At 37.2% G+C, this 72,089-nt stretch overlaps 1 pseudogene; it reads left to right on the top strand.

Annotated features, from left to right (window-relative positions):
• The first annotated feature begins 34,875 nt into the window (after positions 1-34,875).
• LOC116596365 lies at positions 34,876-35,429 on the top strand (annotated as a pseudogene).
• The last annotated feature ends 36,660 nt before the right edge of the window (positions 35,430-72,089 follow it).

Below are 72,089 nucleotides of genomic sequence, written 5' to 3'. Positions count from 1 at the left end.
TTGTCATTCTGAACTCTAGATCTGATATATTACCAATGTCTTTATTGATTAGGTCCCTAGCCTTGGGTACTGCCTCTTGTTCTTTTTTTTGTGTTGAATTTTTCCGTCTTGTCATTTTGTCCAGATAAGAGTATATGAAGGAGCAAGTAAAATACTAAAAGGGTGGCAACAACCCCAGGAAAATATGCTTTAACCAAATTAGAAGAGATCCCAAATCGTGAGGGGGGAGAAAGGGGATAAAAAGAGGTTCAAAAAGGAAGAAAGAAAAAAGAAATAAAAAGAAAAGAAAAGAATTTAAAAAAAAAGAAAACACATAAGAAAAATATAAAAAAGAAAAAATTTATATATTAGATAAACTAGTTATAAAACGTTAAAGAAGAAAAAGGTTAAAGTTAAAAAAAAATTTTACCAGAAGGCGAGAAAAAAAAACAAAAAATGAAAAAGAAAAAAATTAAATTAACTGGAAGACTAAAAAAAATCACAGGGAAAAAGCCATGAGTTCCGTGCTTTGCTTTCTCCTCCTCTGGAATTCTGCTGCTCTCCTTGGTATTGAAACCGCACTCCTTGGTAGGTGAACTTGGTCTCGGCTGGATTTCTTGTTGATCTTCTGGGGGAGGGGCCTGTTGTAGTGATTCTCAAGTGTCTTTGCTCCAGGCGGAATTACACGGCCCTTACCAGGGGCCGGGGTGAGTAATCCGCTCGGGTTTGCTTTCAGGAGCTTTTGTTCCCTGAGCGCTTTCCGTAGAGTTCCGGAGGACGGGAATACAAATGGCGGCCTCCTGGTCTCCGGCCCGAAGGAGCCGAGAGCCCAGGGCCCCACTCCTCAGTGCGCCCTCAGAGAACAGCGCCAGTTACTCCTGTCTGCCTGACCTCCGGCGGCGCTCCGAGCTCACTGAGCCTGCGACCGGTTCAAGGTAACACCGAGCTGTGAGCTTACTGTCAGCTCTGTCTCTGTAGCCGACTTTCCCGTTACAATACCTGCAAGCTCTGCGACACTCAGACACCCCAGATCCTTCTGTGACCCTGCGGGACCTGAGGCCATGCTGACCCCATGTGGGCTTCACCCCGGGTAGCCTCTGGAGCGATGTCCCTCAGCGGAACAGACTTTTAAAAGTCCTGATTTTGTGCGCCGTTGCTCCGCCGCTTGCCGGGAGCCGGCCCCTCCCCCCGGGGTCTATCTTCCCGTCGCTTTGGATTCACGTCTCCGCCGGTCCTACCTTTCAGAAAGTGGTTGTTTTTCTGTTTCCAGAATTGCTGTTCTTCTTCTCTTCGATCTGCCGATGGATTTTCAGGTGTTTGCAATCTTTAGATAAGCTATCTAGCTGATCTCCGGCTAGCTGAAGTAGTCTCAGCCTGCTACTTCTCCGCCATCTTGACTCCTCCCCCTATACTTTATATTTTTAAAGGAGCTTATAGAGAAAAAAGCATAAAGTATTTCATTTTCATATTGATTGGCTTTTCTCTGCTGCCCTGTGATTTTTTCATGCTGTAAAATAAGCAAAAACAAATTGATTATTTGAGGGGCAATCATGCCAACACCTCACTTTGCTTTAGCTCATCACTCTGACAAACAACAACAACAAACAAAAAAACCCCAGCACTATGTATTGTTCCTGTGAGTTTGAAATTATTTCTATTAAAATAGGTTAGAAATGGTCATAAAAACTTGAAGACAAATGCCAAGAGGAAAGCATCTAACTCGTAGACTTTATTTTGAAGTTAGTGTTACAAACTTCATCCATTTTTTGTATGACAGCCGCATGCATAACACAGAATATAACATATAACATATTTAAAACATATGCTCTGGGGAGCCTGGGTGGCTCAGTGGGTTAAAGCCTCTGCCTTTGGCTCTGGTCATGACCCCAGGGTCCTGGGATTGAGCCCCGCATCAGGCTCTCTACTCAGTGGGGGGCCTGCTTCCCCTGCTCTCTCTGCCTGCCTCTCTGCCTACTTGTTATCTCTGTCTGTCAAATAAATAAATACAATCTTAAAAAAAAAAACCTTTAAAAAAAAGTATGCTCAGCTTACTGAAAAAATAATCAATGTATTCAATTCTTCAAGCACACACACATAGAATGCCTTTTGCGCAGAACACAGTATGAATGGAGATCTTAAAAAATGACAAGGAGATGTCTGTGACATCCAGGAACTTTGAAAGTTGGAAAGACAGACCTGTAAACAAGTTACTCTAGAATAGACTGATACAAATAAGACAAAGATATATAGGGAGTATTTAATCAGGAGAAAAAAATATGAGCCGGGGTAAAAATGTTTCTGTTGAATCAAAATAAAATGCCACATAAAATCTGTCTGATTGAAGTCAGTGTAATTTTATGGAAAGAACACTAAATTAGAGTCTGAAAACCTGGATTTTTTTTTCTAGTTCTGCTTTCATCTATCTTTGTAATCATAGTCTGTATACTGTCTTGAGTTTCTTCTCCATACTTGAAAAACAAGGGACTTAGCTAATTGTTAGGGTCACTCACAGCACAAATTTGTTTTATGTAAAAATTCTCTATCAGGAAATAGTAAATAGTGCTATTTGGTCATAGTGACTTCAAATTTTTTTTTTTAAATGACATAGACATGAAATAAAAAGTTAGGTCTTTTTCAGCTTGCCTCACCAGTAGTAGTTACTATTTTGTAGTTGGTTATATCTTTCTGATCTAGTTCTTTGTTTTGACTACATGTCTTTATGTCCGTGCCATACATTGTAGCCATAGTATTTTTATTATAATGTAAGTATACAGTAGCATGGTTTTTGAGGAATAGAACTTAATCTTTACAATTACATGTATGTATTGGACACTTGCTTATACCAGTAGTTGAATATAATCAAATTCATTCATTGAATAGTAATACATTATAAGAATATACCAAAATATGCATGTTCATCAGCTATGGATTTATTTCCACCTGTATTTCTTTATTCAAAATCATGCATATATCCTTTGTATCCTTGCGGCCATATGAAGGATTCTCTAACATCTAGAACTAAAATTGCTGAATCCTAGTGTACACTTATTTTGAAGTTTATCAGACACTGATAAACTGTTCTCTAAAGTGATTTTACTGTCTGTCAGTGTTTGAGAATTATGACTTCTCCACATACTCTTTGATTCTTGTTGTCTGACTTTAAAATGTTCCGGGTATGAAATAATAGTTTTTATGCTAAAGGTTTCAGGTAAATATCCTTCATAAAGCTTGGTAAATCGCATACAACTCTGATTTGCTAAAAATTATTTTCTGTATGTGAGGTTTTTGATTGTTTTATACAGTACATAATAATATTTTTATCACAAATGTGAGTTTTTAAAAAAAAACTATATTGGACTGTTAGGACAGTAAGAACAGGGTACACAGAATTGCTGAGGACAGTCGTTGTGTCCATTTTCCCACCTAATAGTACCTGTTTTATTTGTGGAGCTGTCTTAAGTTGAATGATAGACAGTAGAAAGATAAAAATACAAAACACATCTTGAACTAAACAAAACAAAAATTGATCTAGTTAAATCCTTTTCTGTAACTCCAGACATAATCACAAGTTATTTTTTCATTAATGTGCTGAACTAGTGAATTATGTCATTAAATGCTCTGAAATTAAATACTTCTTTTATACCTGAGATGATCTTACTGCATATACCCATATATCCCAGACATTGTTAGATTTGTATTATAATATTTTCCTCAGAATTTTGACATTTATATTGATCAGTCAGATTTATTTTTGTTGTCCATGTCCAGTACCTAAATTTTCATGATCTCATTAAAGAAAATAGAAGTTCTAGTACTCTGTTCTCCAAAATGTTTTAAAGTTAAGGTATATCTATTCTTTTCAAAATTGGAGATACTTTATAACCTGCCAAAAATTTTTGATAACTATAATAACCAGTAGCAAAAAAAAAAGAAAAAGAAAAAGAAAAGATTGTAGGTATTTTACTTCTCTGTACCTCAGTTTCTTCATTAATGGTGATATTAACCAAATCAACTTTATATGCTTTCTATGAGAACTAAATTAAATGAAAAGCACATGTTGAATTTAAATGTTAATTTTAAAATGTAGAATGGAAATAAATTGTTGAGGATTTTGACTGAATGTGACTATAAGGGGATGACATTAAGGCTAGGAGTCTGAGCATAACTAGTCAGTGAAAATAATCCAGAAAGAAGATGGACAGTAGGAACCCTGTTGTTGAATCAGTGTTCACCCAGCATCTCAAATCTACAGGCTTTTTTATAAGAGGATTGGGTGTGGATTTTGTGTTTACATGCAGGCATGAGTTTGCGTGCCCAAAGTCAATCTAGATATAATACCAATTGATTTTGGAGAAAGCAGTATTTATTTTAGTCAGAGGCCTCTCCATACCATTCTTGCTAGAGGCAAAAAAAAAAAACACATAAGGATGATGGATTTGATGTGAAGCCAAATGGCTTTAATTTGTTAACATTTTGAAGCAACAACTATAGTTTTGATTGAAAAAAAGAAATACCCCCAGGACACATAACAACTGTGTTAAATAAATTTTACACGGTCATCCAGGGTACCTCTGGAGCATCTTACCCTCTTTCCAATTGCTGTGTGCTGAGAAAATACAAATTGAAATATTGTCCTGAAGGAAGTTACCATGGTCCCTAAATCATACTATATTCAGAAGATTGTTGCAAATTTAGAGATGACTATTGTCAATAGCCTTGGATTCCAAGTCAAGAAAACTTATAATTCTCTGCCACCATCACTGTGTCAAGTTTACTTTCTTTGCCTTTACACATATGTGGAAGTGAGCACATCAGATCATTGCTTTTCTTCCTAAAATCTTATGAAGATCAAAGAGTTTCTTTATTGTAAAATAAAGGAGAGTGAGCTACCGTATTAGATAAAATATTACTAACAGATAGTGACAGATAATTTGACACTCAAATTTTCAGTGGCTTAATTCAAGATATGTTCTGTTTTGAACTTGCTATATAGTTGCTGTCACACAAATGAAGATACGTCTGCAAGTGCAAGGGGGCACCATTAATTCAATGGAAAAATGGGCACAGAAAGCATCCTGAGTAAACTCAAATACCCTATTTCCCCCAGACACAGCCATCTAATAGAGATATAGCTCATCAGGTGGCTTCTTTCTGTAGGAGTGAATCAGACTAACCTCTTTTTAAATTTCGGCTCTGTTACCTTCCAAAAGTGGATGACAAACCTTTTTAGGGGTATTAGTATGCTGGCATCCCATCTCTCCAAATAAGGAGGGAAAAACACCAAACACCTCTATGCAGTATTTGCTGATGTCTCTGGTATAAATACTCTCACCGTGGTAAATTTCAAGCTGCTGATAGTGTAACAACTGACTCAAAACATCCTAGGAATATTTAAAAATGGACTGTTGTGTGCTGGTCGAATCAACTTCCACAATGTCATTGGCAAATTGTCTTCTCCATTCCAAACAACTGTAATGGGTAGAAAGCATGGAAGATTATATATGGGACATTTTTTATGGCTCAAGGCTTGAAAAAGAGCTTATTGTGTTCACTTGTCTGTGAATGAATTCCCATCAGTGAAATATCGTGAGTACAATGGAACCTGTGATATGTATTCCGTAGACCCAGGAAGATGCAGGATTGGGTTAAAAGATAGCAAGAATGCCTCTGCAACAGTTATGTAATATCCAGGATGACCTCTTAGTTAAATACTATAGAAGTAGGACTGTGAACCTCTACCTTTCTGTCTCCTAAAAATACAAATATGTAACCTTTTGAGTACTTTGGGTGGATAGGGCGATCATCAATAACTGGAAATTGAGAGCGTGGACTGAATATGTTGTGTGAAACTTTCAGGAAGAGTTGTCTTGAATCATGGCTTGATGAAATAACTCTCTATATGTGTTACTTATGAAACAACTATATAATAGCTTTTTAAATATTGCAATGCTGTCTTCAACATAGAAGGCAAGATATATCCTAGTTATACTTTTTAGGTTTGGAATTTATTCAAATGTAGTGTCTTAATTAACATCAGTTCTGTTCTTACCATGAAGTGATACATGTACAATTAAAAAAAAAAAAGTTAGATTAGTAGATCTTCCAAAATGGCAGTAGTGAAGATGTGGAGCAAAATAAAGCTACATCTCATTCTGGTAAAATCTCCATGTGTCAGCTTCAAACAGGAACTTGTTAATTTTGTAGCTAGATCTCCATTGATTCTGTTAACCGATACATGACAGTGTGCATAATAAATTCCATAAAAATTCTATTTTGTTCCATTTGAATTTCAATTAATATTGACCTTAAGATTATTAGAAAATACTTTGAGTGGTGGAATATTGAAGTGATGGAAGTAAGACAATTCAGTGTCTAATCTAACCATAATGGTATCATTACATTTTCTATTGAACTCATTTTCAGGGCATACTTCTCACATTTACAATGAAACTCATTTTTCAATTTTTTTTTCTGATAGCTGGTTAACTTGGTAGACAGTATTAAGATATTAAAATGTTAAAATACAAAGAAGATACTTTGGGGTTATAAGTCTATGTGAAATTAGTCACTTTCACAGCTTCTATAGTATTTATCACGTGGATTTACATCCACTGAACCACTTTGTTCTTTAATGTTCATGTTATACATCATGTAAAAATGAGGTTCCAACAATGGAGAATCATGGGTAACAAGCAGTGATCTAAAACCCAAATCTCTGAACTTGAAAGCCTGGCTGTCAGTTAGTAGGTCCGTTACTGAGAACAAGCTGCCTTAACCTTCCTGTTACTCTGTTTCTTTGCTGTGAAATAGGACTGTAAATTTTGAGTCTGTGCCTCAAAGCTTTTTATGAGGGTTAAATGGGTCAAGATGTTTTCTAAAATATTGAGAATAGTAATAGTTACTGGTATTATAATACCAGTTATATAATGCCAGTTATATAACTGGTAATATAATACAAAATACTATAATTGTATTTATTAGTTTTTGGTAGTAAGATCATCATTAATTTTCTAGCCTTTCTTCAAGTATGTATATATTTTTTTTCCTAAATTACCCATTTGTTCAGTTAAAGGGAAAGTGAAGGCAAAAACAAATGACTTGCCAATATTTTTCCTAATACTCTTTCATCCTAGGAGTCAACATGATTTTACTAATTTTAGTACCAAAAGAGGTGAAGGCTACATTTAACCTAGACAATTATTGTAATATGGTATAGTAATCATTTAAAGGTCCAATTTCAAAATAAAAAACTAACAACTGAAAAATTAATTCCTGATTTGAATACTAAGAAAAAATAATTGTTCTTCATTTTTTAAAAGATTTTATTTATTTATTTGACAGAGAGAGAGAGAGAGACCACAAGTAGGCAGAGCAGCAGGCAGAGAGAGAGGGAAAATAGGAACCCCGCCAAGCAGAGAACCTGATGTGGGGCTGGATCCCAGGACCCCTAGATCATGACCTGAGCCGAAGGCAGAGGCTCAACCCACTGAGCCACCGAGGCACCCAATAATGGACCATTTTTACACCTTCAGCAAAGTCACATGAATTATTTTTTTCTGTGTATCTTTTGTGTTTCCTGTGTTCTAAAATTTGTCTTAGAATTTTACTTTCAGGGCGCCTGGGGGGCTCAGTGGGTTAAGCCGCTGCCTTTGGCTCAGGTCATGATCTCAGGGTCCTGGGATCGAGTCCCGCATCGGGCTCTCTGCTCACCGGGGAGCCTGCTTCCTCCTCTCTCTCTGCTTTCTTCTCTGCCTACTTGTGATCTCTCTCTGTCGAATAAATAAATAAAATCTTTAAAAAAAAAAAAAGAATTTTACTTTCACAAGAAAGCAATTTTTAGTTAGGATTGAAGCAAGTAATTACTTGGGTTTAGCATTTTGCTAGGTAAAGAGGGCATTAAATTTTTAATCTGTCACTATGATCTCTCACGTTCTTGCTATTGGATTCCCTGGGTCTCCAATATAAAAAAGACTAACAATGCTGAACTTTAAAAAAAAAAAAAAAAGGTATAAAGTAATTTTTTTCTATATATAGCAAAACCAAACACTGATGGGACACAAAGTCTTTTGGTGCTGCTTCTGTTCTTTTCAGATATGAATTCCATTGTCCAGGAGCACATCACAGACTTGCTTAGAAGCCTAGGTTTCTGGCCTCATTCTGGGAGCTATATATATGTAATTTCTCCCCAGTAAGAAAATGCCAGTTAAAATCATAGTTGAAGCTTTTATAGTTTTATTATCCACATTAGATTGAATGTTAGAGTATCTGTCTGGTTAATATTGTCACTGACCACTTTCAGATTTACATGCCATGTCTGAGAAAAATAGAAGTTATAATCTAGTGACTGCCACTCATTAGCATGATAAGCTCTAAATGCTACAACTAAGATGTTATAATAGATGGGTTTGTTCCTTTTGCTCTATAACAATCCATATAGCTCATGAAATTTAGCAACTCTTTGGGATTCTTTATGTAATTCACTAAGAGGGGCGCCTGGGTGGCTTAGTGGTTAAGTGGCTGCCTTCGACTCGGGTCATGGTCCCAGGGTCCTGGGATTGAGCCTGGCATCAGTCTTCCTGCCCCACGAGAATCCTGCTTCTCCCTCGCCCACTCCTCCTGCTTGTGCTCCCTCTCTTGCTGTGTCTCTGTCAAAAAAAAAAAAAATCTTAAAAAAAAATTCGCTAAGAGACAAACAGACAAACCCTGTGGACTAGAATGTATGCAGTGAAATGAGGAACCAAGGAATCAAGTCTGCGAAGTGGCTATCCACGTGGAACAGATGTAGTGCAATAGCATGATTAGAATCCAAGCCAGAAGGACAGTGTCCTGACTAATGGAAGTGTCCTAAAGAACAGACAATGTGGGGCGCCTGGGTGGCTCAGTGGGTTAATGCCTCTGCCTTCGGCTCAGGTCATGATCTCAGGGTTCTGGGATCGAGCCCCACATCGGGCTCTCTGCTCAGCAGGGAGCCTACTTCCCCCTCTCTCTCTGCCTTCTTCTCTGCCTACTTGTGATCTCTCTCTCTCTGTCAAATAAATAAATAAAATCTTTGAAAAAAAAAACAGACAATGCATACCACACTTTGGAAACTGTACAGTAGCATGCAATGGAAAGTGATAGCATTATTGCCACATGACATAGAATTAGGGACAGTGGTAGGGCTGAGAGGAAGTAAGCCAAATGGCTATTACGAGGCAGGTTATGTTTTGGTCAAGAGCACTAACTCTGGAGATAGCTTGAGTTTGAAACCTGGAACCACCATTTACCAGCCACATACTTGGAGCACGTTGCTTCACAGGCAGTGATTCAGGCTCTCCATTTCTACAAATATCATCTAAAGGGTTGTTACAAGGATTAAATGAATTTATGTATATAAGGCAATTTGAAAGTCTTCCTAGCATACTGCACTGAGGATATAAAGTTTGTTGCTCTTTATCTAGTCAAACTGCAAATTATTAAAATAAGAAAATTTAGACTCTTAATACTTTGTCCATTATTGAATAATTATTACTTTTAATAATAAAGATATTAAACCTTTATAGTTGCACTTGCCACAAAGTTTTTTTTGTCATATAATGATTTGCCTTTTAATTTTAAAACTTTATGTAGTCAAAATTACTGCTCATCTCTAAAAGAATGTTTAAAAATGAAAAGAAAAAACCCTTGAAATCACATCAATAGAACTTGATCTTTGTGTATTTCCTTCCATCACGTGGCTATCTTTTTGCATAGTTGTAAACTTGCTATGTGCATATATTCATATTCTGCTTTTAGCACATAATCTTTACCATCTTCACCACCATCATCTGGCAATGGCAGCATCATATTGGCTCATTTTAATGTGGAATTTTCTTTGGAAAGGAGAGAAGTGCACATGAACTCATGAGCAGGGTGGTGTGGGGCAGAGGGAGAAAGAATCTTAAGCAGACTCCACAACCAGCATGAGCCTGATGTAGGGCTCGATTTCAAGATCCTGAGATCATGATCTGAGCCAAAATCAAGAGTCAGTCACTTAATTGACTGAGTCCCCAGGAGCCCAACATTGAATCTTTTTTTTTTTTTAAGTCTTTATTTATTTGACAGAGAAATCATAAGTAGGCAGAGAGAGGAGGAGGACCCTAGGATTATGACCTGAGCGAAAGGCAGAGGCTTAATCCCCTGAGCCACCCAGGTGCCCCCAATGTTGAATCTTAAAATTGTTCTCTTTGCTGTCTGTTAAAACCACAGTCGAATTTGTGACCCAACTTTAGCACTTGACACAGTAGTTAGGACTAAATTTGTGTTACAGTATTTCTGTGATTTTTATGTAGCAATTTTTTAACTGTTGTAATTAATGGGGTAGTGAACCCACTTCTTATTTTTTTTTCAATAGACCCTCTCTTCAAATAATGACAAAGTCGTCTAATGAAATTGATGAGCAAGGAGCTGTTCTGTGTAAAGCAGGAATAGAATCCCAAAATTCCATCGTGTCTACCCCTGTACCTTTTCTCTTCCTTTCTCTGGCATCTGTAATAGAGACGAAGACTTCTGAGAACACAGCTTTTAAAACCACTGATAACCCCTTTATAGTCCATTGAACCTTCCAAATGTTCTAAATTTGCTGCTGATTCCAACAAGACCATCAGAGACCTCAGTGCTTTGACCATTATTTGGTCCCTTGTCAGAATTTTCACTGAGCTACACCTGTAATAGCTCAGAATATGAGCTACAGTCACATTCTGCAGCATTTGCTGTCAGCGTGCTGTTGAAGAACATTCCAAGTTCATTAAGGAGAATTACTTTGAGGCTCCATAGGAGCGATTTTTCTCGAACCTTTATTCCAGTGGGGAAAAACAGGTTTTATTTTCTCCTTTGGTCTTTTATATTAAAGACACTGAATCTTATATTTAGTTTCTTTCTTTGCTTTGATCTCTGGTTAGAGTTGAATTTGTGGCCTAACTCTCCCAACTGCATGCAATACTTCACATAGTAAATTGATGGTAACTTTGTTTTACCCTGATTTACCCCGGTTTTTTTTTTTTTTTTTTTACTTTGACTTGATTTCTTTACTTCATCACTCTCAGTTTTAAACCACATAAGTGATTATTTATTGGGTTAAGTTCCCAGTAGGAGAATTGCCATCTAAATATATATAAATGTTCTTATACCTTTTGGTATCTTACTGGGGCCTTTGATGTGATTTGATGCAAGAAAAAGCCTTGCCTCAAAGCTACTTTTCTTTTGAAATGTTCATGAATTAAACTCATAATAATAAACCTAAATATTAAAGATGAGTAATGTGTACATGTGATGGTTAGAATTAAAAAAGGATATATGTATATTAGGTCTAATAGCTCTTTATAAATACTGATGTATTACCAAATATTAACCACGATTAAGGTATTTTCTAATGAACCACAATACTAGTGTCCTTAGTTTCCACTTATGAAAAGAAATTGAAGGTTAATTTGTAGCAAATGTCTCCATAATAGAAAACTTACTCTTAATTGTGTCACCAAGATCTTAGAACTTTTGGACAAATAGTAGTCTCCTGTAGCACACATTTTAGCCAATTCGATTTCTCCACACCAGTCTTTGTGGGCCTATGCTGTAACTGTCCTTGCGAAATGATTGAGACATACTGTTGAACCCCCAAATTAACGTCCATTACCCAGAAGACAACAGGTTCTCAAACACATAGACTTTGTGGGACTTTGTTTGCCGCCCATAATGAATGAAATTACCACACTGTTTATTTTCAGCCAAGAATTAGTTTGTAATTGTAAAAGGTCGGAATTCCTGCCAGGGTTTTTATTTATGGAGTTGACTGCATCATTCGGCCCGGGGATAATGCGGTATTTACTGTGGAGTACACGTTGTTTACTGTGAGGATTACTTTCACACTCATGGAGTTCTAAATGGTAAATTAACTCAGGTAGAGCCTGGTAACGTGTACCGCTGAGCCGACTGTCCATAGCCTGCAGGAACAGGTTTAATTTTTTCAGTAACAGATTGAGCAATAAAGATGTGTCAACATCTGAAAATACGTACTCCACTGGATGTGAAATACATTCTTCCCCTGCTTTCTTTTGTAAGAAAGAGAAAAGAGAGGCAAAGGGTCCACTTGTTATTCATCCCAGCTTTAAAAAATGAATGCGTCTGTGGCTCACCATACTTTAGTTTTTTTAATTGCCTGTTTGATAGGAAACCTATTTCCATAGTGCCACGTTCATATTTCATGTTTATTTGATGTGCTCCTAACTCCAGATAACAGGATTTAGCTGTTTTTGTTTATATAGTTCATTCTGTGTCACAGCTTTGTTTTGCTTCTTAATAAAAAAATTACCATTCAAGGGGATGTTTAGGATCCTTGGAGTTTTTTTTTTTTAATTTTTTTTTTTATTTTTATTATTTTTTTTTATTAATTTTTTTTTTATTTCCAGCATAACAGTATTCATTATTTTTGCACCACACCCCGTGCTCCATGCAATCCGTGCCCTCTATAATACCCACCACCTGGTACCCCAACCTCCCACCCCCCGTCCCTTCAAAACCCTCAGATTGTTTTTCAGAGTCCATAGTCTCTCATGGTTCACCTCCCCTTCCAATTTCCCCCAACTCCCTTCTCCACTCTAAGTCCCCATGTCCTCCATGCTATTTGTTATGCTCCACAAATAAGTGAAACCATATGATAATTGACTCTCTCTGCTTGACTTATTTCACTCAGCATAATCTCTTCCAGTCCCGTCCATGTTGCTACAAAAGTTGGGTATTCATCCTTTCTGATGGAGGATCCTTGGAGTCTTTTGAAAGGTGTCTGTCCTTTGCACATTGTTTTCAAAGAAAGTCCAATCAAAAAATAAGAATATGGTCAATTCAATTAAAAAAAATACCAGTTGCTTACTCCTTAGGCCCTCTCCTCACCTCCTACCTGAAAAAACCTCAATCCAGCAAACTTCTAGTAATGCTTTCTACCAGAGATCATTCATTTTCTTTTTATCTCCTAGCACATTTCATTTTAATGTCATGAAATAATAAAAATAACCCAGATCTATTCCATATAGTATTAATCACTATATAAGGTAACTTAAAAATAAACTGCAGGTTTAAAAAAAAATAAGTTGTAGGTTAATTACTTTAAAGCTGATTTTGTGCATCCAAGACTTTGAACCGTCTTCTCCAGAATCACACATTTTTGGCCGAGGTGCATTAGCAGCTCACATGGTGGGGACAGCAGTCCTGAATGGGTTTATAATGAAGTCCCACACCATTTCAGCTGAACAAGACCTGCATTTAATAGTCACATATATGTGCTGATACATAAAGCTAGTTTTGGGAAAAAAGGAAAAAAAAAACACAACTGAGACCTAGCTGCATTAATTTTATAGAGGAGAAAACTGAGATCCAGAAAAGGCAAAGGACTAGGTAATGTTTAGCTAGTGTTAACCTATGTTTGCAGCCATATATATTGACCTCCCCTTTAGGACTCTTTGCCTAACCTGGCTCAATTACCCTAGAGTAATATTGCTTTATTATTTGTTATGGAGCCATGTTGTGTAGGAGATGATGATAGTTGCCTTTCATGATTTTTCTTTGAAATGCATGGATTTTTTGTCAATGGCATATAGCTTTGGCAGCAAAATTCACGTATAATATGCATGTCTTAAGCTTACAGTTAAATGAGTTTTTTTTTTTAATTTTTTATTTTTTATAAACATATGTTTTTATCCCCAGGGGTACAGGTCTGTGAATCACCAGGTTTACACACTTCAGGTTAAATGAGTTTTGACAGTGTATACACCAAGGTAACCAATAGCTACATCATGATACAGAATGCTTCCATTGTGTTTTCCTGTCCTCTTCCCCTTAGTTCTGCTGGAAGCAACTATCTCTGGTTTCTATACTACAGACTAGTTTTTCCTGTCCTGGGTCTTCATATAAAAGCAGTATCCAGCATCTACATTTTCAGGCTAGGTTCTAATGTTCAGCATAATGCTTGTGAGATTCATCTATAGCATTACAGACGTCACTCATTATTTTTTTATTGTGTAGAGCATTCCATGATTTGAATACACTATGATTTGTTTATTCTTTTGCTGAGGACATTGGGCTTCTAACCATTCATTTTTTTTATGCATAGAACTTCTATGAGAATATTATTGTGCAAGTCTTTTTATGAACACATGTTCACTCATCTTGGGAAAATACTAAGAAATGGAGTTTTTGGGTTATAATAAAGGTGTATGATTAAGTTCATAAAAAACTGACAAATAGTTCTTTAAACTAGGCGTTTTATTGTATACTTTCACCGGCAATGTATGAGAGTGCCAGGTGCTTCTTATCATCCCAACATTATCAGTCTTATAAAGTTGAGTCTTTTGGTGGCTATGAGACACTATCTTATTGAATTAAGCCCAAATTTGCACTTTCCTCGTGCCTCATGATGATGAGCATTTTTCAAATGGTTACTGGTCCATCTTTTCTCTTTTGAAAAATGTACATTTTTGAGGACGGAAAACCAAACACATTTTCTTAACTTTACCCTGGAATACCTGGGAAGGTAAAAGTGTTATGACTGACCAATGTCTGCAATAATTCCCGGCTCAGTTTTGCAGCCTTGTGGGATGATGGTAGGATGATAGAGAAAGGAAGGCCACAGTCAAAACTGTAGCATCCTTTGTGGCATGTTCAAACTCAAGTCTCACGGCCATTTTTAAATTCACTTGTTCCCCATTGCATTATTAACTCATATGAGTTCATTGTACATTCCGAATATAAACTTTTGGTAAAATACATGTTCCAAAAATATTTTTTTCCAAACCTGTGATTTGACTTTATTTTATTATTGGCAGATTTTGACGAAGTTCTTACTTTAATAATACTCACCATTCCCTTATTATTTTTCCTTTTTGATTAGTGGTTTTGTGTGCAGTACCTTTTGTGTACTTCAGAATAGGAAGTTATCCTAATAAGCTTCTTCTAGAAGCTTTATATTTTTGGTTTCTATGGGTAGGTTTATAAATTGTCTCAAATTATTGCATGTGGTTTGAGTTTGGGGTTGAGGATCATCTTCTTCCTTCAGAGTCTTACTGCTATTTTTTGAACTGACTTCTTTCTCCATTGAGATGCATTGATATCTTTATTGATGATCAGTGGACCACATATGTGTTAATTTATTTTGAATTTGCTATTTTATTCCACTGTTCTGTATATCTACTGTCATGTCACTACCACACCATTTTGATTAATGTAGCTTTTAGTACCTGTTGAAACTACTTTTCTAAGCCTTCTAACTTTGTCTATCATTTCCAAAATATTTAGGCCATTCCAAGTCTGATTTCCTCTTACATTTCAGATTTAGCCTATCAATTTTTATAAAGAGATACCTGAGATTTTTATTGGACAGCATTAAATTTATAAATCAGTCTTGTATATAAATTTATATATATAAACTAAGTTATAAATAAATCTCAAATGAAGGAAAACTGAATCTTGATAATAGTAAGTCTTCAAATTAATGAACATTGTATACTTATCTAGTTATTCAGGTTTTCAAAAATGTTCTCTGAGTGACATTTTGTTTGAGTGTAGGGATCTTGCATTTCATATGGGTAATTTATTTCCAAGTATATTATGGTTTTTGTACAAATATAAATGGCATTATTGTAATCCCATTATAAGTGGTATTATTTAATGTTCCAGTTGGTTGCTGCCAGTATTAGAACTACAGTTTATTTTTGTGTATTGACCGTATATCCTGTTATCGTGCTAAATTCCCCTATTAATTCTACTTTTAAAATAGATACCTTAGGATTTTTACATAAAGAGTATGTTGCTTCTAAATAAAGGCAGCTTGCTTTGTAAAAAAAACGTTTCTTTAATTCTCTATTTTTTGTTTTTACTTTTTATACTTTAATTTAATTTAATTTTTTTGATGGAGTGTTCCATGATTGATTGTTGGCATGTAACACCCAGTGCTTCAGGCAATATGTGCCCTCCTTAATACCCATCACCAGGCTAACCCATTATCCGCAACCCACCCCTGCCCCGCTCCTCTAAAACCCTCCATTTGTTTTTCTCAGAGTCTGTAGTCTCTGATGATTCCTCTCCCACCCTGATTTCTCCCCTTTCATTTTTCCCTATCTTCTCCTACTGCCCTCCATGCTGTTCCTTTTTCTTCTTAATTGTTTATAAGCTTTTTGCTTTTGCTTCTTGCCTTAATGCTTTTGCTGAAACATCCAGTTACAAGGTTGGTTAGGAGTTACAAGAACACATCTTTGCCCTTTTGCTGATACAAGGAGAAAAACATTCATTATTTTACCATTAACGAAGATGTTATTTGTGGGACTTTCATAGATACCCTGTTTTTTCTGTGTGAGGATATTTCATTCCAGTCTTGCTGAGATTTTTTTTTTTAATCATGTTGATTCAGTTGCTTCAATTGCTTTTTCTGTATCTATTGTGATTTTTCTTTTTCTGTTACTGTGGTAAATTACATTGATGGAATTTCAAATATTAAAAGAGACTTCTATACCTGACATATACTCTACTTGGTCCTTATGTTTTATCTTTTTAAAAAATATATATTTGGGTTGATTTGTGAATGCTGTTTTAAGAGACTTGTGTCTGCATTCCAGAGGAATGTTTGGTCTGTGATTGTCTTACAGTCTTTATCCAGTTTTTGTATTGAGGATATGCTGGTTTCATCATGTAGCATTCTGTCCTCTTCTACTTTCTGAGTTTATAGAAAACTTGTTTTATTTCTGAAGTATTGGATAGCATTACCAACAAAGATAAATTTATGTTTTGATCTGTAAGTAACTTCCTAATGGTAAGTTTCTTATGTTCATTTAGTGTTTATCTCCCTATGACCTCTAATAGAAATTGCCAGGATAATTTGGTTGGCAAATTATAATGTTTTTAATTATAAGACATGTACCATAGCTGTCTTCAACTATTGTTTATTTGTTCTTGCTTTTTAATGTTCTACATTATTTTCTGAACCTTCCATGTATAAATTTCTTTATGGTAGGGTCTGTTCTCTATGCCTCATAATAATTACAATTCCTAGACACTGTATTACCATGGTGTCTTGAATACGTGGTGAATTCTTACTCATTTGATCTTCTGTCTAAGGGAAATGTCCTTTATTTGTCTTTAATTAATTCTTTCAAGTATCAAGGGAGTCCCCTTAGTTCCATTATTATTAAATTTGCTGATTATCAAATCTCTGTTCTTCATTAAAATTGATTTTATCTTATCCATTACTCATTCCACAATAAAAATGTAAAGTATTACCACCTTCTTTAAGCACATTCCTTACCTTTTGCAAATTTATAATCCTTGAGTGGAATTCTTGACATCCATTCTTTTTTTTTTTCAATTACCTCTAAAACAAAGAACCATCTCTATAAATCAGCCCTTTTGTTCCTTATCAAATTACTAGAAGAAAATTATAATTGAAATAATTTTCAGAAAAAGGATGGGATATAAATATTAAAAGTAGACCTTGAGAAAATAAAATTTATAGAATTAAATAAAAAATTAAACCGTGAATTCAATTAAACAAAAAGAAATACATGTGAAAACCAAAATTCCGTTGCCTTAATAGGGATGAGTCAGAAATGGTTGCGTGGTCCATTCTGGCCAATGAGCTATGGAAGATGTGGGCAGAAGTTCAGTGAAGAGTCATTTTTACTATTTGAGTTGAGTTTTCAAGGAATAAGTCTCTCTAGCATTCCCCAAATAAGGAAGAAACATTTTCTATCCGCCTTCCTCATAGCTACTTTAGCAACATTAGGGGAAACATTCTTACATTGAAATTGCTATTGTGAATGGCAGATGGGAGTAGTAACTAGAGCTTGCACACCTGATGATCTTAATGAATTTCTCAATCAACAGATCTTGAACACTGCCTCATTCCTAGACTTTACCATTTGGATCAATTATATTATTGTTTAAACCTCCTCTTTCTTGTAGCTAGAAATGCCGCCAATGTTAGGATTTAATAGTTGAGAACATGTGATAAAAACAGTGTATGCATGTGCATGTATATCTTTGGGATTCATGAGAAATTACTTTAAAAAATAGATTTTATTATCTGAGAGAAGAGAGAGAGCACAAGTGGGGTTGGGGAGAAGCAGAGGCAGAGGGAGAGGGAGAAATAGAGTCCCTACCGAGCAGGGTGTCAGCACCCTCAGGCAAGGTGCTCCATCCCAGGTCCCTGAGAATATGACCTGAGCTGGAGGCAGAGAGTTAACTATGAGCTACCCAGGTACCCCTAGGAGAAATCACTTCTTGTAGTGGCAGCATTTATGCAACAATAGAATGGACCCTACTGGAAAAATATACATGACATAGCAGAGATAGGTTTTAGAAAAATTATGAAAGATCTCTACAGACTTTACAAACTGTGGTTTGAGCATTGTACTTAAGGAGGAAGCAAGACTGAAAAAGATGAAGGAGAAAGCTGGCTCAGAGGAAGTGGGTAGATAATATCAGCCTGATTTTAATATGGATATGAGTTGCAGATTAATTATTTTAAGAGCAAACTTGAGAATTCTGTTTCCATGGTTTATAAAATTTCCTATGTGGCTAAAGCCAAAAAAATTTACTAAGTGGATGTGGTATTATATCAATAATTGCTATTTACTTAAATAGAACATACAAGTTGAACATATTTAAGTCGTCAATAATTGTTAATTGGTTCTCGGTTTTAGCTTTATTTTTATTCTCGGTATCATATGGCTCTGAATGTTGCAGAATGTTGATGAGCAGTAAAACCAGATCTTAGCAAATCTGACAACAAGAAAAGCCTTCTTATTAACCTACTGTAATAAATATTTGGGAGGTAAGCAGAACAATATATGTACTATGTAATTAGCTTATTTAATCAACCTTGATCATGTTCACAATTTTCAAAAATAAAAACATCTTGTTAGCAAGGTCTGCTAGGAATTTGAAGAAAAGAATCTGGAATGTATTCTACTTTATGTCCACTGCAGCTAATCTACAGTAGCTAATAGATTTTTAGTCCAGTAAAACTAAGTTTCTCAAGTGTGATAACCATAACCATACTCACTCTGCTCATCTCTGTAATGGCATTTTGCTTTGTCTCATTTTGCTTAGAGCTTATTTCAAAGATAAAGTTTGGAAAAACTTTAAGTGGACATTCCTATCTCTGCTTTTCCTTGAAAGCCATAGGATTCCTTATTTTTTCAGAAGAAGAAAATCATGAACAAGGATTCTTTAACCAAACCTGGACATATAATCAGTATATATTGTAGACTCATTGTTTTCCAGGAATGCCATGACAGAAGATCATCTTGTCAGAATTCTGTAAGTTTAGAAATTTCCATTTCTGCCTCTCTTCAGTGTTTTTCCTCCCTTAGTATAGTATAGCCTGTAGAGGCATGGAAAACTGTTTCTTCCACCAATTTCACCTGTCATTTTCCATCTCTGTGTGAGTGTGTGTGTGTGTGTGTGTGTGTGTGTGTGTGTGTTTGTGTTTGGAATGGAGTGGAATTACTAAAGACAGAAATGGTAGAATTGAGGCCACCTTATCCTAATCTTCACAGTACTTATTTCTGTAGACCAAAAACAACCTATAGGTTTTTGCATACTTGATTTTTTAAGGTAAATGTTTCTTGCTGAATTTTCATAAATATTCAGTTCATAAAAAATAATTTTCTATTTCCAAAATGAATCTTACGGTAGACAACATAACAACCCACCACCAAATCTAAAATGGGGTCAAAGCTGATAGCTTAATATATAACAGAGCAGAGTTGATGTTTTCTGGGTCAGGAAAACAAAAAAAACAAAAACAGAGTGCAGGGAGAATTCATCTACAATTTAAAAATACTTCACTGCAAATGTGCCTTCAAATCTGTGCCAATTGTTCTTGGATCATGAGTCATTCTGTAATTTTTCTAAAGGAAGAAATAAAGCTTGCTTGTTGAAAAGGACTGTCAGCCAACTCAGTTAAATAGGGGAAATGTGAACAGGAGAAATGGTTAAATATTTCGATTTGTGATGGGGATTTTTGTGTCATTATTTTGTACCTATGTTTATTGCACTGTTTCAGGCTCCCCAGATGCCAAACAAATGTAGCATGCCTCACAGAGGATTTCTGAAAGATTGAGCAGTGAATGGGGTACTGGGCTGGAATAAGGATGTCTGGACTCAGTTTTTCCTGCTATCCCAGGGCTCTTAATGTCTGTGATTCCCAAGTGCTTAGTTTCTAAATGAAATTAATATCCTGGAGGTACAGGGAGAGTTTGTGGACATACTTTGAGACCTATGGAGAAAGATATAAAAACAAAGTCAGAATTATAGCCCTATCATGTGAAGTTTGCAGAATGTTACTAAAGCAGAGAGAAGTCATGAGCTTCAAAAGTATTTACCCATAATTTATGACATAATTTTAAGAGTGCTACCATTGTTGGAAATGAAGGATTCTAGGTAGAGGTTAACTTCTACTTTTCAAGGTCACTTCCCAACTGGAATCTGAACCAAAGCAGACTAGAAGATTTTGATGCCTATGAGATAAAGAATATGCAAATGGAATTCAATAAAAGACTCTGCACTAGGCTCTGTGAAAGGTATAGAGCTGATGGAGATTGATATCAATACTAAACTGATAGGTACCCTTGATCTTTGAGCTTTTCTATCTTGATAAATCAATGTACATTGGCTAGGTAGAGTGTACTCAGTGTATATGTAACAAAAATGAAGAAAAAGCATTATAGTTCATGTAGGATAATGGCAATTACACTCTCAACATAGTGCTGTAATTGTACCAATTGAACTTCTAATTCTTTGTGTTTTACTCTCTTCCTCAGTTTTCCTAACACATGATAGAGGTATTAATTTTATCCCTCTTTACAGATGGAGAATCCACGATATAGCAAAGTTGAATAATTGACACAATGTCACACTGCTAGCAAGTGCTAGAGTAACATTTGAATATTGCCACCTGTTTTCCTGTCCCCCAAGGTGGCACACAGCTTCAGATGTGCCCCCTTCCACACACATGATCCAGTCATCAGGCTATAGAAGAATGGACAGACAGAACACCAAATCCTGCTCACAGACGAGATAGAGCTCAGAAAGAAAATGAGAGGTCTCTAACAAAGCCTCTCCTACAGGACATGACAGCAAACACAGACCTGAACACAGCCGTGAAGCATGAGCAAAATGAAGAGAAGTGGCATGAAATTATGCAGAGATGTGACCAGAAATGAAATAGAAATAAGGAGAGGTAGAGAGGAAAGAATGGAGAAAGCTGAGCAGTTAGGATTAGTTTTAGCTGCAATCAAAACAAATGGCAAGGTAATAGTGGCTTAAAAAAGATTTTTTTAATTTGAATTTCATTGAACATACTGTTTAATATTAGTTTCAGGAATACAATGTAGTGACTCAGCACTTCCATAGATCAGTTGGTGCTCATCACAAGCACACTCCTTCATCCCTATCCCCTATTTCACCAATTCCCCCCACCTTCTCCCTTCTGGTAACCATCAGCCTGTTCTCTATAGTTATGAGTCTGTGTCTTGGTTTGCCTCCCCCTCCCCCGCCCCGATGATCATTAGTTTTGTTGCTTAAATTCTAAATACAAGTGAAATCCTACGGTATTTGCCTTTCTCTGACTGACTTATATCACTTAGTATAATATTCTCTTGTAAGGACATGGATGGAGCTACAGAGTATTGTGCTAAGTGAAACAAGATTTTTAATAATTCATTTGTCATGTTGAAAGTCTGTACGTAGATGTTCAGATTTTTTAGAGCCGTGAACAGTAGAATCAGAGATCAAGGCTCCAACATATTACAGCTCCAAAATGACCATTTAATTTTCAGCCTTGTATCTACATTTTACTCGGGAAAAAGGATGAAAGGAAAAAACAAGGCATATTTCCCCTCTTACAGGTCACTTTACATAATTTAGAGGCATTACTAATTATGTTAAGGTGGCCAGAACATAACCTCATAACCATACCTAATTCCAGGGGAGGCTGGAAAAATTCCTTTAATCCAAGCTTCCATGTGCTTAAAGTTAGACTTATATTATTTAGGAAGAAGAGAATCAATATTGGGAAGTGGTAGATGGTAATTTCTGCATGGGAAGAAAGGATGAAAACATAGTCAATAGAATCCATCCAGGAAAAGAACACAATTTGAAATAATATACACCTGAGACATGCAAATAATACTTCACAAGTACTCTATGATGTTGAGCAGGTGAGTAAAAATGCTAATTTGCCAATGATACACTCACTTAAGAATGAGATTACAAAGGAAATTGCAAAGGTAAGAAAGCCAATTGACAAGGCAAACTAATAAGCTGAAAACAAAACAGGACAGATAGATCTGAAATAGTATTAATAGCATAGTTAAATAGTATTATAAATACTATAAATAACATAAATAGTATTAATAGCATATATGAAAGAGTTCAGATATAATAGCAGAGAATATAACAGATGTGGAAGACAGCCAGTATGAAGTATGAAGACAGACAACATGAGAATAGCTCTGTCTCTGGAGTAGAAATCCAATGGATGGAACAAAACTAGACTTGAAAAATACGATCTTTAATTTCCCTGAAATAAAACAAGTTGAGCATTCAGTATTAAAAGTATGTAGTCTAATACAGGAAAAGTGACACAAAATAACTAATATTAATGTATACCTTTGTTATCATGAATGAATCTTTCAGTCATCTAGGTGGATAGAAGCATTAAAAGTAAAATGCAAGGAGGGACTAAGCAGACTTCAGGTGAATCCACCACAACATTCAGTGGTGGGATATAACAGAGAAGCATCTACTTATTAAATGAAGAAGCGATCCAAAACCATATAGTCACCAAAGATACAGCTCAAAGGCAACATCAACAGAGAAACCTTAAACATAAAAGAATCAAGGGAATAGACCATCCATGTTTCCTTCTTGAAACAAAAAAGAAAATCCAACCCATTAAAACATGAAAAGAAATTAAAAAGGAAATTTAACCCATTAAAACATGAATAGAAATTTACCAGACTGGTAAACTGGCTAACTGATTGATAGTCAGCATTGAATCTTTTAAACATTGAATTACAACTAAAGAGCCATCAGAACTCTCATTATAGAAAGGAATGTAAATGTTAAACACTCTGATAATATAAAATCAATAATATAATTCATAAAACTTGGGAGATAAAAGTACTAAAATAAGTGATACAATTATTAGAGGAAGAACTATATTGAGATCTGAAATTGAAACATCAAAAACATTTTTTATGGCAGTATAGTTAACATACCATTCATGTTAAGTTAGTTTCAGTTGTACAATACAATTCAATTATTGTATACGTTACTCCTTGCTCATCAGGACAAGTGAACTCTTACTCTCCTTCACCCATTTCACCCATCTCCCTATTCATCTCCCTTCTGGCAATCAGTGGTTCTCCGTATTTAAGAGTCTGTTTTTGTCTCTTTTTTCTTTATTTGTTTACTTTATTAAATTCTACTTAAGAGTGAAATCATATGGTATTTGTCTTGGTCTTCTTTCACTTGCTATATTGTTGCAAATGGAAAAATTGCTTTTTTATGGCTAATATTCTGGTGTGTGTGTGTGTGTGTGTGTATACTACTTCCCATTCATTCATTCATTCATCTGTGGTTCATCTATGGATGGATGGATGTGTGTTGCTTCCACATTTTGGCTATGATAAATAATGCTGCAATAAACATAGGGCTACGTATATCCTTCAAAATTAGCCCAGTAGTGGAATTAACAGATCACATGATATTTCTATTTTTTTAATTTTTTGAAGAACCTCCATACTGTTTTCTGCAGTGGCTGCACCACTTTATGTTCTTACCAACTGTGTGTAACTGCTCCCTTTTCTCCACATTCTTGCCAACTCTTTTTACTACTTTTTTTTTTAATTTATTTTGATGGGTGCCAGGTGGTAGCCATTGTGGTTTTGATTTACATTTCCCTAATGATTAGCATCTTTTCAGATGATTGAGCATCTTTTCATGTGTCGGCTGGCTGTGTGTCTTTGCAAAAATATGTATTCATGTCCTTTGCCCATTTTTTGATTGGATTATTTGGGGTTTTCTGGTGTTGCATAAGATTTTTTAAAATATATTTTGGATATTGACCCCTTATCAGATACATCATTTGTAAATGTCTTTTCCTATGAGGATCTTGTCTAAAGGACTTCATCTTTTTAATGATTCTTCTTAAATCTTTTATGGCACTTTGAAAAATACTAGCCATCATGAGAAACATCTATCCCACCTTGAACAGTTTATTCATCTTCATTTCATTTTCCCATTAATAAAGTAAATAAAACTTAATTTCCATCAGAAATAACATTCTAGTCATCCTAAATACATATATCATTATTTCCAATGACAGTTGCCCTGAAAGCTAATTATTTAATAATTTTTTATGGGTGGTAGGAATTGGGGATTCTCTTTGGTAAATGAAAACATTATTCAAATTTTTATCTGTATAAATCATTTAAATAGGACAATAAATCTTTTTTTTTTTTTAAGTAACATGGTTAGTGAAGGTCTTCCTGATGAAATATCATTTAAGAAATTACATGAAAGGGGGTGCCTGGGTGGCTCAGTAGGTTAAAGCCTCTGCCTTTGGCTCAGGTCATGATCCCAGGGTCCTGAGATTGAGCCTTGCATAGGGCTCTCTGCTCAGCGGGGAGCCTGCTTCCTCCTCTCTCTCTCTCTCTCTCTCTCTGCCTGCCTCTTTGCCTACTTGTGATCTCTGTCTGCCAAATAAATAAATAATCTTAAAAAGAAAAGAAAAGAAAAAGAAAGTACCTGAAAGAAGTGAGAAAGCAAGAGTAAAGATGCTAAGGGATAAAAATACTGGACATATTTGAGGGACTTCAAGAAAGATGGTGTGATATAGTAGAAGACTTGACAAGGTACAGAGCAGTATAAATTGAGATTATGTGGTTTCTTACAAATCCTTGTAAGGCCTTTGGCTTTTATTGAGTGAGATGGGAATCAGCTGGAGATATTTTTTAATTTAAATCCAATTTAATTGACATATGGTATATTATTTGTCAACTGGAGATTTTTTTTCACAGGAATTGTGTCGTTTGGCTTACACTTGAAAGGGTTTCCTAGATTTTTTTTGAGGAAATAATGTAGTGCAGTAGGACTGCTAGGACAAGAAAATGGGTTACCGTAATAATTCAGATGAGAAATATTGTAGATTGAACCATGGAGGGTATGGCTGGAGTAGAAGATAAATGGTTAGAATCTGGACATTTTCTTAAGAGAGATCTAATATGAAGTGCCAATGAATTGGATCTTAAATGTGAGAGAAAATGGATAATAACAGCAAGAGTTTTGGCTGAAATAACTGGAAGAATGAGACTGCCCTTTACTGAGATAGGGAAGCCTGGAGAAGGAACAAGTTTGAGGGCTGAACATAATAAATTTGGTTTTAGGACTTCCAAGTTAGAAATTTTTCTTAGATAGCTAAGCGGAGAGGTTGAATAGCTAATTAGATCTGGGAGGATGTAATTCATGGAAGAGTTCTGGATTAAGGCCATAATATTGAAAATCACCAGCCTGGAAATGCTATTTAGAGCCTTGGGATAGAATGAAGCATTGAAGGGAGTGTCAGCAAAGAAGAGTTTCATGGAGCAGCCCAAGTGTGGTCCGAGGAGTACAACATTAGCGAAACAGACTAAGGTGGAACCCCACGTCTGGTGTTGGGAGGACCCAGAGAGTTGTTTCCTGGACTTCTAATGATGACAGAATTTTAGGAGGGGAGGAGTAAGCCACTGTGCCAAATGATGCAAAGAGGGTCAGGGAGATGAAGACTGAGAATTGGACACTGACTATGACAACTTGGAGATGATGGGTGACTAGCAGAAGCTGCTTTGACAGAATGTGGGAAATCCTGATTGGAGAGGGCGTACAAGAAAATCAAAGGAAAGGAATTCAGTTCTGAATAGTTAATGAGGTATTTGTTTATGCCCCTCCTTTTTCTCACTTTCATTTTGAATTCTCAGATGATTTATCTTTTCTATCTCTTTTTTAATTTTACCTGTTGGCTTGAAATATTAGTCAACTTGATGTCCCACATTTCTGTCGAGAATTTTATCTATCTTGTCACATGTTTTGTTTCCAAAACTGTGTCAACATCACTGTTGATTACTCTTCCTTTTATTTAAATCACCCTATTCTTACTTCACTCTTTTGATATCTTCTATGAGATGTCTTGTCTTTCATTCCCTGGTGTAAATTACTTCTTTTTTCCTTTCTGTGTTTCAGTTGCTTTTTTTCATGTGAAAGGTCCATTGCTGTTCACCCCAATTTAAGAGTAAGGCCCTAAAGGTTGATTACAGTTTACCTGCCTGTGAATTACATCACCTGAGTACTTGGCTGGAGGATGATCTGGCTGCATAATTTGACTTATGTGTTTTGTATATCTTTATGTCTTTTCTTTAGGGCTAGTTAAATTTCTCACATACAAAAATATCTTTTACGTTCCTTCTTGAAGTTTTTAAAAATACTGTTTGCAGAATTCTGGAGAAACCAAATTTGGAAAGCAAGATGAGGATTTCATTTAGCATGTAAATTTACTTTAACTTAATTTGCCTATTTTTACAGTGGCACAGCAAACCACAGTTGTGCCTAGTGCCCTCCTGTCCAAGAATTCTCTATTATTCTTTAAAAATAATTCTTAAGGGGCACCTAGGTGGCTCAGTTGGTTAAGTGTCTGCCTTCAGCTCAAATCAAGATCCCAGGGTCCTGGGATGGAATCCTACATCAGGCTCCCTCTCCCTCTGTCTGCTGCTCTCCCTGCTTGCACACACACTGTCTCTCTGCCTCTGTCAAATAAATAAAATCTTAACAAAATAATCTTAAAGATTATTGAGGTTAAATTCACATGAGATAAAATTAACCATCTTAGAGTTGACAGTTCATTGGCATTTAGTACATTTACAGTGTGGTATGATTGCCACCTCTATGAAGTTACAAAATATTTGCATCAGTGCAATAAGAAAGTTCCAAACTCATGAAGCAGTTACTCCCCATTTCCCTTTTGTTCCAGCCTGGTAACCCCAATCTACTTTCTGTCTCTATGGATTTAACTATTACAGATATTTTCTAGAAATAAAATCATCCAGTAAGTGACCTATTGTGTCTGGCTTATTTCACTTCCTGTAATGTTTTCAAAATTCATCCACATTGTACCATTATCAGCATTTCATCCTTTTTTATGGGTGAATAATATTCAACACATTCATATATATCTCTCCCCACAATTTGCTTACCCATGTGTCAACTGATGGGCTTGCTTTCGCCTTTTACCTTTGTGAGTAGCACTACATTAAAAATTCACGTACAGGGGCGCCTGGGTGGCTCTGCCCCTGCCTTCTGCTCAGGTCATGATCTCAGGGTCCTGGGATTGAGCCCTGCATCAGGCTCTCTGCTCAGCAGGGAGCCTGCTTCCTCCTCTCTCTCTACTGCCTCTATCTACTTGTGATCTCTCTCTGTCAAATATATAAATAAAATTTAAAAAAAATTCATGTACATGTGTTTGTTTTAAAATAGTTTGGATATATACCTAAAAATATATTTAGGAATGAATATATGTTGCAGAAGGGAATAGCTGGTCGTATGCGACTCTCTTTAACCTTGTGAGCAAAATTCTCCCATAGTGACTAGATCATTTTACATTACTCCTAGCAACGTTCGAAGTTTCCGATTTTCAACATCCTTGCCAACACCTGAATTCTTTTTCTGCCCCTCCTCCTTCCCACCCTCTAGTCTTCCTAGTAGGTGCTGCAAACTGTTGTCTGTTGTGCTTTTCATTTGCATTTCTTTAATGACTAATAATACTCAGCAATTTTTATTTTCTCATTGGCCTTTATTATATTTTCTTTGGAGAAATGTTTAAGTCTTTTTTCCATTTTTTAATTAGGTGGTTTATATTTTGTTGCTGAATTTACCTATCTATTTATTCATTTATTATTTCTAAAGATTTTATCCACTGATAAGAGAAAGAACAAGGAGGGGCAGAGGCAGAGAAAGAGAAGGAAAAGCAGACTCCTCACTGAGCAGGGAGCTTCATGCGGGCTGAGTACAGGGGGCTTGACTGATCAAGAATTAGGACCTTGAGATCACAATCAGAACCAAACGCAGATGCTTAACTAACTGGGCCACCCAGGCGTCCCTTGTTGCTAATTTAAAGAGTATATTATATATACTGGATACTAAACCCTTATTAGATATATGGTTGCAGATATTTTCACCTAATTTGTGGGTTGTCTTTTCTCTTTCTTCATTAAGTGCTTTGCACAAAATTTTTAAATTTCAACAAAGTCCAATTTATGTATTTCTTTTTTGCTCAAGCATCTGAGATCAACCTAAGAATCCATTGCCAAATCCAGGGTTGTTAATATTTCATCCTATGTTTTCTCCTAAGTGTTTTATGTCTTTAGGTCTTATTTTTGGATTGTTGTCTATTTTGAGTTTATTTTTGTGTATGGTATTGAGGCATAAATCCAATTAGTATTATCATTTTGAGACCATATTCCTTTGGTCTTATGCTGAAGTTGGGGTCGTGTTGTTACTCTGCTTTGTGGACTCTTGGAAGAGATTTGGGGGTCAATCTTAGACTGACCAATCCACTTGTTTTCAGGCCCACCTTTGTTCCTACTTGAAGATGTACTTGAAGTGAAATTTCTCTGGCCTTTAGCACAATCTGTGTTGCCTCTTAATTTTTCTCATTGCTTCCGGGTCTTGGCTCCTTGCATTTACTAAGTCAATTGCCATTTGTCTTTTGGCTATACCATTGCAAAAAGATTTTGCTACCATCTTTTCTATTATTTTGTTTGTCTGTTTGTTTTATGCCTTAATTCTTTTACTGTTCTTAAAATGGACCACTTATAAAGAGAAGAGATAAAGAGTTACTGAATCTGCCATCTTTTGCTTAAAGACTCCCTATTTGTGACTCCCAGTGTAATGTGCCTTTTAACCTTCAGTGGATAGAATTTCTCCTAGATACATGAAGAAAATAAGGGGAAAATAAATTTCATTCTTGTGTGAAACTTTCAAAGATAAAACATATTACCTATCCTTTTTGGAATTAGCATTATCTGTATCAGCTGGAAACAGTGAGCCTCAAAAGTATATGAGCATCAGGGGGCAGAGTTGCAATTTTCCCCTTTACTGAAATACTTCATGCAACTTTCTTTTCCTATTAATTTGGACAATGTATTGCACTTTGTTTACTCGAGAGGGACCCTTCTAATAGACGTGGCACAGAACTTCCTGTCATAACTAAGTAAAAAACAAAAAACAAAAAAACCAAAACCAAAATGAAAAACTAAACAAAACGGTGAATCCCCCCCAGAAATCAAATAAGAAGACTTTCTCTTCTGAACTAATATAATTTTTCTTGAAAGAGGGAGAGAATACTTCTATTATTTGGAAACCCCATTAGAATCTGGAAACAATTTTACAAAGAAAAGGTCACTATATAGAGAGATATACTTAAATAGTGCTATCGGATCTTGCATCAAGTAAAAATTGATAGAAATTACTGGTGTTTTCACTTTTACAAAGAAATGTATATATACACATATAAATACACACACACACACACATACACACATATAATTTTCCTAAAAGATAGGAAAAGTACATAGAAGGAATACTTAAATATGTAAATATGAAATAAGACATTATTCATGGGTGATCTTTGCTATTTTTCTGCATCCTTCCAAATGTTCTACAATTAATATGTATATGTGAATGTGTTTATGTGTGTATATGTTAAGTCAAAGCTTAAAAATTCACAACTTGCCATAAAAAATATATTACTCACTGTTAACAGGTTCATAATAATTTTTGCTATGATGAAACAGAAATTGGCAATAATTCAACTAAAATTTATTGAGTATATATTATGTATAAGGCACTGTTCTATGAACTGTGGCAGATACAAAGAGAAATAAGACATGATTCTTGCCCTCAAGAAAATAGTTCACCACTGAATTTAATACATATAATAATCAAGATAATAGAAGAGAGGTTCCAGTTTTGAAAATTGCCAGTGCATGAGAATCACCTGAGGAAATTATTAAAGATGCCAATTTCTTTATCCCTTCTTTAACAGACTAGGAATTTACATTTTAGTAAGCACCTCAAGGTGCTTCTAGTAGATGATCCTTCAAAGAACACTGAAATAAATGATAATGAAATGAGCTCTGATTTGAAAGATACATATATTTGATATGGCTATATGTTTCTGCCTATTACTAGGAATGCTTTTGAGTAACTTGTTTAATCTCTCATCTTCAAATTCAATGTATTCAAATTGAGATAGTCATATTTACTTATGTTATAGGGATGTTATAAGTAATGTAGATAGTATTATAAGTTATTTAGTCCAGTCTAAACTACATAAAGAGGTGTTCTCAAGTATATAGTATGGCCATTTTTATCAGTTCTAAATAAGTCCTATTGGAGAGGGAAGAAATGCTCAATCTAAAGAAGGATGGGAAGAAATGCTTAATTTAATGAAGCAGGGGAAGCAGTCAGAAAATCTTCATGCAGAAAGGAAATTTGGATTAGGTCTGGAATGTTGAACAAAATTTTAGTAAACTAAAAAAATTTGTTGAACTAAATTTTGATAAAGAAGAAATATATTCTAGTCATCAAACACAACACAACACAAAACAAAAATACATGATGAGAAAACTAGGAGTGGTTGGAAAGCCAGCAGCTATGAACCTGACTGGAGCAGAGAAAGCTTTGATTGTCATGGAAGACAAATGTGAAGACATACCTAGTGGGCAGATCATAAAGCATCTTGAAAATCTACCTAATGAGCTTTAAAGTACTATTAAATAGTTGTAAATTTAATGTAATTTGAGCAGGGGAGTAATTAGGGCAGATAGGGTTTCAACACGATGATTTGCTGCTCACATAGAAGGTGTGTTCAAAGAGCAAGAGAGTAGAGGAAGGGAGACCAGTTCACAGGCTACGGCAGTAATTCAAATAAGCAGTTAGGAGTGTCTGAACTCAGGCAATGGAGAAGAAATGAGGAAAAAATCAAGTAGAGACATAAGAGGGGCATATCTGAAAGGGATAGCTAGAATTCAGGGCATCTGGGTGGCTCAGTTGGTTAAGCGTCTGCCTTCATCTCTGGTCATGATCCTGGGGTCTAGAGATTGAGTCCCGCCTGAGACTCCCTGCTCAGTGGGGAGCCTGCTGCTCTCTCTTCCTCTGCCTGCCACCCCCCCCCCTGCTTATGCTCTGTCTTTCTCTGTGTCAAATAAATGAATAAAATCTTTAAAAAGAGAGAGAGAGAGAGAGAGAGAACTCAGATGAGGGAAATTGAAGAATACATGGTTTACGTTGATCAGTAGGTTTTGAGATTGGATGAATGGAACAGTTACGACATCATTTAGAAAACAGAGAATAGGGGCACCTGGGTGGCTCAGTGGGTTAAAGCCCCTGCCTTCAGCTCAGGTCATGATCTCAGGGTCTTGGGATCAAGCCTTGCATCAGGCTCTCTGCTCAGTGGGGAGCCTGCTTCCCTCTCTCTCTGCCTGCCTCTCTGCCTACTTGTGATCTCTCTCTCTGCCAAATAAATAAATAAAATATTTATTAAAAAAAAAAAGAAAAATTTAAAAAAAAGGAAAACAGAATAGAGACAAATAGTCTAAGGAAAAAAAATGAAGTCTTCAGTTTGGGGCATGTAACTAGAAGTCTTAGCAGAACATTCTGTTGACAATATCCAAAAGGAATTTGGCAGCTTAGGGGTGAGGTCACAGCTAAAAAATTGGAGGAGAAAAAGGGTTGAAGGTTATTCTCACAATGGCATGAATTTGAAGATTGAGGACTAGATGAGGGGTACCTGGGTGGCGCAGTCTGTTAGGCATGTGAATGCTAGATTTGACTCAGGTAATGTTGTCAGGATCATGAGGTTGAACCCCACCTTGGGCTCTGGAGTCAGCATGGAATCTGCTTGAGATTGTCTCTCCTTCAACTTCTGCCTTTTCTGCTTATGAGTGTTCTCTCTCTCTCTTTCTCTAAAATAAGTAAATAAATCTTTAAAATAAATAAACAAATGAAGATACAAGAGTTGATGTGTTTTAGTCTAAGCATCATCATAATGCCGAAGAGTTCACAGTGCTGTGTGCCAGGCATTGTTCTAAGCATGCGTTATACTTCAAAGCATTTATGTTCATAACAAGCTGGACAGGAAGGCAATGTTATCGTCACCTTTTCATAAAGTGTGACCCAGAGCGAGTCAGTAATTGTCAGAGGTAACCCTTGTATGTATGTGGTAGACTCAGGATTTGAACCCATGCAGACTGGCTCCAAATGATGTGTTCTTAACCTTGATACTCTGCTATTCTCAACAGAAAGATGAGTGTGGGAAAACCTACATCCTAGGCTGGAATCTTCAGGAGTTCTCATTGAATGTATGAGTGCGAAACTCATATACGCCAGTGTCAGACTGTGATGGAGGGGAGGACGGGACCACCAGGTCGTTAAGATAAACGATGAAGGAGGAAAAGGGAAACAAAACTGCTGGTTGGTAGACAAATACTGTACAAGGACAAGGAGGATGGCTTAAATTTGTTTTTCTTAGAAGGGAAAGTTCTATGGGGATTCAAAAAAATCTTATGATCAATAGGATATGACTTTGAGTGGGGTTTTACCTTTAATTTCCTCCCTACTTTTTAACCTAGACACAGTAAAGTTTATTTTTAGTGCTTAATACGAAGCAAGTCGGATATAGAAAGATTGCCAACTAAATCCAGGAGAAAACCAGTGCTCTGGCTGGATGTGCTCAATGTGGCCATCTATATTTGGCTCTTATTCTGTCACCTGGTTTCTCCCCAATGCCTTGCATTATTCTCCATGTCTCTGTCTACGCAGAATCTGCCATGTTTTTATTTTCAGTTTTTTCATTGTGCACTCCACCATGATAGCTCCTTAATGCCTTCACCTGGTTCATATGTGAAAGGTGAATCTTAACCCAAACTTAACAAGAAATAGGCAAACTATTTCAAAACCTCATGAGGCTAACCTTCAAAACAATCCATATTCTATATATGTAGACAACTTCGGTCTTCAGTACCGGCTGTCTTTTTTGGCAGTTTTTGGCATTTATACTGATGCCACATGTCCATTGTGAGCCGTTTGTTTTATGAATTGGATCCCTTGTCTGAAGTGTTTTCATTGTGTAACATAATCACCCAGTCCACTCCACCCCTTTGAGCTCAAACCAGCTACTGGCTCTGGAGACAATTGGGAATCCCAAGTGTGGAGTACATGAGAAACTTGAGGTTTAAACTATCCATCAGAGCAGTCTAACGTAAGTCTTGCCAAGGGTCCTGTATTAATCTCAGCACTTGAGTTTTCAGTTAGGATTGGGGTTCTTGCAGGTTGTCTGTGGAAAGTAGGAGTTAGCTAAGAGCTTCTACCTCCTCATAGATCTAAGTGAATTCATTTGCATACCATTTCTACAGTTGACTGTAGACCAAAGTTATTCCTGTGGTAGTTTAAAGATCCTTACTTATTTTCCTTGGGTTGCGTGCATTTCCAGCTTTCACATCTTTGTGTCCTATCTTGATCCTACCCTGTCTCCACCCAAATTTGTATTTCAGCCTTTACTAGATTTGATTAAAAAATCTATCCACATGAATACTTCATGGAAATGTTTTGGCTGAAGATATATAGAAGCAGTGGTAGGAAGGATTTTTAATTCAGTCCTATAATCTGTTCTTTTTCCTTACCTACTTTCTTCTGTCAACTTATTTCTCTCTTTCTCTCTCTATCTCTATCTCTCTCTCTCGCATGCATGTGTGTACATATCTGGTAAAGCTATATTTATTCTTTTCTGTAAAATCTTGAGCATTACTGAATCCTTGAATTTCTGAGCTTTTTGCCTTAAGAATTGTCATTGCTGCTGGCCTTTCAAGTAAATGCAGTATTCTCTCTAAGAGGCACTTTTGTGAATAAAGTTTTCTTCATCTCATCACACTCATAAGACCTGTTCATACGTTTTCATAATATGCACACATGACTCTGAAGTCTTCTTTAAGTTGCCCTCCAAATGAGTTCCCTTTCATTTGTCTACCTCACCTGAATAATGAGTTGCTCTAGATCTTTGCCAGGTTAGTCTGTTGATGAATGGTATCACCATCCTGCTTGTGCAGTTTGAGAACTCCTTGTCCTCAAACCCTCATGTGGTCACTTATCCCTGAGCACCCTCTCTGAAACAGTTTACTCCTTTCTTTGATTATACTTTCTGACACTTTGCACTTACATCACCTTGTGGACCTGGGATTTCCAGACCTTTCTTTGCTTATTTTCGTTCATCTTAACTTCCCTGAGTCCAAGTTATAACACCAGGGGAATGTTCAGTAAATATTTATAATCAGTGATGAAATCACACCTACTCTTTCTGCTTCAGAAAACCCATGGACAGGTCACTGCCAAGTGTTTCTCCTAGGTTATTCTACTGCTATGCTAAGATGTCATTCTGGAGTATGTTTTAATGTCATGGTCTAGAACATAAGTTACAACTAGGCTTTGATGACATGAAATAAAATTTAGGAACAAAATCCAAAGGAAATGAGAACTAGGTGGAACCTAGATAATGTTTTTTTAATTTGTTTTTGTTGTTGTCTTGTTTTTGAACCAAGTTTCTTGTCTTCTTGACTTAACTATAGTAATGAAGAAAGTTGTGAATACCTAGTTCTATGAACATAAATATTTTAAACTGGTTTGATGCCTCTTTTCAAAAGTACCATGTTGTAACCAATAATTCCGTTTATTTACCCTGGGGAAATTTTTGCATATGTGTTTCAGGAAACATGTACAAGAATGTTCATAACCAGAGAGGGTAGAAAAATGGCAGTGCCCTTAAGACAGACTGTTAAGGGGTGGCAAAGGACTAGAAGCGCATCAAGGGGCTCTGGGCCAGCAACCTGAGTTCTTATAGCCTGGCCCTTGAGGCCACACTCTGGAGCAGTGGATCTTCATCGAGCCTGTTGGGCATGTTGTGCCTGCAGTGGCCACCACTGGCCTTAGATATGGCAGCTCTATGACAGCAGATGGAGATAGAATATGTGTTCAGGCCTTGAGCTTTGTGCTTTGGATGAAGCCCAGTGACTGGCAAAGAGAGCTGACTTGGAGCTCGCATTATAGAGAAGCCGATGAAAAGAATAACCACCACACCAGAAGCTAGATAAGAACCTTGTTGTGTTGGTCAAAGAGAAGCTTGGGGACCGGCATGTTTGGTACTCCCACAGGCAGAATGGCAGCCCAAGAAGACCATCGGAGGAACAGCTGAGCAAACCATGGCTGCACTCTGAGGAAATGACATGGAAGCCAAGTTCCTGGGAATTGCACCCTGTGGTCACAAGTTCAAGTTCCCTCAGGTAATGGGGACATCGGACCCTTAGGGCCAAAGTATTCTTAAAAACATTGCTATCAACTTTTCCTAGGTGGGAAAGAAGGACCATCTTTCTGGGTCTGTAAGGAGGATCAGGGTGACTATTTGAAACCAAAATACCAGGCCTAGGTTGGGGGATTTCTCTTAGACCTCTGATGTACTGTGTTGCCTATGGATAATACTCAGCTCTGACTGGGGCCTCATGGACATTGTGTGGTTGCTCCATCTTTGCAGGGAATAGCATGCAGCAAACTAAATTCAGAAAAATAAATGAATTTATCATTAAAGAGAAAAAAAGAATATTCATAGCATTAGAGGTAATGACAAAGAACTGATAATAGCTCACATGTTCCCCTGCTGAAGAATCAGTAAATAAATTGTATATTTATATAGTAGAATATTGTACAGTGAAAAGTCAATAAACAGGAACATTTATCTATATGGGTGAAACCAGAAGCAGTTTAAGTAAGGAACCGAGTTTTAGAAGACTATGTAAAATATGGCATTGTTTTATAATACTCTAAAATAAGTAAAATAGTGTTTAGGTTGGAGGGCCTAGTGGGTTTAGTTTTGTTAAACTTCTGCCTTTGGCTGGGGTCACGGTCCCAGGGTCCTGGGATCGAGCCCCACGTAAGAGGCATGGGGCCTCTTCCTCTGTCTCACTCTGTTGCTCCCCCTGCTTGTGCTCTCTCTCTGGCTCTCTCTCCCCCAAGTAAATAAATAAAACCTTTAAAAAATTAGTGTTTAGAAAGCTTATTTTTTCCCTAGTGACTTAACCAGGAAGAATGAGATTTCCTGAAATTATGAAGAAGACATGGAATTAAAATAAGCCTTTTAACTTATACGAGTTGGTCATAGTAAAATGTCAAAAATTGGCAAATATTAAATTAGACTGTAATGGTGGGTATTCACCAGCATTAAAAGTAAATTGATATAGGCTATAGGAAAACATAAAAGAGTTTATAGCATTTATTTTTAAAAGCATAATTTATGATTAGTAATTCTAATTTTTTTAAAAAGATTTTATCTGGGGCACCTGGGTGGCTCAGTGGGTTAAGCCTCTGCCTTCAGCTCAGGTCATGATCTCAGGGTCCTGGGATGGAGCCTCACGTTGGGTTCTCTGCTCAGAGGGGAGCCTGCTTCCTCCTCTCTCCCTGCCAGCCTGCCTCTCTGCCTACTTGTGATCTCTCTCTCCTCTGCCAATAAATAAATAAAATCTTAAAAAAAAAAAAGATTTTATCCATTTATTTGACAGAAAGAGAGAGATCACAAGTAGGCAGAGCAGGAGGCAGAGAGACGGGGAAGCAGGCTCCCTCCTGAGCAGAGCCTGATTTGGGACTCGATCCCAGGATCCTGGGATCACGACCTGAGCCAAAGGCAGAGGCTTAACCCACTAAGCCACCCAGGTGCCCCAGTAATTCTAATTTTTAAAAATGAAAGTAATTCCAAGGTTCTTTATAACTTATTACTGATTATGTGAAAGATGAGAAAAAGTATGATTGGCAATTATAAATAGCATAAAAGTTATGGTAACATTTCCAGATGTTAAAATAGTATGTATTTTAAAACTTCTGAAAAATACTCAAAGCATGAAAACATGTTGCCAATATAATTGGAAACTGACACTGTAAGAAGTTGAAGTATAATCTTCATAGTTTATGAATTATTATTATTATTATTATTTTGAATGATTATTTTCTACCCTTTCCTGCTATGAATATTCTTGTACATGTTTCTTGATGCACATGTGCAAAAATTTCCCCAGGGTAAATAAATGGAGTAATGTAGTTTATGTCAACTACATAAATATATATGAATGTATTCATGACACAAGTTTTCTTGTAGGCATTGCTATTATTGCTCATTTTCATCTAATTTATATTTTCCAGATTTTCCAATTTATCTAAAGTGGACATTTAAAAAAATCTTAAATAATAAGAAAGCAATAAACTCTTAAAAATGATGTATTGCAGGCCTTAGAAAATTTTCCTTTCAACTCGTCCAGCTAAGCTTTCAGTGTGGCAGAAAGAGCACAGACTAAGCATCAGTAGATCTAATTTTGCCACTAACTAACAAGCTTTGTTAGAAAATCTCTTTGAGCCGATTTCTATGTCTTTAAAGTGTCCAGCCTATCTCAAAGGGCTTTCGTGAGGATCAGATGGCATAATGTATTTGTAATCTCTTTAAAAGTACAAAGTGCTGTACTAATGCTGGTGAAACAAAACACTCTCTTCCCAAAAAGTGATGGGTAACTCCTAGGCAACTTTTTTCCCTGTCCTTGTCAGAAGATCACACATTCACCTATCTTGTCTTGAACAAAATGAACTTTAGTCATTCAAATAGGCAATGTGGACAAAGAATCCAGAGACCCAAATAATAAAATTGTTGAATTCTCCAGAGTCAAGCTAGGGGCTGTCACTGGACTTCGTATTTCAGGATGAAGTAAGGTGGGATAGGCTAATGGTCGGTAATCCAGCTGGAAATATGATGTGTCCAAGTACAGAGAGCAGCAGGAAAACACTAGGAACACTTAAAACTTGGGCCATACTTACTTGATGAAGTAGATACCTCAACAGTCTTAACTTACTCTAAACAGTTTTATGGCACCTTAAAATAATGGTTTGGTTGGAATATCATGGGCTGAGTAAGAAAAAGGATAGTTCTCATGAAGCTTGAGAAAGCTAAGGAAGTTAAGGATATTTCTAATATGAATTTTTAGATAAACTGGACTTCAACTTACAGAGGATGCAAAGATTTAATCTGAAACCTACTAGCTAATAACTCAGAGGTCTCCATTCTGTCAGTCCCTGTCACAGCTGAAAGCCATGTGATTAATACAAGAATTGGTCATGCAAATTATCATGGAGAATACAGGAATTCTAATTCTGACAACCTGGAAGTCCTACTTCCCAAAGAAGAAAGCACTAAAAGTAAAAAAATCATTGTGAATGCTCAATAATATCGTGGTTTCAAATTGATGACTTCCTTAATTAGGCATATGTTCTTTTTTTTTTTTTTAAGATTTTATTTATTTATTTGACAGAGAGAAATCACAAGTAGATGGAGAGGCAGGCAGAGAGAGAGAGAGGGAAGCCGGCTCCCTGCTGAGCAGAGAGCCCGATGCGGGACTCGATCCCAGGACCCTGAGATCATGACCTGAGCCGAAGGCAGCGGCTTAACCCACTGAGCCACCCAGGCGCCCGGCATATGTTCATTTTATTAGATTTGTTTTTTGATTATAAAAACAAGCACAATGTAAAACTCACACTTACTGATGAGTTGGAAGAAGGTGAGTGAAGTTCCTTAACATGCCTTTAAACCCGTGTTGTGTTGCTCAAAATTTTTGTCATGTTTTCTTTTGAATAAAAGGGGATAAAATGATCTTCCTCCTCTCCATCACGTTCATCACCCAGCTAAACTGGGAGAACAATTGAGATGCCCCATGTGAGAATATGGAATCATTCTGAATAAAAGCAGGAATATACAAGAAGGATATTTTTAGCATGTTACATTCCTGAGAGGGATTTTGAGTATATTGAGTACCTCTGAGTGTTCAAGGACCAGAGATTTTATATATATTAATATATAAATATAAAAATATATATATATTTTTCAAGTGCATGCTTATTCTGATAGGAAGGAAAACATGAATATCTAGTAAGTTAATATAATCAACATGCGTTGGAACAGTATAAAATGATGTAACTATGAAAACTTGATTTCACTGTAGATTAGTTTCATGAATTATTTTCATTTTTTAAAAAATTTGGATATTTTACTAGGATGGGTGACATTTTAGTTACTGGTAACATTTTGAGATGAAAAAGAGATGACTGAAAAAAAACCATGAACTGATGATTCAGAAATAAAATATAGTAAACAGTGTATTATTTCAAATGACAAGAGATTTCTCTATTTACTCTAGTGCAGACAGTTCTAAGCCAACTAAAGGAATCAAGTCAAATAGTTTATGGCAAGTCTAGTCTCTAATCAGACAAAATCCTAAGATGTAAAGAAACACAAAATGTAGTCATTAATAAGAGGGACTTGTGAAATTCTTAAAATCTGTATTGTGACAGAAGAAAGTCTATGTTTTAAAGTAGAAGGCCTAAGTTGTTACACTGATTCTGCCTTTTGGTAGTTGGCTGAGTAGGTGAATCCACTCTGTAAGCCCCAATTCTCTCACTATGAAATGGGCAGCAAATAATAATTTGCCTGACAACTTTAAAGAGTTTTTATAGGGGTCAAATACATCAAATGAAATAATCAGTTTCAAATACAGTAAGCTGAAATGAGTTCTACAAAAGTAAAGCATTAATAACAAAATAGATAGAATTTAAAAATATACTTTTTTTTTTTAAAGATTTTATTTATTTATTTAACAGACAGAGATCACAAGTAGGCAGAGAGGGAGGCAGAGAGAGAGGAGGAAACAGGCTCCTTGCTGAACAGGGGAGCCTGATATGGGGCTGGATCCCAGGACTCTGGGGTCATGACCTGAGCTGAAGGAAGAGGCTTTAAAACACTGAGCCACCTAGGTGCCCCCCAAAAGTATACTTGAAAAAAAAATATTTTATTTAGTAGAGTGAGCAAGCATGAGTGGGCGGAGGGGCAGAGGCAGAAGGACTAAGCAGACTTTCCGCTGAGGCTGGAGCCCCAAGGCAAGGCAGGGCTCATCAAAGGACCCTGAGATCATGACCTAACCCCAAAGTGAAATGCTTAGCTCACTGAGCCACAAGCTGCCCCCAAAATAGACTTTATGCTGAGTGAAATAAGTCAAGCAGAGAGAGTCAACTATCATATGGTTTCACTTATTTGTGGAGCATAACAAATAGCATGGAGGACATGGGGACTTAGAGTGGAGAAGGGAGTTGGGGGAAATTGGAAGGGGAGGTGAACCATGAGAGACTATGGACTCTGAAAAACAATCTGAGGGTTTTGAAGGGACGGGGGGTGGGAGGTTGGGGTACCAGGTGGTGGGTATTATAGAGGGCACGGATTGCATGGAGCACGGGGTGTGGTGCAAAAATAATGAATACTGTTATGCTGGAAATAAAAATAAATAAAAAAAAAAGAAAAAAAAAAGCCCAAATCACACCTGAGTTAAGAAAATAAACATGTTTCAAGTGGAAAAAAAAAAAAATAAATTATATTTTTTAATATATAAATTACTTATTTGATTAAGGTCTTACCATTTTTTTAATAAGCTGGTAACCTTTTTAGGGTGTTCTACAACCTAAAGCCCAAGTTAGACTTTTTTCTGTTTGTTAGCCAATATTCATTTTGGGAACCTAGAGTGTGTACCTCCTGTTGCTCATATGGTCTGTTAGGTTCAGCGAAGTTGCTATTTAATAAATTCTAATTTTAATATTCTCCATGGCTCAATTACTGGTGTGAAATTCTCTAATCCCTCAAGACATTTCATTCTTCTAAAGAGAGTTTTTTCTGTTCCTAGATGATTTTCTTGTCTACATTTTATTCTTAATGAAAGATGTAATAATAGAAACACTTTTTATTTTCTCTAATACATAAATGAGAGAAGTAGAATTTAACTTTTTTTCTACTGATGTTTTTGTGTCTAGGTTACCAACTGGTGAGCTTCTGTAAGATCATTCTCTGAGGTTGCTCCCTGGTGCCAACCTCTGAGCTTGGCTCTTAGATTCCTCATACATTTCTTAGCCAGTTGGAAGTTAGGATGACATATATAAGGGTTCATGTAAATAATTTATTTGGTAGACAAGATATGTGCATGCTATATCCCACACAAAAAAGAAATGTTTATACTTGGCTAAAATGTATCTGAATACAAAATGAGCATGAAATAAATTCACATCCATCCCCACAATCAAAATAAAAAAAGAAATGCTCAAGAAACACAAATTGTGCTGTGTTTTCATAACTGAAATATGACATACAACACTATTTTCACACAATTTGGGTGACCTAGCAAAATTTTTAAACCTGTGGGCTAGGTTTTTGTTTTGTTTTGTTTTTGCTTGATTTCTACACACGTTATTATGGGCTGGAATGACTTAAAAAGTGAACATTTTCACATTTCCTGCAAACTGAATTATATGACTACTCAGGAGTATTTTTCACCTCTATGTTTTTCTTCTGACTTACTGATGTTGGTGTTAAAGGTAATAATCAGTAATCTAAAGGGGGAATTCTTTCTCTGTCTGTAGAGCACATATTTCATTGAAGAAGAGAAGAGAAAATGAAACAAATACCCAAGCAGCTATAATATTGGGTTAAAGAGACTAAAGAAAATAGAATGAGTAACATTTCATGCCGGGCTTTCTCGTGCTTGGTTCTCAATGACTCTCAAACTGCAATAATTTGAAGAAAAGTTACCAACTAATAGAGACTGATAGAACAAAAGAGAAACCATATTGGAAGAAAATCAAATGTGTAGAAATGCTGGCCAAGTAGCATAGGTAAAGAGAATAAAATAAAGTCATGAGAAGAAGAGTAATGAAAATGTGATGTCCCAAAGATGCTTCAGTGAGAAAAGTTTGAAAACAAATCTGGTAGATGATTATTCAAAGTCTGTTTGGTTTTTTTTGTTTGTTTGTTTGTTTTGTTTTTGTTTTGTTTTGCTTGTTTGTTTAGAGGTAGGTTTTTGAAGTATAAGAAGGAAGAACTTGATTAGAACCAGTTTCATTTTTTGACTTTGTAATACACAAATGTTTTTGGATATGTAACTATAAGGAGGCATATGTTCATAGATGCACAAAGATTTTTTCATTTAGAGAACAAGGAAAATACAAACATTGGCCCTGCACATCTGAACTGGCAGCATCTGGAGCATACAAAATAGATGTTCCACTAAGTGCTTCTTCTCCAAGGCTCCACTGATTTGAATGAACTAGCCAATTGGAGCTTGTCTCCTCTTCTCTCTGGTACATTGATTTCAGCGTGGACGTATTGATCCCAGACTTTCTAGGTGGTTCACAAACAGCTCAGGTTAAATTAACTTGAGGACACTGTTTGAAAATGCAGAATTACTCTCACTTTTCCATGCCTGTTATTAAGCATTGTTTCCAGAAGATCAATCTTTTAATTACATTGAGCCTCCCTACTGGTGGCTCTCGGTAACAAGAAGTATATTGTGCACTGACTGGAAAAATAAAGAGAGGGGAAAAAGATGGTTTATAGCACATTGCCTTCTCTAAAGTGACACCTTTAGGGTATTGAATGTGGTCTGGTCTTCATCAGCATATTGAAGATCATGGTCCTGTCATTCATCAGTATATCATGAGTTCACACTTGATGGAAATAAATTATAACTATATGCTAATATTTATTGCATTCTTTGTAATAGGAATTGTCCTAAATATGCTAAATACTATATATTGTAAAGTTGGCTCTGTTATTCTTCACTATTTTAGAAGTGAGGAAAGCAAAGCTCAGTGATACTCCGTAGTTTGCCTACGGCCTTATAACTATAGTGGTAGAGCTGTGTTAAATTTAGCTCCATCTTACCCCAAGGTAATGGTATTAATTCAGATGCTTTTCTTTTTTTTATGCAAAATTCAAATTTTTCTTAAATAGCTTAATGCACTGCCATATTTTTTATTCTTTGTGTTGTGGCATTATTTTGGTGAAGTAGGAAGGGCAGGAATCATACTTACCACTTTGCAGATGGGAAAAACAGAAGCCTAGAACATTCAAGTTGCTTGGATTAAGTATAGAAGAGAGGAACAGAATTAAATATATATCTTCTCACTGTGAATGTCTTTTTGTTTCAAGATATATTTAAAATGCTGCAAATTCTTTGCAAATCCACTATCGTGAGATGAAGTCTAATTCCCCTCCTCTGGGATCTGAATGACTTGACCAATATGAGGGAGTGGAAATCATGTTTTCATTCTTTTGAGGGTTGTTTTGTTCTGTTTTGTTTTTGTAAGTTTCCAAGTTTTTGTTAAAAGTCTGGCAGCTTCTGCCTAGACTTGGTCCAATCACTCTGGGGGGAAACCAGATGCCCTGTAGGAAACTCCTCTGAGATAGCCATTCTGTGAAGAAGCCCAGACTAGCTATCCTATGGAGAGCATAAGAACAAAATGCCTGGTTAGATCCAACTGCTCTGATTGTTTCAGCCCAGATACCAGAGAAGTAAATGAAGAAGCAGTTTTGGACCTATGAGTCCCAGTAGCTGCAATGTGGAAAAGAATCTAGGAGTCCAACCAAAGACAGAGCAAATCCTCCAAGACAGTATCTCAGGAGAGCTCTCACAGTCAAAGCCAGCCATTTCAGTGATTGTCTTAAGGTTCCAGCAACACTGGATGCGTGCACTGTGGACCAGTTGTTCCACCGAATGCTAGAATGTTATGGTGTTATGCTATGTCTTAAGTTTAGTTTATCTTCTCCATAGATGAGCTGTTTTATTGCGGGCTTTAAAGGTTTAGTTCTTGAGCTATAATAGTAGCCACAGATTTCCACTGAGCCATTATCCTCAGACACTCAGGGCCATGTCCTCAAGCAGATTTGAAAATCAATTACAGGCTTTAGTTCCCTGTGAAGTTAAATAAGGTGCACTGATTCTTAGGGAATTTTAACTTCTCATCAGACTCTTCTTTTATGATTCAGGCCTTTCAAAATATAGGGACCTTAAAAAATTTTAAGAATGTAGTGAGATGATAGACTTAGGTGTGTATTGAGAAGAGATACATGAATGCATGAATATGAACTTCTGATGATGGAATGTGCACATTATACACTATCATACCTTCCAGGAATTTTTCATACTTTATGAATAGTGTGATCTGAGGTGTGTTTTTCTCTGCATAACCTGACCCCACTCCCTTTGAATCTTACTGCTATTTTTCCGGGCTCACTTACGTTATTCAGATACTGTGGTTGTGAGGGGTACACACTGACCCAAGAGAATCTGGGACATAACCCTCTCTCTTTTTTTTTTTTTTAAGATTTTATTTATTTATTTGACAGACAGAGATCACAGGTAAGCAGAGAGGCAAGCAGAGAGAGAGGAGGAAGCAGGCTCCCTGCTGAGCAGAGAGCCCGATGTGGGGCTCGATCCCAGGACCCTGGGATCATGATCTGAGCCGAAGGCAGAGGCTTTAACCCACTGAGCCACCCAGGCGCCCCCATAACCCTATCCTTAATGAAAAGTGTGAACAGCTACTGTAGACAGGCTTGATTTCCTGCTTCGCAGCATCTGTCATCAACCCATAGACTTAGGAGATCACCCACAGGGGAATATCCAGTCACAGGAGCTGCAGAATATATTTATCTCTTGTCCATTAAATTCATAACCTTTCAAATGTCTGGGAGCTACATTTTTCTCAGATTGGAGAAAGGGCTAAAGAGTAGCTCCACACTGTATATACAAAAGGAAAGAAGAAAGATGTGCTGCCTTTTCACCTGTGTTATCTCTTTATGCTAATTCTAGTTCCGCTCAAATATAATCTGGGATGAAATAGCAAGTTACAAAAAGTATTACTGTCACTGGAAACAGAAAAATAGACAAGGCAGAATTTTTAAGGACATTCCCTTGGAGACTTGGATTTATATGGAGTTTAATTTTAGCTTTTCTTTCTGAGGAGTTGGGGCAGCAACATTTGGTGTACTTCTCTTACCTGATTATTATCCTCCCCAAATGTCTGCTACTCACTTATCAAAAATCTACCTGGCGTTAGCTGAAGGGAGAGCAGTACTTGTAGGATTTTGAAATGCTGAATCTACACCAGGCTTCTGAAAAGATGCTGAGGAGTACCATGGACTAATATCCCTAAAACATAGATAGCAAACTTCTCAAAGTTGTGTGATACGCTGGACTGAAATGACAGTGGGATCTAAAGGATTCACAGATGTATCAAGCACTGGGAGTGGGAAATAATGTAACTGAGTAGAGTTACTGGGAGAAAAATTCTTTCTTGCTGAACATAAGCTTCCTATCAGATCATTTCAGTCAGAAGTTTAAACCTAATTGTCCTATTGTGAAACACCATGCAGCTAAATGAATACGTTTTTTTCTCTAGTCCACAAGTTAGGAATAAAGTTCAAAAATACTAGGGTTAGACAGGGATCTTCTGACCAGCTGGGCCTTCACATATAGTCTTGTTTATCTCAAACTGTGTCCTTGAGCACAAGCTGGTCCAAAATACAAGTCATTCATAATAGTTCCTTAAAAGCTTTCCTTGGGGCACCTGGGGGGCTTATTTGGTTAAGCATTGGACTTTGGGTTTCCACTCAGGTCATGATTCTCAGGGACGTGTGATCGAGTGCCCCCACTGGGCTCCAGGCTCAGGAGGGAGTCTTCTTGAGGTTTTCTCCCTCTCTCCCAGCTCATCTCCCCTCTCTCTGCTTGTGTGTATGCTCTCCCTTGCTGTCAAATAAATAAATAAATAATCACCTATCCAGTGAAACATTTCAACTGTCGCTTTAAAAAATAGATAGATGAAATTTTGTCAATTTCAACTTAAATGTACATTCAAGAAATTCAAAAATCAACATACACACTGTAGCCACAATTACTGACCTAGACAGATTATCAATATTTTGAAGATTTTTTTTAATGGCTGATACATATTAACAGGTAGAATCAGTCATTGGAATCTGATTTGACAATGACTGGGTTATCTCTAAACAGTGCTATAATTAAATTTTCTGATTAAAAGCTGATCTAATTCTCTTGTCCTGAGAATAGTAACCAAAATCTTTAACATATGCTATAATGTCTTGCAAGGTCTGAGACGTATCCCTATCTCTGGCTTCCATTTGAATCACTACTCTTCCCTTCTGCACTCTTCTGCACCTGTTCCACCACCGTCTTTTATTCCTTAGAACAGTCTATTCACTACCACAGCCACTTTCACATTGTTTCAGCCACAGTAAAACTATACTTACATTAAATTTCACTGCTGTCATATGATATTGTCCGGATTCTTTGCTGCTTTCCTTTTCTGTCTCCTTCCACTCTACCATTCATATTAACATCTAGGAGCAAGAAAAACACTGTATTACAAAAATATAAATTGTGATAATATTCTAGATTAAGTGAAATCAACATTATGTGGCAAACTCAGTCTTTAGTGCAGCCCATAAAAAGATGTTAACACTGAATTCCATGGCTACAACGGCCATTCTCTGAAGGATCTATCCAAAGACAGAACCCAGAAATTGTGGCAATATGTTTTTCTACACTTGAGACTACAGAATGAGTTATTTCAAGTTGCAGAAAGTATTTTTGCATGGCAAAGCAACACAGTAGTATAAATGATACAGAGTATAGATAAAATTCCCAGTATTTAGTCTGTCAGTCAGTTAGCTGGTCGTAAAGTAGAGGCAGATCACTGTGTGATATACATACTAATTTCAATCTGGCAACACCTGCTGTTCTGGAAGATAATTTTAAGTCCTACAGCAATGAACATTTATAATTTGAATGGTTAGGCACTCATGAGAAACCAATGGAATTTCATTGATGGGAATGATAAAAAATATATGAATAAATTTAAATGAACTATTTTTCAGGGACAAGAAAATAATGTAGCTAGTGTCAATGGACAGGGCAAAAAGTATAAAAATGGGGTGTGTGTAATAGATCTTCTCATTTAATTTAATCTTCTCATTTTTGTCTTAATCCCAGGTATATGGGATTAAGCCTTTGGGGGTCATTGTCAATCCTTGCTCAACCAGCTTGAATTTCTGCTGTCACTTCAAAGTTTAAGTATTTCCTCTAGCCTTTCTCTTAATTAGACATCTAATATTATTTTATGTGGGTCATCATATTAATCCTTGAATCTAGATGGAAATTTTTATCTTTGAATGTGGTTGGATTTGTCCCTTTCTTATGCATAAGAAATCAGGCAGGAAGTGAGTGGTTTGGTTAATTTGTGGTTGAGAACGGAAGGGTCTCTTACATTAAATTTGTGTATGTGGATCAAAGTGTGTATGTGTGTATCTGTGTATTGAGGAAGATAGTGGGTGATAACAATAGCTAAGATTCAGTGAGATTCTTGTCCAGAGGGTGGCGAGGTAAGGGAAGTAGGGAAAAAGATGGATGGAAAATAGGTAGGCAGTGGCTGGAGTTTTACCCAGAAGCTAAAAATAGGCTGGAGAGTCGGGCTAGTGAGGAAAAAGAGCCAGTAAAAGGTCATTGTCTGGGCTTATCTTGGAGACCAAGGTCCTGTGCTCAAGCAACCTTTGTTACAAAGCACCCTAGTAGAGGGGCTATGTTTACTTTCAGATGAGTGTGCTAGATGTAAAAGCATGGATTCTGGGAGCCTGGGTGGCTCAGTGGGTTAAGCCTCTGCCTTCGGCTCAGGTCGTGATTCCAGGGTCCTGGGATCGAGCCCCACATCGGGCTCTCTGCTCTGCGGGGAGCCTGCTTCCTCCTCTCTCTGACTGCCTCTCTGTCTACTTGTAATCTCTGTCTGTCAAATAAATAAATAAAATCTAAAGAAAAAAAAAAAAACCCACAAAACCCTAACCTTTAAAAAAAAAAAAAAAAAAAGCATGGATTCTAAGTGATGATAGCTGCATAGACTCTGCCCACAGGATGTCTGTGCCTTAAACCCTGTCTGTGTTGGTGGTTGAATCCTCAAGTCTGCCAGTCCTCCATCTGGATTTAACTATTTACATCCTTCAGTCTCAGGGTCCTCAAGTCATATTTTGGATCTACTATGCTTTCGAAAATAAGACTTGTTACACATTCCCTTAACTCTGTATTATCCTTCTATCAGTGGCCATTGTTTTTAAGAAATTGCCAAGCTTATTATATAGCTATAGTAATTGGCTATGTAGTATTGTCTAAGGGTTAGACACATAGATCAGTGCAACAAACTAGATAACCTAGAATTATATCCATACGAATAAACACAATGGGTTTTGATAAAATGCACATGGAATTTAATGGAGGAATCTTCATGATATGATGCTGGAGCTATTAGACATCGTACTACTGCTACTACTGCTAATAATAAAACCAACCCTGACCTGGGTATCATACTGTATATAAAAATGAATCAAAATGGATCATGGATCCAAATGTAAAACCTTAAATTTAACAGGAAAACTCAAGAAGAAGTCTCTGCTCAATGATTAGGCAGAAAGAGTTCACACCATAAATAAATTCCATAAAATGAAAAAATGAGACATTAGATTTCATTGAAATTTAAAAGTTTAGTCCTGTGAAAGACTCTGTTGGAAGAATGAAAACACAAGCTACAGAGTAGGAAAATGTACTTGCCAGCCTCATATCCAACAATGGACTAGTATCTAGAATATGCAATGAAATCTTGAAACTCAGCAGTGAAAGATCGAAGGGCAGAGCAAATGAGAAGACATTTCACTGAAAAGGAAATGCAGATGGCAGAAAAACACATGAATAGATTTCCACATCATTAGACATTAGGGAAGTGCAGATTAAAACCACAATGAGATATTACCATATATTTATCAAAATCACTAAAATAAAAAATAACACTATGTGCTGGTAGGAATGCAGAGAAACTGTATCACTCTACATTGATGGGGATATTATAAAATGTGACCTAGATTTTCTGGAAAAGATTGTTGTTGTTTTTTTAAACTATACAAGAACCTACCATATGACACAGAAGTTGCCCTCCTTAGGCATTTATTCCAGATACATAAAAAGTTAGGTTTACACAAAAACCTATATGTAAATTGTTACGGCAAGTTTACTCACAGTAACCAATAACTGGAAACAACTAAGATGTCCTTCAAAGTGAATGGTTAAACCAGTTGTGGCACATATACATCATGGAATGCTACTTGACAATAAAAAGGAACATAGTACATTTGTACCTAACAATGTGGATGGATCCCCAGAGAATTATGTTGATTAAAAAATAATACCAAAGGATTATATAGTGTCATCCCCAAATCCCCAAATTAGAGACATGGAGAACAGATTAGGGCCATGGGAGGGAAAAGGGAAGTAGATGTGGTCATAAGAGGGTAAAATGAAGGAGCATTGGGGGTACTGTATCAATGCCAATATCCTGGTTGTGACATGGTACTATGGGAGTTACCATTGGGGAAGTTACCCTTGGGAGAAATGGAGTACATGGTACACAGGATCTCTTTGAATTATTTCTTATAATTCTATATGAATCAGTAATGTCAAAATTTATTTTTTAAAATATTTTATTTATTTGAGAGAGAGAGATTCCACAAGCTAGGCAAGGGCCAGAGGGAGAAGCAGACTGCCCACTGAGCAGGGAGCCCTACAGAGGGCTAGATAGAGAGCCCAGGGATCACGTCCTGAGCTAAAGGCAGATACTTGACTGACGGACACACCCTGGCGCCCCTGTAATGTCAACATTTTAAAAAATGAAAAAGGCTGGGCACCTGTGTGGCTCAGTGGGTTAAAGCCTCTGCCTTCTGCTCAGGTCATGATCCCAGGGTCCTGAGATCGAGCCCCACATCGGGCTCTCTGCTCCGCAGGGAGCCTGCTTCCCCCTCTCTCTCTGCCTGCCTCTCTGCCTACTTGTGATCTCTCTCTGTTTCAAATAAATAAATTTAAAAATCTTAAAAAAAATGTAATCTCTGTTAAATAAACAAAAAAAAAATTTTTGAAAAAGGCTCTAAATGCAGTGTGGAGGAGTATTCTAGGGAAGTGACTGTAGTAAGATGAAGTAGTGAACTGGGAGGAAAAGAATGGATATTGATGCTACGCCAGTGGCTGTGGTATTTGTGAGGACTCTAACTGTATGACACGTGGAGATGGTAGAGTCAGTAAGACTTCCTGAATGTTTGGATGTGGGAGTACAGGAGAGTAAGGTATTATGGATACAGTCCAAATTTGAGGTTTGGATAATTGGACAGATAGTGCTGAAGATAATCACTGAAATGGTTGACTTAAGAATAGGAAAGGTATGAGGAGAGACAGCCAAACCAAAAGTATGTATGTATATGTATATGTCTATCCAATGTACATAAATAATATACATAGTATATATCGTATCTATAATAGCAGACTTTGGAGAATATAGAGCTCTCTACTGTGTCAGAAGGAAGGATGGTGCATTGTATTCACAAACTATCTGCAACAGCTGCTATTGTGAATACTCAACTTTGTTTTCATTACAAACTGTATTATCTAAATAGTAGGTGTTTGCAATGGTTGCGAAAACTTCCTGTGTTTCATTATTTTAAAGATCTAATTTTATTTGATGGGTGCTCATGAGAGTGGTGAATTATAATATACAGAAAAGATCAGGTTTTGATTGAGTCATCATCCTCATTTTACCTTTTTTGTTATTATGCATTTTCTGTATTTGATTTTCCTTAGGCATATGTGGTGTTGATCGGTGGAAACATGTTGCATTTCTGACACACCATGGACAATCACCCCCTACCCATTCCTCCCCACGACAGGCCATCTTAGAAGCATGTCTGCTGCTGTTGAGGAGAAGTAGTTCCATCTTGCATCACCACATTTTGGCTAACTGCCCTTGAACCCATGCAACAGAACATCTAGGGCCTAAATATTCCAGTTGATTTCATCAGTGTGCAATGAGAGAAGGAATGAGCATCTGGAAACTGCAGCTCTCTCTGAAAGGCATAATTTTCCATTAATTTCAGATGAGAGCTTACTGGCTCTCAACTAAAATGCACTGCTGAGTTCTCCCAATCCTAAAGAAAAATAAGGGTGAGACTTTAAATTTGGGGAGTTGGTAAAGATTATTTGAATAACTGCATATTCTTGGATCAGAGTCACATGTATTCTGACATAATTGTTTTTAAAAATACGAAATCACATTATTTGTAATGGAGAGAGCTAAATACCAGTGCTTGTATTTCATATTGTATTTTCTCCCTCTGCTGGCCAAGTGCTACATCAACATTGAAATAAACAAAGAAAGATGTTTTCTTCTGCATTATATAATTAGGCTCTAAAACTGGAAACATCTATTGAAAGGAAGAGTCATAAAATGTCTTGTATATTTTTCTTACCTTCGGTGCCCTCAAGCAATCTCTGCACTCTCCCCTAAAAACAAAATAAAAGCCTTCTGCCCTCAAGGAAAGATTTATATTAGTAATGTCTACCTTGGTGTAATTTTAAGCCAATAGGCCCCTTGGAAGAGTCGATTCAATTTCACGAACATTTATTGGGTCTATACGTGTCAGGTGCCCTACTAGTTGCTGGGCACATAAAACGAATAAAGTACTGTCCTTGCTGCCCCAGGAACTCACAGTCTAGCAGAGAAGGGACATTCATAAGCACTTAAAGTTCAACATAAATGCTGCAAGGGAGAATTGTATAAAACACGAGGAAATTACAGATGGAGAAGGAATTTGTAGTCTGAAGAGGCTGGGAAAACTATAGGAAAAACAAATAAACAAAAATCCGACAACTGGGATCCGAAGCTTTCAGGATTTTGCCTGATGTACCTGGGTTGGTTATGGGGAGATAATGAAATGAGATGGGCAAAGGTATGAGGGGATGAAGCTTCATTTATAGGTAATAATGACTAGGGATATGGCATAGAGTTAGAGTTTGTGGGTCCACAAAGTTAGGTTTGGACATCAATTTAAGATAGATATTCTAAGGAATCAAGAACTTGCCTTATGAGAAGTGAGACCACGATTTTTTAAGCAGACACTTACCATGATGATCCCACCATATTTGCATTTTTGGGTTAATTTTGTTCAGTATGAAGGAATGTGGAACCTTGATAAGAGGAAGGGGTGGAGTCCTTGTGACAGGTGTTTCTTGAGACACTACTTACCATAGCAGGTGGGAGCCTGGGACTAGTGGCATTCAAGGCTGAGATTCGGGTCTGGGCTGTTTTTCTCTCCATTTATTTACTTTCGATTTTTGATCACTTAAGGAAAGGAATTCATGTCAGTTTGATAGAAATGCAAGATATGGAAGTCATAATATTGCACCGTAATTCCATAAATGTATAAGCAAATATTTAAAAAATAAGAGCGTATGTGATTTCTAATTTTCTGAAGGACACTTTTAGATTGGTTAATGCTTACACCACATGATTTGCTTTGGACTAAAAGATCTCAAATTGCCTCCAAAGTTGTACCTTTTATTCTATGTTGTATTAAAAAAATTCTGTAGCGTTCAGATAGAAATAAAGAATATGAGCTGCTACTAAATTAATGTTCTTCTCTGCATATGGACTTACTGTCCTGGGATCTTGGGAAGTTTTTTGTTTTTATTCTTTCTCTGCAGCAGCAAGACCATGTCACATTTCCAAAACATGAAGATATTACCTTATTGGCTCTTCTCCCCTCTTCTTTTCTTTTTCTGTTTCATAGGTAGTTGGCTATGTGTTCTTGGTTAAATTAGTTGTATTAACAGAACCAAACAACTTGTGAAGAAACCTAAACATACCTTCAGGAAATAGTTGTTATATAAGTTGATGCACTGAAGGAAGATGATTGCCTCTTTCCTAAGACCCAGTTTCAAACTCAAGAAACTCAAGTGACTTTCCTTCATGTCAATGATCTCCCTGATGCAGTGAAGGGTTTGTGTTAGAGTCCTCTCCAGTGTTCAAATTCTGTATTTTTGACATCCAAACACAGTATACATGTTTGGCTCTAAGAGATTGTCCCATACTGTGTCCCCAGGTCCTGAACTGGAAGGAAGCACTGCAGGTCTCCATCAGACAATGTCTTGGCAAGTGAACCCATCCCAGACAGTCCTGGAGCCCAAACAACAGTATCAACTGAGGCCAGCAAAATGTAAGTCCAAATATGTAAAATTTTAAGAGCCATCTGCTGAGTAAAACAGGTTTTACACTACTAAGAAAAAAAAAATCCATAGTGACAAGAGTTTATGGAAAAAAGTAAGGCTTATTTTAATGCTAGAAATTTGTGATTAAAATATTAAAAGTGGATGAACTTAATTACTTTTGGACATGTCTGGGTGTTTTGTTTTGAGGTGACAATGTTTGGATGAGTAAAGAATTTAAAATAACTCCTAAATTAGCACATCTTTATTTCAGTAAATGTACTTATCTTGGCTTATTTTAGCAAAATGACTCATTTTGTTATAATCAGGATTTTCACATAGTTCGTGTTCTAGTAACACTAGTAATATAAAGGTTAAAAATAGCATATATCCAAGGTGATAAAATTTAAATATGCATACAGCAATAATATAAAGTGAAAGATTGAAAAGGTAAAATTGGTTTTCATGTTTAAAAGTTTTTTCTTTTCTGATACACAAATTTCCTATAAAAATGCTTTATACCCATTACAGTTGATTAATACTAATAATTTTAATTAAACTGTATCATAAGGATGGAATGGTATTTAACTTAGTGAACTTACTAACTTCTTAAGTACAAATAACAAGATTTACAGTTCTGGTGTTCAAAGTCCATGTAAAACAATAGAAAATATCAGTATCAGTCTTAAGCTTGTTATTTCTAACCCCCATATATATAAATTTAAGAATAATATGATTTATTTAATATTACAAAACTGTTTCTCACCCCCATCATAATTGTTAGGCATACCACACTGAGTATTCAGAGTCTCCAATTGGAATAGCCAAAAAAGGAGTAAGATAACAAACACTTGGCACACTGAGAAATAATATTTTGTTAAAGAAGGTCTATTACATTTGTGTGATCTCAGAGGATGTAGTTAACAGTTTAATTAATTTGATTTTTTTTCTTAACCTAAGCATTTTTATATTCCAATATAGGCAGCGGCACAACCCATAAACTTTTATGGCATTTGGATGCAGTTGCTTTTTCTTTTTTCTTTTTTTTTTTCCTGAATGGTGTTATAAGAATTAATGTTTGGGTTTGCGTTCTGCCAGGCTCGAGTGCTCAATTCCAAGTGACAGATGCCCCCATGAGTCTTTACCATATTTCTGTAGTCGTGTATTTATAATATGTGGGTCCTGCAAAGTGTGTGTCCATGTCAGCACCTCTAGCCAGATCTAAGAGTGTGAGCTCTGGCATGGTATGAGACAGTCTTGTATAATATGTGTGGATAGTCTACATCATTGTCAGTCACACTTTCCTTACTCCTCTAGAAGCTACATGTATTTTTGAGTGCGTGAGACTTTGAAATTACTTCCTGAAGCAATTTTTTTGGCAGAGACCTCTCCCCTCATGTCCTTAGTTGGGTGGGAAAACCAAGTTGGGGCAAAGAGGGAGATCATTGTGCAAGTGTATAGGGTAAGCAGTATTTATCAATGTGGTGTAACTTTTTATTTGTATTTTATAAACTATTAAAACAAAGTTTTTTTTTTTTTTAGAAAATTTAATTAATTTTTTATTTTTTATAAACATATATTTTTATCCCCAGGGGTACAGGTCTGTGAATCACCAGGTTTACACACTTCACAGCACTCATCAAAGCACATACCCTCCCCAATGTCCATAATCCCACCCCCTTCTCCCAAACCCCCTCCCCCCAGCAACCCTCAGTTTGTTTTGTGAGATTAAGAGTCACTTATGGTTTGTCTCCCTCCCAATCCCATCTTGTTTCATTGATTCTTCTCCTACCCACTTAAGCCCCCATGTTGCATCACCACTTCCTCCTATCAGGGAGATCATATGATAGTTGTCTTTCTCTGCTTGACTTATTTCGCTAAGCATGATATGCTCTAGTTCCATCCATGTTGTCGCAAATGGCAAGATTTCATTTCTTTTGATGGCTGCATAGTATTCCGTTGTGTATATATACCACACCTTCTTGATCCATTCATCTGTTGATGGACATCTAGGTTCTTTCCATAGTTTGGCTATTATGGACATTGCTGCTATAAACATTCGGGTGCATGTGCCCCTTTGGATCACTACGTTTGTATCCTTAGGGTAAATACCCAATAGTGCAATTGCTGGGTCATAGGGCAGTTCTATTTTCAACACTTTGAGGAACCTCCATGCTAAAACAAAGTTTTTAAAGTGAATGCTTGTATGGAAGAGAATAAGTTAAATGAATTTGTTGTTTGAAAACTTTTTACAAAAGTGAGTCTTGAGATTGAAGGCAGTCAGGGAAGATACATGAAAAGGCGCATCATGGAAATTGAGGGATGGCCATTTATTTTTATTTTTCTAAAGATTATTTATTTATTTACTTAACAGCAAGTGAACAAGGGAGCACAAGTGGTGGAGGGGCAGAGGGAGAAGCAGGCTTCCCACTGAACAGGGAGCCCGATGCTGGGCTGGGTCCTAGGACCCTGAGATCATGACCTGAGCCCAAGGTAGAGGTTTAACTGACTGAGCCACTCAGGTGCCCTGTTGGCCATTAAAAAAAAAAAAAAAAAAGATTAACAGGTTAGAGAAAAGTAACAATGAGAAGAAGTAGTCATGGGAGAAATCAATATTCCTGATCTGGTTAGTCAGTTAACTATATTTTGGGTAAAATGGAACAACAGTGAACATTCCCATCATGTATATTAGCCACAGGAAACATGTTATGCTGCTTCTCATGATATTTGCCCTCCTTGGGCATTAGTTTCCGTGATGTTTTGTAGTTGAAGTTTGAGTCAGTGATTAACAGTGCTGAGGTTATTAAAAACCAAAGAAGTTAGACTGGAAGGACCCCAAGGAAGACAAGTATCTAGTTTCTTCAGGTTACATATTAGGCATTTCTACTTCAATTGGTTGGAATTAGTTACATTTCAATTTATTTAATAGAGATATATAATTTATATGAATTTTGCTTTAATTGATAATTCTAAGTGAGTCCAGAACCTAGTTATTTTAATTGTGCTTCTAGGTTAATGGTTTAATTTTTATAAGCAAATGCCTGAATTCTGTATTTGTATTATCTTAAAATCTAACGCATCTGTTGAAGGTTGTTCTGTCTTTTAGTCTTTATTTTAAAGTAATTGGTAGTTGCTTTCTCACAGCAGCATTAAATTTCAGGATGCAGAAAATGCTCTGCAGCTGAGATGTGAAAAGCTAGATAGGAATTACTCTCAGCCGCTAAGTACAATAAGTGGCAGTAGGAATGCTTATGAGGAAACTGAGAAGGGAAGTTTTGTAAAGCTCCAGCGCAGGTTGAGATTATAGCTCAGGTGACTGATATCTCAAATATTAAAAGAGAAGATGAACAAGATAAATAACATCTCAGGATATCATTTATCAGGAACGCACCAATAGTTTGATTAACAAATATTAGGCACCAACATTTGATGAAGCAAGTTTGGCCTAACGACACACCTCACAAAGGTCTTAGTGCATCATACCCTATTTGAGGTGAAGTAGGAACTGACCATGGCTTTATCTTCAAGTAAACCCATCACTGGTGTAAGGAAGGCTTATGTGCTTGGCTAAGGGGCAGACAAATGCTTGAGTGTTTAAGGTGAGAATAATTCCAAGCCTCACCAATCCCTTCTTTTCCCATCCTTCTAATCTCTCGGTGGCATCTCCATTTGTCTAAGGGCCCACTTGCCTGCAAACTCCAGAGGTATTCTAACCCCCTCTTTTTCTTCACACTCCACCAAGCAGTTATTTTGGTAATTGTTAAAAGTTTCCAAATCCATCCTTCTTTTTTAATTTCCCTATTCCTGCCTTACTGCAGGCCCTTTCATTCATTCATTAAGCAACATTTTTTGAGTTCTACTCTTTGTCAGGCATCATGTTTGGTACCAGGCATGCATAGATTCATGAATCACAGCCTCAGCATTCGACAGTCCCAAATTCTCCAGCTTATTTAAAACAAAGTGTAAAAGAATGCAGATGAGGAGCCAGATGTCAAAGTAAGAATGTGTTTACAGAGTCCTAATCTGACATCTGGAAGTGGTGTGAAAAGTGTGGGTTGGGTGGGGCTGGGTGGCTCGGTTGGTTGAGTGTCTGCCTTTGGCTCAGGTCATGATCCCAGAGTCCTGGGATCCAGTTCCGCATCATGTTCCCTTCTCCCCAGGAAGCCTGCCTCTTCCTCTGCCTGCTGCTCCCCCTGCTTGTGCATGAATACCTTAATGACCACTGATGGGAGGACAGCTGGGGAGTGGAGCATACCTTGAAGACTTTGAGCATGGCCAGCAGTACCTCTCTTTCTGTCCATTAGTTGCCCTCCCTAATCCACAGCCCATAGTGTGTGCCTGTTCTCTGCAGCCTCGCCTGGGTCTGAGAATCAGATCTAGATTCACCACACTGTGCTGATAACTCCTTCTCTGTCACATGTTGGCCTAACACAAAACAAGAACTTGTGAGGATTCTTGGACAAAAAATAGTCTTGGCTATACGGTGATGCCAGAGATACGATTTTTGAGAGCCAAGTGAATCCTGAGTTACTGACTTCATGTCTAACAGTTCCTCAGTCAACAACAACAACAAAAGAAAAGCTAACAAAATAATCATTATCAAACCTGTTCCTCTCCTGTGGCAATTTTAATACTAGCAATGACTGTCATCCCCTCTTACAGGTGGGGAAGGGAGTGGAGACATACACATTTAAGTCCCCAAAGAAAGTTTTAAAACCCCATACTAATAAAACTCATTAATGGATGGATAACTCCCAAACAGGAAACTCATGTTCATTGAATAATTTTGTGGAAAATCACTGTTCTTTTCCACCTTTGTGTATTTCTTGTTATTTGAGGGTTGGAAGTCACTCAGCTAAGAATCAAATCAATACCTGCCTTATAAGACAACTTAACCTTGAATACTCCTAATGCTTCTACAAGCTTCCTTTAAGCTAGTTAAAACTGTCAGGTAGTCAAAATTAATATGAGCTCACTATCATTGACACATGAAGAAAGCATAACAAACCTCAAGGAATCAGACAAATGATATTCTACTAGTGCTTAGAAACCTACACTTAACGTCATTTAAAGGTTTTTCCTATCTGATCACAGCTTACCTTTCCAGTTTCATTGCATACCCGGCTTCCAAGGAGTCCTATAAACCATCACACTGTGTTGCCATTGTGTTAAGATAAAAATGTAATAAGTTCTTGCTGTTCACTGTGATCAGAAGACCTATTCCTCCTCCCTGGTAAAATCTTTTGAACTTTCATCAATACTCCCAATGAATCAACTCCTCTATGAAGTTTGACATGGTTTTCTCTCATTTTCTCCTTTGTTCTTTAATAAGATCCATGTAGCATTTCTATCTTTATAATTAGAGTTTTATGTCTTAAATCTAAGGTGTCATTGATTGCAATGTGCCCTGTTACTTGACACATCATTAAGAAATAGAAGTGGTTCATATGAAACTATGATGCCTTCAGTTTCAGAAGTGATCTCTATTTCAGAGGTAATCAAGTATAAATAAAAAGTGTGTTTTAGAATTGCCAAAATATGGTAGTTGTGTATAGGACTGTTTTCCTCACTGTACGCTAAATTGTGAGCTAAATGACAGCTGGACAATGACTCAGTATTGTATCCTTAATGTCGAATGTGCTGTTTGATCGTAGCAGATCCCTCAGTAAATGCTCGTTGTAGTGTGTTCCCCCTAAATGAAGTCATAAACCAGAATTTTATCATTATCAGTACTTTCTTCGCCTGGACTTTGTTTTAGGATCACAAATGATAATGTGTAGGGTACAAATAAGGGATGCACAGTTGAAAGATCAGATTTTCTTCTCTCACAGCTTCATGACCTTCACCCAGGGCTAGCTGTATTTGCAGGGCAGCTGAACGTGTATGTGTGTAGTTTAATTTTTTTTCATTTTATTTTATTTTATTTCTTTTCAGTGTTCCAGAATCCATTGTTTAAGCACCACACCCAGTGCTCCATGCAATATGTGCCCTCCATAATACCCACCACCAGGCTCACCCCCACCCCACCAAAACCCTCTGTTTGTTTCTCAGAGTCCACAGTCTCTTATGGTATGTGTCTCCACTTCCAATTTCCCCCAACTCACTTCTCTGCCCCATATTCCAGTGTTCTCATGTTATTCCTTATGCTCCACAAGTAAGTGAAACCGTATGATAACTGACTCTGCTTGACTTATGTCACTCAGTATAATCTCTGTGGCAATTGCTGCTATGAAATGGGGGTATAGATGGCCCTTCTTTTCACTACATCAGTATCTTTGGGGTAAATACCTAGTAGTGCAATTGCAGGGTCATAGGGAAGCTCTGTTTTTAATTTCTTAAGGAATCTCCACACTGTTTTCCAAAGTGGTTGCACCAGCTTGCATTCCCACCAACAGTGTAAGAGGGTTCCCCTCTCTCCTCATCCTCTCCAACACATGTTGTTTACTGTCTTGTAATTTTGGCCATTCTAACTGGTGTAAGGTGGTATTTCAATGTGGTTTTAATTTAAATCTCCCTGATAGCTAATGATGATGAACATTTTTTTTTCATGTGTCTATTAGCCATTTGTATTTCTTCTTTGGAGAAGAGTCTGTTCATGTCTTCTGCCAATTTTTTGACATGATTATCTGCTTTGTGCATGTTGAGTTTGAGGAGTTCTTTATAGATCTTGGATATCAGCCTTTTTTTTTTTTTTTTAATTTTTTATTTTTTATAAACATACGTTTTTATCCCCAGGGGTATAGGTCTGTGAATCACCAGGTTTACACACTTCACAGCAATCACCAAAGCACATACCCTCCCCAGTGTCCATAATCCCACCCCCTTCTCCCAAACCCCCTCCCCCCAGCAACCCTCAGTTTGTTTTGTGAGATTAAGAGTCACTTATGGTTTGTCTCCCTCCCAATCCCATCTTGTTTCATTGATTCTTCTCCTACCCACTTAAGCCCCCATGTTGCATCACCACTTCCTCCTATCAGGGAGATCATATGATAGTTGTCTTTCTCTGCTTGACTTATTTCGCTAAGCATGATATGCTCTAGTTCCATCCATGTTGTCGCAAATGGCAAGATTTCATTTCTTTTGATGGCTGCATAGTATTCCGTTGTGTATATATACCACACCTTCTTGATCCATTCATCTGTTGATGGACATCTAGGTTCTTTCCATAGTTTGGCTATTGTGGACATTGCTGCTATAAACATTCGGGTGCACGTGACTCTTTGGATCACTACGTTTGTATCTTTAGGGTAAATACCCAATAGTGCAATTGCTGGGTCATAGGGCAGTTCTATTTTCAACACTTTGAGGAACCTCCATGCTGTTTTCCAGAGTGGCTGCACCAGCTTGCATTCCCACCAACAGTGTAGGAGAGTTCCCCTTTCTCCGCATCCTCGCCAGCATCTGTCATTTCCTGACTTGTTGATTTTAGCCATTCTGACTGGTGTGAGGTGATATCTCATTGTGGTTTTGATTTGTATTTCCCTGATGCCGAGTGATATGGAGCACTTTTTCATGTGTCTGTTGGCCATCTGGATGTCTTCTTTGCAGAAATGTCTGTTCATGTCCTCTGCCCATTTCTTGATTGGATTATTTGTTCTTTGGGTGTTGAGTTTGCTAAGTTCGTTATAGATTCTGGACACTAGTCCTTTATCCGATATGTCGTTTGCAAATATCTTCTCCCATTCTGTCAGTTGTCTTTTGATTATGTTAATTGTTTCCTTTGCTGTGCAAAAGCTTTTGATCTTGATGAAATCCCAATAGTTCATTTTTGCCCTTGCTTCCCTTGCCTTTGGCGTTGTTCCTAGGAAGATATTGCTGCGGCTGAGGTCGAAGAGGTTGCTGCCTGTGTTCTCCTCAAGGATTTTGAGGGATTCCTTTCGCACATTGAGGTCCTTTATCCATTTTGAGTCTATTTTTGTGTGTGGTGTAAGGAAATGGTACAATTTCATTTTTCTGCATGTGGCTGTACAATTTTCCCAGCACCATTTATTGAAGAGGCTGTCTTTTTTCCATTGGACATTCTTTCCTGCTTTGTCGAAGATTAGTTGACTGTAGAGTTGAGGGTCTATTTCTGGGCTCTCTATTCTGTTCCATTGATCTATGTGTCTGTTTTTGTGCCAGTACCATGCTGTCTTGATGATGACAGCTTTGTAATAGAGCTGGAAGTCCGGAATTGTGATGCCACCAACGTTGGCTTTCTTTTTCAATATCCCTTTGGCTATTCGAGGTCTTTTCTGGTTCCATATAAATTTTAGAATTATTTGTTCCATTTCTTTGAAAAAGATGGATGGTACTTTGATAGGAATTGCATTAAATGTGTAGATTGCTTTAGGTAGCATAGACATTTTCACAATATTTATCCTTCCAATCCAGGAGCATGGAATATTCTTCCATTTCTTTGTGTCTTCCTCAATTTCTTTCATGAGAACTTTATAGTTTTCTGAGTATAGATTCTGTGCCTCTTTGGTTAGATTTATTCCTAGGTATATTATGGTTTTGGGTGCAATTGTAAATGGGATTGACTCCTTAATTTCTCTTTCCTCTGTCTTGCTGTTGGTGTAGAGAAATGCAACTGATTTCTGTGCATTGATTTTATATCCTGACACTTTACTGAATTCCTGTATAAGTTCTAGCAGTTTTGGAGTGGAGTCTTTTGGGCTTTCCACATATAGTATCATATCATCTGCGAAGAGTGATAATTTGACTTCTTCTTTGCCGATTTGGATGCCTTTAATTTCCTTTTGTTGTCTGATTGCTGAGGCTAGGACCTCTAGTACTATGTTGAATAGCAGTGGTGATAATGGACATCCTTGCCGTGTTCCTGACCTTAGCGGAAAAGCTTTCAGTTTTTCTCCATTGAGAATGATATTTGCGGTGGGTTTTTCATATATGGCTTTGATGATATTGAGGTAGGTGCCCTCTATCCCTACACTTTGAAGAGTTTTGATCAGGAAGGGATGCTGTACTTTGTCAAATGCTTTTTCAGCATCTATGGAGAGTATCATATGGTTCTTGTTCTTTCTTTTATTGATGTGTTGTATCACATTGACTGATTTGCGGATGTTGAACCAACCTTGCAGCCCTGGAATAAATCCCACTTGGTCGTGGTGAATAATCCTTTTAATGTACTGTTGAATCCTATTGGCTAGTATTTTGTTGAGTATTTTCGCATCTGTGTTCATCAAGGATATTGGTCTATAGCTCTCTTTTTTGATGGGATCCTTGTCTGGTTTTGGGATCAAGGTGATGCTGGCCTCATAAAATGAGTTTGGAAGTTTTCCTTCCATTTCTATTTTTTGGAACAGTTTCAGGAGAATAGGAATTAGTTCTTCTTTAAATGTTTGGTAGAATTCCCCCGGGAAGCCGTCTGGCCCTGGGCTTTTGTTTGTTTGGAGATTTTTAATGACTGTTTCAATCTCCTTACTGGTTATGGGTCTGTTCAGGCTTTCTATTTCTTCCTGGTTCAGTTGTGGTAGTTTATATGTTTCTAGGAATGCATCCATTTCTTCCAGATTGTCAAATTTATTGGCGTAGAGTTGCTCATAGTATGTTCTTATAATAGTTTGTATTTCTTTGGTGTTAGTTGTGATCTCTCCTCTTTCATTCATGATTTTATTTATTTGGGTCCTTTCTCTTTTCTTTTTGATAAGTCGGGCCAGGGGTTTATCAATTTTATTAATTCTTTCAAAGAACCAGCTCCTAGTTTCATTGATTTGTTCTATTGTTTTTTTGGTTTCTATTTCATTGATTTCTGCTCTGATCTTTATGATTTCTCTTCTCCTGCTGGGCTTAGGGTTTCTTTCTTGTTCTTTCTCCAGCTCCTTTATGTGTAGGGTTAGGTTGTGTACCTGAGACCTTTCTTGTTTCTTGAGAAAGGCTTGAACCGCTATATATTTTCCTCTCAGGACTGCCTTTGTTGTGTCCCACAGATTTTGAACTGTTGTATTTTCATTATCATTTGTTTCCATGATTTTTTTCAATTCTTCTTTAATTTCCCGGTTGACCCATTCATTCTTTAGAAGGATGCTGTTTAGTCTCCATGTATTTGGGTTCTTTCCAAACTTCCTTGGTTGAGTTCTAGCTTTAGAGCATTGTGGTCTGAAAATATGCAGGGAATGATCCCTATCTTTTGATACCGGTTGAGTCCTGATTTAGGACCGAGGATGTGATCTATTCTGGAGAATGTTCCATGTGCACTAGAGAAGAATGTGTATTCTGTTGCTTTTGGATGAAATGTTTTGAATATATCTGTGATGTCCATCTGGTCCAGTGTGTCGTTTAAGGCCTTTATTTCCTTGCTGATCTTTTGCTTGGATGACCTGTCCATTTCAGTGAGGGGAGTGTTAAAGTCCCCTACTATTATTGTATTATTGTTGATGTGTTTCTTTGATTTTGTTATTAATTGGTTTATATAGTTGGCTGCTCCCACGTTGGGAGCATAGATATTTAAAATTGTTAAATCTTCTTGTTGGACAGACCCTTTGAGTATGATATAGTGTCCTTCCTCATCTCTTATTATAGTCTTTGGCTTAAAATCTAATTGATCTGATATAAGGATTGCCACTCCTGCTTTCTTCTGATGTCCATTAGCATGGTAAATTCTTTTCCACCCCCTCACTTTAAATCTGGAGGTGTCTTCGGGCTTAAAATGAGTTTCTTGGAGGCAACATATAGATGGGTTTTGTTTTTTTATCCATTCTGATACCCTGTGTCTTTTGACAGGGGCATTTAGCCCATTAACATTCAGGGTAACTATTGAGAGATATGAATTTAGTGCCATTGTATTGCCTGTAAGGTGACTGTTACTGTATATGGTCTCTGTTCCTTTCTGATCTACCACTTGTAGGCTCTCTCTTTGCTTAGAGGACCCCTTTCAATATTTCCTGTAGAGCTGGTTTGGTGTTTGCAAATTCTTTCAGTTTTTGTTTGTCCTGGAAGCTTTTAATCTCTCCTTCTATTTTCAATGATAGCCTGGCTGGATATAGTATTCTTGGCTGCATGTTTTTCTCGTTTAGTGCTCTGAAAATATCATGCCAGCTCTTTCTGGCCTGCCAGGTCTCTGTAGATAAGTCAGCTGCCAATCTAATATTTTTACCATTGTATGTTACAGACTTCTTTTCCCGGGCTGCTTTCAGGATTTTCTCTTTGTCACTGAGACTTGTAAATTTTACTATTAGGTGACGGGGTGTGGGCCTATTCTTATTGATTTTGAGGGGCGTTCTCTGAACCTCCTGAATTTTGATGCTCGTTCCCTTTGCCATATTGGGGAAATTCTCCCCAATAATTCTCTCCAGTATACCTTCTGCTCCCCTCTCTCTTTCTTCTTCTTCTGGAATCCCAATTATTCTAATGTTGTTTCGTCTTATGGTGTCACTTATCTCTCGAATTCTCCCCTCATGGTCCAGTAGCTGTTTGTCCCTCTTTTGCTCAGCTTCTTTATTCTCTGTCATTTGGTCTTCTATATCACTAATTCTTTCTTCTGCCTCACTTATCCTAGCAGTGAGAGCCTCCATTTTTGATTGCACCTCATTAATAGCTTTTTTGATTTCAACTTGGTTAGATTTTAGTTCTTTTATTTCTCCAGAAAGGGCTTTTATATCTCTCGAGAGGGTTTCTCTAATATCTTCCATGCCTTTTTCAAGCCTGGCTAGAACCTTGAGAATTGTCATTCTGAACTCTAGATTTGACATATTACCAATGTCTGTATTGATTAGGTCCCTAGCCTTCGGTACTGCCTCTTGCTCTTTTTTTTGTGTTGAATTTTTCCTTCTTGTCATTTTGTCCAGATAAGAGTATATGAAGGAGCAAGGAAAATACTAAAAGGGTGGCAACAATCCCAGAAAAATATGCTTTAACCAAATTAGAAGAGATCCCTAATTGTGAGGGGGGAGAAAAGGGATAAAAAGAGGTTCAAAAAGGAAGAAAGAAAAAAAAAGAAAAAAGAAAAAAAAAGAAAAGATTAAAAAAAATAAGAAAAATATAAAAAAGAAAAAATATATATATTAGATAAACTGGTTAAAAAACGTTAAAAAAGAACAAGGTAAAAGTTAAAAAAAAATTTTTACCAGAAGGTGAGGAAAAAAACAAAAAATGAAAAAGAAAAAAAATTAAATTAACTGCAAGACTAAAAAAATCACAGGGAAAAAGCCATGAGTTCCGTGCTTTGCTTTCTCCTCCTCTGGAATTCTGCTGCTCTCCTTGGTATTGAAACCGCAGTCCTTGGTAGGTGAACTTGGTCTAGGCTGGATTTCTTGATGATCTTCTGGGGGAGGGGCCTGTTGTAGTGATTCTCAAGTGTCTTTGCCCCAGGCGGAATTGCACCGCCCTTATCAGGGGCCGGGGTGAGTAATCCGCTTGGGTTTGCTTTCAGGAGCTTTTGTTCCCTGAGCGCTTTCCATAGAGTTCCAGAGGGTGGGGAATACAAATGGCAGCCTCCTGGTCTCCGGCCTGGAGGAGCCGAGAGCCCGGGGCCCCACTCCTCAGTGCGCCCTCAGAGAACAGCGCCCAGTTACTCCCGTCTGCCTGACCTCCGGCGGCGCTCCGAGCTCACCGAGCCTGCGACCGGTTCAAGGTAACACTGAGCTGTGAGCTTACTGTTGGCTCTGTCTCTGTAGCCGGCTTTCCCGTTCCAATACCCGCAAGCTCTGCGACACTCAGACACCCCCGATCCTTCTGTGACCCTGCGGGACCTGAGGCCACGCTGACCCCGCGTGGGCTTCGCCCCGGTTTAGCCTCTGGAGCGATGTCCCTCAGCGGAACAGACTTTTAAAAGTCCTGATTTTGTGCGCCGTTGCTCCGCCGCTTGCCGGGAGCCGGCCCCTCCCCCCGGGGTCTATCTTCCCCTCGCTTTGGATTCACGTCTCCGCCCGTCCTACCTTTCAGAAAGTGGTTGTTTTTCTGTTTCCAGAATTGCTGCTCTTCTTCTCTTCGATCTGCCGATGGATTTTCAGGTGTTTGCAATCTTTAGATAAGCTATCTAGCTGATCTCCGGCTAGCTGAAGCAGTCTCAGCCTGCTACTTCTCCGCCATCTTGACTCCTCCCCATCCGGATATCAGCCTTTTGCCTGTAGTGTCATTTGTGAATATCTTCTCTGAATTTCATGGGTTGCCTCTTTGTTTTGTCAACTGTTTCCTTTGCTGTGCAGAAGCTTTTTGTCTTAATGAAGTCCCAAAAGTTCATTTTCACTTTTGTTTCCTTTGCCTTTGGACACATGTCTTGACATGAGCTGTGGCTCATGTAGAAGAGATTACTGCCTGTGTTCTCCTCTAGGATTTTGATAGATTCCTGCCTCATATTGAGGTCTTTTATCCATTTTGAGTTTATCTTTGTGTATGCTGTAAGAGAATGGCCAAGTTTCATTCTTCTACACATAGCTGTCCAATTTTCCCAGCACCATTTATTGAAGAGAGTGTCTTTTTTCCACTGTATATTTTTTCCTGCTTTGTTGAAGATTTTTTGACCATAGAGTTGAGGGTCTATATCTGGGCTCTCTACTGTGTTCCACTGGTCTATGTGTCTATTTTTGTGCCAGTACCATGCTGTCTTGGTTTTCACAGCTTTGTAGTAAAGCTTGAAATCAGGCAATGTGATGCCCCCAGTTTTGTTTTTCTTTTTCAACATTTCCTTAGCGATTCAGGGTCTCTTCTGGTTCCATACAAATTTTAGGATTGTTTGTTCCAGCTCTGAAAAATGCCAGGAGAATTTTGATCAGGATGGCATGGAAAGTATAGATTGCTCTAGGCACTACACTTATTAAATAAAGTGAAGAAGACACAAAAAGATGGAAGACCATTCCATGCTCATGGATCGGAAGAATAAACATTGTTAAAATGTGTATAGTTTAATTTTAGTAGTCGTGGGAAGACCCTGCTTCTCAATCAGCTATTTGTTGTCTGAAAAACCCACTCTTGTGTAATCCCTTCCTTATAACAAAATGTGCAATTCCCAGAGGGGAAATCTCATTAAGCTTTATCAGGTAGAATCATTAAAGGAATTAGTTCACTAGGTCACGCTTCCACAGCAATAAATAATAACCAATTTAAAAATAGTTCTGGAAAAATAGAATCCTTCCAGTTTACTTTTAGCATGCTAAAGGCAATTTGGAAAATTGCCAGGAAAGGCAGATTTGGAAGAGAGGTTGCAAGCTAAGGACCACAAGAGAACACTGTGGGTAGCCGTTCAAGAGTCAGAAGTGGAAGTTGGCCAGGGAACAGCAAGGCAAAAGACATACTTTGGGAAGAGCCTGGGATCAGCTGGAATGCCACCTCTGGGAAATATGTGTATTTCTTTTCCATAGTCCTTTTCTTTATTTCTGTTAGTGCTTCTATTCTGTATTCCTGCCATTTGCAACACTTGTTGACCTTATCTGAAATGCATATTGCTCTGTCTTATTCCTTTAGCCCTTTTCATTCCAGTACCTCTCTCTTCCCCCTTTCTCTCTATGTCCTCATTCCTCAAATTTCCGTATGTTTTCTTTTCTTTCATAGTAGTTTCCTAGAACAAGAACTCTACTGGAGAACGAAGTGCATATTGTCCCATGATGCATATAGCTCTGGAATTTTTCCAGTTCTTCCTCAGCCTGAGCCATTGTTATTTTTCCCCAGGTCAGCTTGAGTGCCTCTGGCTCTAACTGAAACAATATGGGCAGTAACCTCTTAAATCAAATTTTGTCCTCTGAAATATGTCCCCGCCCTTTTATTCCACATACCTTTTTTTTATTTCTTTTCATCTTTACAGATACGACTAGCTGGGCTAAATATGCCCTTCTGTATATATAATTGGCTTGAAATATTGTTTTTGCACCTGCAGTGTGGTGTTGTTCCTCTCCATATTTAAAGCAGTTAAATAAAAAAATATACTGTTGCTTATCACTGGCAGCCCTATATATTAGCCAACACCTCTCTGCTTGCAGGAAAGAGTCCTGATAGATGTCTCATATGTGGCCAGGGGAGCACACCTGCCCACATCATGAATTAGACGACACCTTGGACTTACTCTAAATGCTTTTACTTCTGCTTTTCATTTTTACCACTTTCTTAGGTAGTTCAAACTTACAACATTTCTGGTGCCTTTTTATTCATTCACTTTTGTCTTTTCTAGCCATCATTTCATTTCTGAAGAGCATAGTTTTTATCACTATAATTCTGTATAATCAAACCAGCAATTCTGAGAATTTTTTTATTCCAAACTATATTTCTTTCAAAACATACTCCATTACCCCACCTCTATAACTTCCATTTACTCTTTGGGAATTGAATTACTGCCAACATGTCTTAGAGCGTTATCCCCCATAATTTTATAATCATAGTCCTCCTAATGTGACCACTAAGTAAACACTCTCTGACTCCTTTCCTTTAATCCTTCTCTTGACAAGGCATCATCATACTCTGGATAAATACTAAGTTTCTTTTTCTTCTGTCTTCCCGTCAGAGACTGCTTCTCTTCACCTTTCTCTATCCCCAAGACTGACATTTCTCTCATAGAACATTCAGGAATCAACAGTTCTTACTCTGCTATTGGGAAGTCTTTTTAAAAAATTTATTTATATGAAAGAAAGAGAGAGAGGCAGATGGGGCAGAGGGAGAGAGAATCTCAAGCAGACTCCATGCTGTGTGCAGAGCCCCACATGGGGCTCGATTTCACAACCCTGAGATCAAGACCTGAGCCAAACCAAGAGTCAGATGCTTAACCAGCTGTGCACCCAGGCCCCCTCATTCTGGGAAGTCTTTTGAACATTCCTCCTTCTCTTTCCTTTTTTGTGCCTTTCATTTTCTCCCTTTCTCAGATGCTAATTATTTACTCTCTGTGGTAGGTAAAATTTTAGCATGGCCGCTAAGATCCCTTCCAGCTGGTGTGCTTGGCCTACACAATCCTCTCCTCTTCAGTGGAGAAGGTATGTGATGGGGTTTCACCACTCCATGCTATGGTTAGGTGATATGACAAAAGGGATTTTGTAGGTGAAATTAAGCTCTAATCAAAAGGAGGGTTAGCTGGGTGTGCCTGGCCTAGTCAGGGAAACGCTTAAGAGGAATAAGCAGAAGAACTAGAAGAGGTCCAGATGCCCTTGAAGAGGACATAGGGAGAGGGCCACAGGCCAGAGAACTCTGTGCTACCTTTGTAAGACAAGAATGAACGCCAACCAATAGTCAACAAGAAAACTGGACCTCAGTCTTATAAATGCAAGGAACTGAATTCTGATAAGGACCACGTGGGCTAGGAAAAGGACTCTGAGCTCCAGGTGAGACCCAGTCTGGCTCCCACCTTGATTTCAGCCCTTGTAGACGCCGAGCAGAAAACCCAGCTATGTCATGACTAGATCTCTGACCTACAGAGTAGGCTAAGTTAGTGATACCTTGTTGTTCAATAATAGAAATAAAAAACAGAAAGTATGTTCTTTTTCTCTTCTCCTTTTGCTGCCCATCTTTCTTTATGACTCTAATTCCCACTTTACCTAACTGTAGTTTCTGGAGACAAAATACCTTAAATCCAGTAACCTGAACTTTTCCACTGGGCCCATTAGGGTTCCTCCACTTTGATCCTTACTCTATGACTTGATGCATTCTATCTCTGTACACCTCCAAGAATGTGTGTGTTTCATTTGTTTTCTTTCCCTCATCAGCAACATTCCTTTGTCCTACTTCTCATTAGTAATCTGAATGGAGTTCAAGAGTTAGCCTGTGGTGCTGACATACTTTGTGGTGCTCTAGTGAAATTGATTGATGCATTTATTTACTCATTCATTTACTTTTTCACTCAACAGTTAGAATATCAACCTAAAATGTCAGATAATCTCCTGGGCACTATTACAGATATAAACGAAGCACATATTTTGGTACTAAACAACTCATGTTATAGTAGAAATAGGGTGCTTGTGAGAATCTTATAAAATATTAAATAGGACATTAAAATTATGCAAGTTTAAAATATTAATATTTGGAATAAGATGGATATTTACACACATGCATAAGGAACAAACACTTTAGGGGTTTATAGAACAAATAGCAAATCTCTTTAAGAGAAAAATTGAAGAAGAATATGAATTTGACATGTTTTATCCCTGAAAGTATTGGCTAGTGTTTTGTTTTTCTTTGAAGCAGTCCTTCACTCTCACGTTTTAAGCAACTTTTAAATGTAAACCAGAATATCACATTTTCAGGAACAGTTTCAAAGGGGATGAGGCAAGATGAATAAATCCAGCCTTGATCTCTAAAAGCATATACTCTGTTTTCTGCATAGTGACTACATTGCCTGTCCTCATGCATGATTCTATAGAGTGTTTTGCCTTAAACAGATAGACAAATATTTTTGTGGGTGCAACAGTCCAGGCACAGACCAGAAGCAGAGAATTGCATCACTGTATCATTTTCTGTCAACAGGCACAATTTGACCTGCAACATCCTATGCAGGCAGAGGGTGTGTAAATTATCATAGCCCTAGGATATGCAGTAAAGCATGAAGTTAGCAGAATGAATATCAGTGAATCGGGGTAAGAAACATTGCAGCCTGAATAGAAAACAAATATATTTCATATGAAGAGTATGAGTTTTCCATGGAAATGAGAAAAGAGCATTCCTAAGAGAACTTATTTTCCTTGTTTATTTATTTCTGCCCTGTAGGAAGATGATAATGGGAAATATTTTAATAACAGTCTAAGCTTTAACAAAGGCAGTGCTATTTTTGAATGATAATATATTTTTTTAAAGTCATAAACATAAGCATCTCACTTAGGGTATATGTATATCATCTTGAAACCAGTGTGACATTGATGTTTAAGTGACTGAGCACTGGGCATACAATGAGAAGGCAGTCCAGCCGTGTTCAGATATTGGTGCCCTGTAGTATAAACTGGCTCATTGAGTATCTGTGAAAACATGTGAAACCACCAGAAAAGAAAAGGTCACTGTGTGTGGCACATGTATCCTAGGTAACAGTTCTCATCTGAATCTTCTTCATCCCTTAATTGTTCCACTTTAGAGTTGCTAATTCCTTATTCCCCTTCTAACCTACTATGTTACCAGGAAAAGTTTGCACAGATTGATTTAGGCAATTCTGAATTCTAAGAATATTTCAAATATTGCTATAATAAAAATCCATGATGAATGTTTTAAAAGTTCTGGTTTATGGATCATGTGAAATGACCAAGTTTCAGTATGAAAAAAAAATTTTTTTTACAATCTGCTGAAATTGGATATAATTAAGATCTGCTCCATTAAAAGTTAAGGCAGTGTTGTTAGACTCTGCACAGTTGTCCTTCTAGAGTAGATCATAGTCTTTTTATGCAGTGAGGCTGGTTATTAACTTCTCATGAGCAAACAGACTAAAAATATTCCCAGAAATGTAATCAGAATCCAAAAAGCCCCAACTCTCTTTCAATAATTGCAATCCAAACGAAACATTAAATGGAATAACTTCATAGATAAAAGCTAATGGTTGAACTGGGAAGGAGTCTCCTTATCAATTTTGATGTCTACAGAATTCATTTTTAGTGTGCACTTTGTTTTATTTTGTTTGGTGTTGAAAGAGACCTTAGATTTTGTTGCACACAACACTTCAAAACACCCTCACGTATAGTCCCGTGTGTGCACATACAAGTCCACACATTTATATGTGTGTATTTACATACACATGTAAATCCCCAGTTATACACACCTGAAGAAATTTCATTCTCCCTATTCAAATACTACCTACAGTTGGTTTCCACATTTGTTTGTCTAGACCAAAATTTTTTTTGAATATCCAGACTTTTCTATCTTGCATCTAATTAGATAGGTAGGCATCCTGCAAATATCTGAAAACACATCAAGTCCTTTTTTTTTAAAATTTTTTCAATTTATTTATTTTCAGAAAAACAGTATTCATTATTTTTTCACCACACCCAGTGCTCTATGCAATCCGTGCCCTCTATAATATCCACCACCTGGTACCCCAACCTCCCACCCCCCCGCCACTTCAGACCCCTCAGATTGTTTTTCAGAGTCCATAGTCTC

Source organism: Mustela erminea, chromosome 7 (assembly GCF_009829155.1).
Source record: "Mustela erminea isolate mMusErm1 chromosome 7, mMusErm1.Pri, whole genome shotgun sequence".
NCBI lineage: Eukaryota > Metazoa > Chordata > Mammalia > Carnivora > Mustelidae > Mustela > Mustela erminea.
Note: the sequence above shows the minus strand (reverse complement) of the source record. Positions and strands in the feature narration are given on the sequence as shown.